General features: G+C 37.4%; 1 protein-coding gene across 9 annotated transcripts; it reads left to right on the top strand.

Annotated features, from left to right (window-relative positions):
* Nucleotides 1–556: 556 nt before the first annotated feature.
* Nucleotides 557–28283, top strand: PABIR2 (PABIR family member 2). 9 transcript variants are annotated; one of them, XM_054577039.1, is made up of 11 exons: nucleotides 557–684; nucleotides 1560–1666; nucleotides 4007–4097; nucleotides 8969–9025; nucleotides 9768–9811; nucleotides 9896–9950; nucleotides 10219–10320; nucleotides 10631–10716; nucleotides 11282–11346; nucleotides 18340–18436; nucleotides 25558–25711. In XM_054577039.1, exons 2-11 carry the CDS (start codon nucleotides 1569–1571, stop codon nucleotides 25709–25711), a joined length of 849 nt encoding a protein of 282 aa, XP_054433014.1. In that variant the 5' UTR covers nucleotides 557–684; nucleotides 1560–1568. The 9 variants fall into 9 exon arrangements, with proteins under 9 accessions (XP_054433014.1, XP_054433021.1, XP_054433020.1 ...); XM_054577046.1 differs by lacking the exons at nucleotides 557–684; nucleotides 25558–25711 and adding an exon at nucleotides 26502–28283 and having other exon boundaries at nucleotides 1445–1666; nucleotides 4007–4085; nucleotides 11285–11346; XM_054577045.1 differs by lacking the exons at nucleotides 557–684; nucleotides 25558–25711 and adding an exon at nucleotides 26502–28283 and having other exon boundaries at nucleotides 1445–1666; nucleotides 4007–4085.
* The last annotated feature ends 32957 nt before the right edge of the window (nucleotides 28284–61240 follow it).

Genomic DNA, 61240 nt, shown 5'->3' with positions numbered 1-61240 from the left:
TTTGTTAAGTAAAATAAATAATTCCAGGTCGCACATGTGCGGAATCATGATTGTTAGGATTTCCATGAATCCTAGTAAGAAAAACACTTCTGCTACTTGCTCTTCACGACTTTTCCTAAAGTCTGTGAAGCTAACGGTACTTATAAAATGGGAATGAGTGCTCCTCATAATGAACGCTCATTCGATTCTTTGTTTTTACACCATTGCCTTTGTTTTTTCACTTCCCTTTAGTATATCCAAATAGATCATCTGAAAAAGATATCAGCCCCTCCTGACCAGGACCAACAAAACTGAAGGGTTTAAAAAATAAGCGAGGATCATAGAAGTCATGTCATTCCCAATTTATGACATGGAAGTGGCATGTTTATGTTTCCCTTGAATATTGGCTCAATCTCCTCTTGAAAGATGATGCTCTAGTGTCTCTAAGCTATTTATTGCATTCAAAATCGGGCGCCAGTGTCCCCGGACGAATGCTATCAGGGAAAGCATCAGGGCGCCCAGGAAATGCTCCTCCTCTTTGGAGGAAGTTTGCGGGGCAGGGCTCCCACGCATGCTCTGTGTTGGCGGGACCATTGACACAGTCGCCTGGCGCGTGCGCAGGACCTGTTGGGTGCCCCAAACACGGAAGACCGGGCCCCGCAGAGGTTCCTGGTTCTGAAGCATGGGAAGAATAAGAAACAGCAGGTTGTAGATTTTGGTCTTGGCCCCAAGGGGTTCCCCTGGGCCATTAGAAACCAAGAGAGAAGCTGTAGGCACTGCAGCGGCTGCGGCAGAGAGGGCCTGAATCCCCCCTCACTTGTCCTCCAGGCGAGAGGGGGGCGGGGAGGGGAGAAGCATCCATCACAGGGCTGAGGAGCCTCTGGGACCGTATTCCGGAGCATGGGGGACTGCATCCGGTCCCTAAGCATGGGGAGCTGGAGCCGGAGCCGCAGAGGCCGCCCGGTAGGGCCCTGCCCGACTGTCAACTCCTCAGTGGTATCACTTCCCGGGCAGCTGCGGTGTTTGTAGCCCAGTTCCCCTTGAGGTCGTTGGCCAGAAGATTAGCATGAGTTCTGCCTCTGCCTAGTTTCCTCCCCTTTCTTTTCTCCCCTTTTCCTCTCCCCCATATATCATCCTTCTTTTCCTCCCCCCTGCTTCTCTTTACCCTCCCTACCCTGCCCTCCTTTCCCCCTATCTTTCGAGTCCCTATTTTGTCTTCTGCCTTTTACACTGTTTTTCATCTATCCTTCCCCCTCCCTCCTATTTTTTCTGTCCTTTTATCCCTCTTTTCCACCCTCTTCCTTTATTCTGTCACCCTCCATTACAACCTCTCCATTCTCCTCCTGTTCCTCACTATTATCCCTCCTCATCCTCATCCTTTTTCCCTCTTGCTCCTCTCCTGCTTATTTCTCTGCCCCCGCCCCTTAGCCCCCCGCCTCCGCCCCTTAGCCCCCCGCCTCCGCCCCTTAGCCCCCGCCCCGAGCTGCTAGTCCCCAGCCGCTCAGTCCTGCGGTGAGAATGTTGGAAGTCCATAGCTAAGCATCAGGAGCTAAGCACTGACTGCTGTGCCTGCCTACAAGTATCCAGACATGGCTCAGGAGAAAATGGAGCTGGACTTTGAGCCTGACATATCTGATGTGGGCGGCCTGAGGAGATCCAGCAGCGCTCCCTTGATCCATGGGCTTAGGTGAGCAGTGTTGGGGCGGATGGACTACAGGGTTCAGGGACTCTCTGAGCCCCTGCAAGCACTCTTACTTCCATAAAGTAAGAGTTGGAGCTCCTTTGAGCTCTCCAAACTTAGGGGGTGATGACTTGTTTGCTTGATAGTGACTGGGGTTCCATAGTGGAGTGAAAGTTTGACCTCAAACTCTGGGCAGTGTGGGGACAATGGGACCATCTCTACCTGACACTCTGTTACCTCATTCTAAAACGAACTACAAGAAGTGTCTGTGTAATACATGGTATTTGTTATATACCATGTAATACATGGTGTGTGTATAGATATAGATAAATCAGTATCTATGCAAATTAATTTAATAAAAAGTTGTGAACCAAGATGTAGTAATAAGGAAAAACAGTAGTTCAAAGAGTAATTAATCAGAGTAATTATGTAAAGTGGGATAAAATAATTAATAAACAGAAAATTCTTTTTTCAACAAGCATCAAAAAAAAAAATGAAGAAGTGTGTAGCACTTCTAACAGGTTGCCTGCCTTGCCTAATTTACACCACTGAATGTCAGACTGAAGCCCCTGGAACTAGACTTGCAATTTGACACCTGTCTCTAAGAGCTGGTATTTCTAAGCCTAGTTTAGGAATCCTGGTATAAACAGTGGTTTACTTTTATAAGTCACAGTTTATCTAATAACTTGTAATTAAATGCCATGTTCATGTCATATTAAGTGATTTGGGTTTGTTATAATGATTTCAGATCCTAAAACTGCCTGAAATGCATTCCAGTGAATAAAAAATAAGTGTAGCATGTCGCTTATATTAATGAAAACACAGGTTTTAGAAAAACAGTGGAAAGAATCCACCCTTGAATTTCAGTGGTAGAGTCTGGTGTTCATGTGAAAAAATCATCAGAAGACCTATTTTAAGGTAGAATCTTGTGATAGTGAAGGTTAGGCTGGCAGACCTCCTGAACGTATTACATTTCACTTTTATAAGTAGACAATTCATCTTAGGTAGAGACCCAATTTGCAAGGCCTCATAGAAATGGAATTAGTCCAAAAAAGGGATTGGAGTAGTTAGCCAAAAACATTAATCAAGCACAGGGAAGGAAAACATTAATGTTTATCAAACTGATTATAATATCCTCATTTTGGGTAAAAATGGGCTTCTTATTTTATTAAATTTTTGAAACTGCAAATTATGGATTTACTCCGCCCAAAATCTTTCCTCAGTTCTACACTTATTTTTAATACTAAAGGAATAAACTAGACGTTTTTATTATCTTTTAAAAACTGGTAGGCAAGCAATTGCTAGGGACTAGGGTAATCCTGTTGACCTGAATTTAATCTACTGTAGAAATAACTTACTGTTTTTTGAATCATGATTTGAGTAATTACTTGAAAGGTAGAATGATGACAGAAGAAGGGTGAGGAGACCAGGCCTAGTTCCAATTTTCTCCCTGAATGGCTATGACTATTAATGAGTCACTTAACCTTTCTGAGTCTCTGTTCTCTCACTTAAAATGTAGGAGAGCTGGATTAAGTGATATTCATATCCCCAATCCTGAAAATCCTTCTTGACCTCCTAACATGTGCATGGCACTCTACTGGGCACTGCAAGATATTGTAAAAAGATAAACAAAACACCTCCATCAAGGGGTTTAAGACACATGCAGAGTTTTCATTCATAAAAAAAAGTTTGTGTCTCAGGAGACATCTAATTCCCCATTGTGCTCTTTGGGGAAGAGGGAAAGATTTCATTATGTTTGTGGAATGAAGAGTCTTCATGTAGGACATGGTGTTTGAGATGGATGTTGAAGGAAAGGAAGGATTTTGACAGATGGTGGTGGGAGGGAGGGCATTTGAGTCAGAAGGGGCAACATGAGCAAAACTCCAGGTTTATTTAAGTTGTACAGTGGGGTTGAAAGGTAAAACATGTGTTTGGGCAACTGCAGAACAGGGCTCCCCAGTCTTTGTCACATCATGGCACACACAGAAAGCAGTTACTGATTGTAGGTCCTCTGGATAAGCAGATGAGGCTGCTGGTTTGAATCTGGTGGTAACTGGTTTGGGGGGACGGTGAGTTCTGAGCAGAAGAAGCTGGAAGCAACCAGTCTGGAGCTCCACCCCATATCTCTCCTAGCTGCCTCCCAATCACTGAGGAGATCAGTATCTCCACCAACCTGTAATCCACAGCACACCACTCAGAAAGCTCTGAAGAGGACGGTGAGGAGTTTATTCATTATACCAAATGGGAAGCCATCGAAAATTTCATTGTTAACTAGAGAATTGGCATTAATGCAATGGAAAGATATCTTAAATGAGAGTCCATTAATAAGTTTATTTTTATTTTTAGTGACTTTTCACAGGTTTTTCAGCCTTACACATTTAGAGCTCGGAGGAATAGTACGACAATTATGAGCCGTCACAGTCTGGTGAGTATAGAAGTAAGTATTCTCAGTGTTTTTGATTGGAGGAAACACTTTCAAATGTAGTTCCTTCTTAAAATTATGTGCTATGCACAATTTTTTAAAAAAAAGCAAACATTATTTTACCTATCTTGTTTGCTGCTTAATGCTTTGGCCAATTTCAGCTTTTGGTGCAAACTAGGAGACCTGATTAAAAATATTTCTTGGCTGTGGGACTTTGTATTTTTAAAAATTGTTCTTTTGTGTGTGTGTTACTACTTGCATCATGGTTGTGAGGTAAGTCAGGATTTACTTCTAGTTATAGCTGAGATCAGTGGTCTTTATTTGTCCTAGGATGCAAAAATCACCGAAATAGTTGCAGAGTATTTATTTCTGTTGGTCAATGCTGTTTAGCCAAAGAAAACCCCCTTTAAAATGCTCATATTTGTATTCTTAGTAGAGTTGCTAATTGTGACTGTTCTATATAACCAGAACTGTCAGGGATCACCTTATTAGTTTGTTGTGTTGGGAGAAATTATGATGAAGTTTTTATATAGCAGCAAGTCACGTGTGGAGCCCACTTATGCTGTAGCTTCAGTGCTCCAGAAGACATCTGAGATGTAAGCAAGCAGAGCTCTAAATGACTGAACTAGATTTCCATAGTCTGTGCACAAAGGTTCATCAGTCTATTTATAGGAGAGCCTCTCTGACCTCTGAATCAGCTAAAATTTATGCACAATTATAGTAAGTTTCCTACCCAATAGTGTGTGAGAAGCAGCAAATGAGAAGAGGTACATTTGGGTTAAAGGAATACTGATAGCTGCTAGCAAAGGAAGAGAGTGGAAAACTAAAAAGCAGACAGAGGTTTTCTTAAAAAAAATCTGTTGCTGAGTGTAAGGGCTAAGAACCTATTAATGGACAGTGAGATGTCAATAGCATAGAACCTTAAAATAATTGATATTCTTAAGGATACCTTGGTCTTCCACCTTTTCTTAAATTTTGGTAGTACCTACCCTTTCATGGCATTTTAAATTTTACAAAGTGCTTTCACACATTTAATTTCATAGTAACCCCAATGAAATAGGCAGGGCAGAAGATGTTTTTCCCAATTAAAAGAGGCAGCAGCTAAGACCCAGCCGATATCCATGACTTTCTCAGAATCAAACAATTAGTAAGTGGCTGAGCTGGGATTAGAATAGAGATCTTCCAGTGCCATTCCATTTGGTATAATCTGTTTAACAAGGGAGAAAACATCACACGTTTAAGAAAGATTTTCAGCAGAAGGGGAAAATGTTGACTATCTGGAGATTTGATTTACTTTACTTCCTTCCCTGAGTCAGAGTTTTTTTGTTTAGAAAAATTATGAAAAATTTAGAAAAATATGAGTTCTTATTTTTGCTGTATATATGAAAAATGTTTCTGCATCAATAGCATAGGAAAGAAGGGAAAATGAATTTGCCTCTTTACACTTCACTTTCCTCTTTCCTAAGATGTGAAGATTCTTATTGACTCTGTCCAGGCTTAGTACTCCCTGCTCCCTGACAAATAAATACCCACCCTAGGCCCTGGCAGCACTAAAATACCTAGTTTGCTAAATGAGTTATGTTGATTCACTGCTTTTTGTTGATCCTTATGCTACCCTTCACCCCATCCCCTTCTCCTTTCTAGCTATCCAATGTGGGAAGCATTCCACATCACCCTCTGGGTATTTCTATCATAATATTAGTTGCATCATATATAGTATATCACAGTGTACTCCATAAATCTTTTTTAAAAGATTTTATTTATTATTTTTAGAGAGAGGGGAAGAGAGGGAGAAAGAGGGAGAGAAGTATCAGTGCATGGGTTCCTCTCATATATCCCCTACTGGGGACTTGGCCCGCAGCCCAGGCATGTGCCCTGACTGGGAATCGAACTGGTGACCCTTTTGTTCACAGGCTGGTGCTCAATCCACTGAGCCACACCAGCCAGGGCTATAAATCTTAATACACTTAGCTATGTGCCATATTAACCTGCAAAAAATAAGGTGTTGGTGAATGAATTGAAAAGAAGGGAACTGATGAAGGAAACATGAAAAAGTAGGATCTTCATGATTTGACAACTGGTTATATATAAAGGCAGGGAGAAGGGGGACTCAAAGTGACTACAATTTTATTTCTTGGTGATCAAGGGAAAGGTGTTGCCTTTATTGTGGGTAGGGAAAAATGAGAGGAATTGGTTGTTTGAAGGGACAAATGAAGATAAAATCTTTCTGAACATGTTGGGTTCAAGGTTCCACTGGCCCCATGCTCTTTTCCAAAGAAATATTCTAAATCTAAAAAAACAAAAAAACTCTGCAAGCCTCACCACCATTCACTTTCAGCAGACAACCCTTCTTACTTCACTGAGAAGGAAGACACCTATCTTGTACATGTGTCAGCTTTCTTCTTAAAATGTCTTTACCTTCAACCTTTACATGGGGTGTTTACCCCAAATGGTTTATATATTTTATGAATCTTCTATCACTTTGCTTGGTCTGTCATCTTCTCTCTATCTTATGTCTTCAGTCTCTTCCTCACTGCCTCTTTTCTTCCACTTTCTTCTGACTCACACCTCTAATATCTGGAAAACAAACGTTTTCTTTTTTCTTGAATCTCTCCTTCCCTTTTTTCCTTCACCACTGGAATCTTTTTCAAAGTTTAATCTACACTCCACTGTCTCCTAATTTCTTGTTAACTATTCAGCCAGTTTGTAATCTCATCATTCTTACCACAACTCTGTTAAAAACCTGTTCTTGCAAAAGTCATCAACACCCACTTGATTGCCAAAGCCAGGGGCCTCTTTTCTTATCCAACTTGAGCCCTTTGCTTGACTTAACACCATTAACTAGCACCTCATTGAAGTTCATGGCCTTTTCTAAGTCTGTACCTTACTCTGTTTCTGGTACTAGACATGGCTTTGCTTCTCTGTTCCTCTTTCAGGTCTACTTTCCAGTTCTGTCTAAAATCGACAAGTTGTATGCCATGTAGATACAGCATCTAAATTTCTGACTTTTTCCACAGTCAGGTGTGGCAGTCCTCACTTTGGCTTTCCTGATTATTTCACTGCCTTTGGGGTTTCTTTTGTTCTCTGATGGAGAGACACATCAATACTCTTCATATTGTCCTGTTAGAGCCTTTCTTGCCTTATTTACTTGCCTAGTAGCTTACTGGTTTTCAAATGACCTTATTAAGAGTTCATCAATAAATATGCATTGCTTTCATAATGGAAAAAGTGCTTTTTAAAGTGATTTTACTGGTAAAGTTTTTTTCTTTTCAAAGCCTAGGAGAGGAAAAAGTGAAAGAAAGGAGGGGGTAATGAAGAGATATCTTTTGAGGTAAAATCATATTTCAGTGGATAACTTAAAAATTTTACCTGAATTAGCTTTTGCCTAAACAACTTAGAGCAGTTTATCACCATTGTATACTACTCACTACATTAATATTCAAAAAAGTTTTAATAGGATAAGGCCTCTTGTAACAGGATAATTGTCTTATTTGGTTTTATAGTATTACAATTTCATTTACAGTTCATTAGGGGATACATAGTAGTTGTTTATATTATAGGTATTAGGACCCTATAAAATCTGTTGATATAAATTGTATCTTACATTTTGTAATCAGATTGTGATTATTTTGATGGAACACAATTTGGCCCCCAAATCAATTCAGCTTTGTGTTATTAAAAAATGGCGATCTAGGGGAAGACAAGTTATTTTATTTATACACCTTGCCTTCCACATTGATTTTTCTTAGCTAGTAAGGTTTGTAGTGATAGCATTAGTGATCAAATTTTAGAATTGATTTAGATCATGCAAACAAAATCTTATTGCAGTTTTAAAGTGCTTTTGATAAACATTAATCATAGACACAATGTTATACTAGGCTTTTTGGCCTGTCTTTTTCCATTGGTGAATTGGTAATAACAGTGAATAAAATCAGTTTTTTTTCCTGTTCCTTCTCATATAGTTCTTTATTTTAAATTAGTGGGGTGATAGATATTTCCAAGGCTTGGAGTCTTTTTATTTCACATAAATGTATACAGCTCTGCATTCACCTGGAAAAAGTGTTAAATTCAGTGTCTGACTAATGACAGATGGTGCCTTGAGGTTGGACACCTGGTGTACTTTCTAAAGACTGAATGTGCTGCCTCTAGTGCATTATTGTTCAGTAATTTAAAGAACTAGTTTTCTAAAGAATATGAAAAACTATTTGAAATAAAACAAATATAGAGCCCTATTTCACACATTATACAAAAAATATTCAGGTGAATTAAAAATTAGTATGTAAAATCTAAAGAGTTTTAGGAGAAAATTCAAAATAGAATTTTTAAATATTTTATAATGGACCTTGACATTTAAAGAAAATAAATAAAATCAATCTGCATTTAAAAAAAGGAAGAGGGAACTCCTACCTTTTACAACAACATGGATGGAACTGGAGAATATTATGCTAAGTGATATAAACCAGTTGGTGAAAGACAAATACCATATGATCTCACCTGTAAGTAGAATGTATTCAACAAGATAAACTAATGAGCAAAATAAACTGTAGGCAAGGAAACATGGAGCAGACTGAAAGTGACCAGAGGGGATGGGGAAAGAGGACAATGGTGGAATGAAGGAGAAGGGACTAGACAAAGAACATGTATGAATGACCCATGGACATGGACAACAGAGTGGGCATTGACTGTGGGAGCGGGGGTGGGGGGTGGCGTGGGTGGAGGGGGGCAAAGGGGGAAAAATTGAGACAACTCTAATAGAATAAACATGATTTAAAAATAAAATTAAAAAATATATGAAAAATTATCCAGGAAGAGGTTGTACACTGGTAAAACAGCAGATTGCTGCTTTGAGATTCAGAAATTAGTAAATGTTTACTTTTTCTTTCCAGTTGCTGTCATCTTCACCTAATCAGATATCTAGTAGCAGACTACATCAAATCAAAAGGGTAAATTTTACTTTCTAGCACAGATCTACAATTTTCTGAATTTTGCATTAAAAATATTTATAAGAGGGAAGGAGGGAGGGGGGTGGGGGAAAAGGCAGGGAAGGGGAAAGTCAAGGAACATATAGCAAGGACTCATGGACAAAACCAAAGGGGAAGAGTTGAGGGAGGAAGGGAGGGAGGGGGCAAGGGAAAGTGGTGGGGGGTAAGCAGAGACAAGTGTATTTGAAAAAATAATTTAAAAAAGGGAATATTTATTTAGTTATTCATTTATTTATTTATTTTTAGAGAGAGGAGAAAGGAGGGAGAAAGAGAGGGAGAGAAACATTGATGTGTGAGAGAAACATCTATCAGTTGCCTCTAGCATGTGCCCCAACCAGAGACCTGGCCCACAACCTAGGCATGTGCCCTGACAGGAATCGAACCAGTGACCTTTTGCTTTGCGGGAGAACACTTAGCCAACTGAGCCACACTAGTCATGGTTGAACTTTACATTTTGATTTTATTTTCATTTTGAATGTTTAGATATCAAAAATGCTGCAGGCTGCAACTGTTTAGTTGTAGACAGATTAAAATTCTACGTGTTCAGATAAAATACAGATGTGGCATGGGTGACAATTTTAGAATGTTATTTCTGCTGTACTGTAATTATGTCAGATAAGGTAGAAAAGTCTTTTTTCTTTTCTTCGAAATAAAGAATTATGTGGATAAATACTATGTTTTCAGTGCATGTTTATCTTTGCAGGAAGAAGGCATGGATATAATGAACAGAGAAACTGCCCATGAAAGGTTAGTACTTCACAGGAATAGGGCACAGCCTAGTGTATGTCTTATTTCTGAGCACTGATGGCCTTTCATTTTTGTTTGTTTTAGGGAAGTGCAAACAGCAATGCAGATAAGTCAATCATGGGACGAGAGCTTGAGCCTGGTAAAATTTTTATGTTTACTTGTTTTGTTTTTTATTTTATAGAATCCTTTGTATTGTTCATTGGCTTTATTAATTTTTCCATACATTTCTGTCTCTTCTATTTCCAAATTTATATTCATTTTTATCTCTGCTTTTCCATTGAAATATTATATTGCAACTTTTTACAATACATTTCTACCCTAAAAAATATAGGCATGTGTATGTAGTAAAGAAGAGCTGTGATGTACTGAATTGTGAATTATGAGGAAATAACGCATTATCTTTACAGAGTGATAATGATTTTGACAAGGCAGAAAAATTATATTCTCCTAAAAGAATTGACTTCACTCCAGTTTCTCCAGCACCATCACCCACCAGGGGATTTGGAAAGGTATACTCATTGACAATATATTAATTCTCTTTCACACATTGAGTTGTTTACTACCTGTAACAGTCACACAAATTGCCTCAATTTTAAAGAATCCAAAGACTGGAAGAAAAATCAAGAAAGTCTATGATAGTAATTTGAAATATAAATATATATATATGGATCTCTCTGTATATAAACAAGACCATATATAGAAAGGGATAAATATATAACTAAACAATTCTAAGGATATTGTTTCTGTCATTTTGAGAAGAATCTGTTAAAAACTGGAGCATTACAACTAACTATTTTCATATTAAAAATGTCTTTCTAGCAATGTTTTTCACCATCCTTACAAATGTTTTTGAGCAGCAGTGGGCTACCACCAAGTCCCATTCCTAGTCCAAGACACTTTTCCAGGTAGGTGAACCTGCTTTTTAAATGTAGGTGAAATGCTGTTTTTTAAAATTGTCTCTCTGATAAAATTTCCCCCTGACATTTTATTATGGAAAATTTAAAAGAGAAAGCAAAATTGAAATAATTGCAAAGTGAACATCCATATACCTATTACCTATATTCTACCATTAACATTTTACCAGATTCATTTTTTTGAGACTTAGTACCAGTTTATATTCAGTGGACACGCATACGTGCACATGATAATATGCCTTTTACAGGGAAAAATTTTGTTTAAGATTGTAGACCAGTCAAATTCAAATAACTTTTAAATAAGTTTATGTTTTTAAAAGTAACTCTTGTAGATATTTTGTGTTGCAGAACGATTTTAAAAGATAGCTTAAAGCAACAGATTGCCATATGCCAGGTTAGATCTGGTATTGACATTTCAGTTACTCAGCCTACAACACAGGCATTTTCTATTTCTCCCTATATGAATGTCAATTTTATTGACTTAGTTGCTGGTCTGTAATGTTTATCTTACATCTTAGAAGTCCTTCACTTCATCCAGTTTATTTACTCTTTGAAGCAGGAGGAGTCAGAGTCCAGTCAAGTGTATTAGGCCCAGTGCTCTTGGTCCTCTTAAAAGAAAAGGTAAGGGTCACATTTCTGATATGAAACCTAGTCAAACTTGCATTACATATTAGAATTTCGGTCTGAAATTAGTTTCAAGGCAGGACTCCTTTTTTCTAAAGAAATACTCAGTACTCTTCCCCATGTATGCTTTATTAATTCTAACTTTTGTAAATTAGTTATTTGATACTGTCTATATTTTTATATTTCATAACTGAATCTTATTCATATATTCATATTATCAAAATTTTTGCTCCTCAGTGACCTGGATATAAAAGATAAAATTTATATTTTGCAGAAACATATGCTTATGTCACAGCAAATAGGTCTATAAACAAGCTATATTCTCAAATATAGTCCAGCACCACATTATATCTTGGCAATGGCAAAGAGAGAATTATTGCCTCATATTCAAGTCTTTAGGTTTTTTGCTGTAATTGGGGTGCTCTCTTAATTACCTTATTTTGAACCAGAGAGCACTAAACTAAAATGATCTCACTCAATGTTAGTTTTAGATGCTTATGGGCCCCTGAGTCTATTTTTAAAAAGGCAAATTTAATACAGTTTTAGTCATTATTCCTGGGGATATGACCACATGATTACAACTGTTGGATGTCATCTTAAACAAGAGTTTTAACAGTAATTTTAAAATACAGTTCAGTAAGTGGTTTCTTTGTGCAGATCACCTTCGGGGCCAATAAACTAGTCAGTTATCCTTGTGGTAGGTAAATGATACTTAACCAGCTTTGATGAAAATTTTCCAGTTATAGCATCACACACAGATTCAAAAAGTGCTATATTTCAGACAACTTAAAATTAAAGAGTGTGTTCTGGAAAATAGATCCTGATACAGTGACAATATTTGTATTAGTGAATAAATTTTATTTTATAAACGAATAGTCTATTTTCTTAATTCTTTAAGGAATTATTTATAATCCTAAGAATCTTCTCAGGAGGTATTTTGTGAAAGTAACATGTAGAAATTAAAGCTATTATTGTTGTTGTTATTAATTTTAAATTTGCTGCAGGAAATTGAAGGAGTTAGTATGGTTGTTTAGTTTCAAAGCTATTCCAAAATATACCAGCAGATGGAGGAATTCTTTGCTAAAAAGGGCTCAAGTGTTTTTGCTAAAGAGGTGTTGAAAGCCAGGCGGCAGCTTTTAAAAACTGCATATTAAAGTGTGGGGAAAGCACCCGGCCTGGTAACTCAGTTGGTTAGTGCATCTTCCCCTTCGCCAAGTTCCCTGGTCAGGGCACCAATGGATGCATAAATAAGTGGAACGACAAACTGATGTTTCTCTCTCTCTCTCTCTCTCTCTCTCTCTCTCTTTCTTTCTCTCTTTCTCCTTCTCTTTCTCTAAAACCAATAAATAAATATAAAGAAAGTATGGAAAAAGCAAATAAAAATACAACCTTTTTTCAATTTTAGTAATATTCAGAATAGCTCCTTGGGAAGGATAATATGATTTAATTGATAAATATAAAAAATTTAATATTGTATTTGTTTTTGCTTGCTCTTTTTCTTTTTTATTTATTTAAATATATTTTATTGATTATGTTATTACAGTTGTCCCAATTTTTCCCCCTTTGCCCCCTCTGACTGGTCCTCCCCTTCCTTCCAGCAACCTTCCCCGCTTAGTTCATGTCCATGGGTCATACGTATAAGTTCTTTGGCTTCTCCATTTCCTAAAGTACTCTTAACCTCCCCCTGTCTATTTTGTACCTATCATTTATGCTTCTTATTCCCAGTACCTTTCCCTCTATTTGCCCCCCTTCCCCCTTCTTCTGATCTTCATTTCTGCGAGTCTCTTCCTGTTCTTGTTTGCTTAGTTTTTTTTGTTTCTTTTTGGTTCCTGTTCTTGTTTGCTTAGTGCTTTTTTTTTGTTTGTTTGTTTCTTTTTGGTTTCAGTTGTTGATAGTTGTGCCTTTGTTGTCATTTTACTGTTCATAGTTTTGATCTTCTTCTTTTTCTTAGATAAGCCCCTTTAACATTTCTTATAATAAGGGCTTGGTGATGATGAACTCCTTGAACTTGACCTTATCTGGGAAGCACTTTATCTGCCCTTCCATTCTAAATGATAGCTTTGCTGGATAGAGTAATCTTGGCTATAGGTCCTTGTCTTTCATGACTTTGAATACCTTGTTCCAGTCCCTTCTCGCCTGAAAGGTTTCCTTTGAGAAATCAGCTCGTAGTATTATGGGAGTTTCTTTATAGATAACTGTATCCTTTTCTCTTGCTGCTTTTAAGATTCTCCCCTCATCTTTAATCTTGGGTAATGTAATTATGATGTGCTTCGGTGTGTGCTTCCTTGGGTCCAACTTCTCTGGGACTCTGAGCTTCCTGGACTTCCTGAAAGTCTATTTCCTTGGCCAGATTGGGGAAGTTCTTCTTCATTATTCTTTCAAATAAGTTTTCAATTTCTTGCTCTTCCTCTTCTCCTTCTGGCACCCCTGTGATTTGGATGTTAGAACATGTAAAGTTGTCCCAGAGGTTCCTAAGCCTCTTCTCATTTTTTTTGAATTCTTGTTTCTTCATTCTGTTCTGGTTGAATGTTTATCTCTTCCTTCTGCTCCAGATCATTGATTTGAGCCCCAGTTTCCTTCCCTTCACTGTTGGTTCCCTGTATATTTTTTTTATTTCACGTTGCATAGCCTTCACTTTTTCCTCCATTTTGTGACCATACTCAACCAATTCAGTGAGCATCCAATTACCAGTGTTTTGAACTGCATCTGATAGGGTGGCTATCTCTTCATCGCTTAGTTCTATTTTGGGGGCTTTGATCTGTTCTTTCATTTGGGCCATATTTCTTTGTCTCAGCATGCCTGTTACGTTGGAAGTGGTGGCACCTTAGGTATTCGCCAGGGCTGGGCAACCCAGGTCACTGTATTGTGATGCTGTATGTGGTGTAGGGATCTGAGAGAAAACCATGCCACTTGCTCGTCTCTCTGCCAGCTTTTAGTCACTTTCTCCACTACCCACAATCAAATTTGGCCCTTCTGGTGCTGATTCTTAGGTGGGTAGGTTTGTGTATGTTCTAGGACCCCATGGGGCTCTCCAATGGACTCTCCTGTAGGTCTGGGAGTTTCTCCTGCTGCCGCAACCCCCACAAGGTTTTACAGTCAGAGATTTTAAGGCTTTCTTTTCCCACTCTGGAACCCTGAGTTGCATGGTCTGTCTCTCTCCCCAGCTGTCCCTCCCAGTTTATCTGCATGCAAATGTGGGACTGCCTGGTCCGCTGGCCACTGCCTTGCTGTATGTCCTCTCTGCCTGGCCGCTTGTCTCTGCCCCTCCTACTGGTCTGGATGAATTATTCTTCTTTAACTCCTTGGTTGTCAGACTTCCATACAGTTCTGTTTTCTGGCAGTTCTGGTTATTTTTTGTTTTTAAATTTGTTGTTTCCCTTATTTTTGTTCTACAAGGAGGCAAAGTATGTCTATCTATGCCTGCATCTTGGCTGGGAGTCCTGCTTGCCCTTTTTCCATTATAAGAACCTTGCACAGGTTTAAGTTTATAGTTACTAATTTCCTACTGGAATATAGATAAGCCCATAACTTAAATTTTTCTTACTCTTTCATTTTAAAGCTAAGATAAAAAGTTTCAAAACCAAGTTTATTTGTATGCTTTAAATCATAGCTTATTTGGAAAGGAGCTTTTTCTGTGTAACTTAGGGTTATTAGTGTTTGCACCCCTAGTAGCAAAATGTTAAGCACTATTCCTTTGATGCAAAGTTTTTCTGTTACCAGTTCTGAGTAAATCTATAGGATTGAGGTAGCCAGTACAATACCAGTTTTGTGAATTAATAATTGCTTTCAGATATAAGTGTGCTTTCAAACTTATACAGTCATGCATCCCTAAACAATGGAGGTATGTTCTGAGAAATGCGTAATCAGGCAATTTCATCAGTATGAACATCTTAGAGTGCACTTACACAAACTTATGTGGTATAGCCCATTATACACCTAAGCCATATGGTATAGCCTATTGCTCCGAGTGTACAATCCTGTACTACATGTTACTCTAAAAAACAGCATGAGATCAAATCAAGCAAAAGGGAAAATGATGCAATCAAAACACATGGTAAACATGAGATGTATAAGACTGCTACTGGTGTAACACAACATACTGTTTTATGGCAAACATTTTTTGTAAGTACAAAGAAGACAGTCTAAAATAATCATATGATAAAAATTATCATATACAAAATACATAAAACAGTAACATAATAATTATCATTTTCAAGTTTTATATACTGTGCATAATTATGTGTGCAATACTTTTATACAACTGGCAGTATGGTAGGTTTGTTTACATCCTCATCACCACAAACATGTGAAGATTGTGTTGCTCTATGGCCTTACGATGGTTATGACTTCACAAGGTAACAGAAAGTTTTCAGCTCTGTTATAATCTTATGGGACCACCATGTTATATGTGGTCCATCATTGACCAAAATGTCATTATGTGGCCCATGACTGTATTTTTGACTTTCATGTTCACTAAGTAGCCTAAAGCAGCATTTGATTTATATGCTCTTTATCAGACTGAGTAATTTTTAACCCATTTGACTTCAACTCAGGAAATGTTCTGATATTAAAATATATAAAATCAAGTCTTTACTAATAACCTAGCATAATGAAGTTTCAGCTATTTGGAGATGCGTTTTTCCACTGTGGTTAGCCTTGATTCATTTTGATCGATGCAATCAGTGTTCTACTGTTCTATTAAAGAACATGACTAGAACTTGCTGCCAAGGTCAAGGTGAAGGTAATCATGGCTTGCTTCGTTGTACAAACAATGCAAAAATTATAACTAAACTACAAAACAACTGCCACCCAGAATCATCAGAAAATCAAGCTGTAGGTAAGTCTGACAACCAAGGAATTAAAGAAGGCACATTCATCCAGACAGGTATGAGTGGTGGAAACATGGAGACCTGGGATATGCGGTCCCACATCCAAGTGTGGTGGATAAAAGTTAGAAGGAATGTCTCAGGAGTGAGGGATCCCAGCCCCACATTAGACTACCCAGCCCATGATTCCAGTGCCGGGGAGACAAGTCCCCATAACTTCTGACTGTAAAAACCAGTGGGGGTTGGGGTAGCAGAAGAAACTGCGGAATTCTCAGGCTGCTCCTAAAGATCCTGCAATGGACTTAGGACTTATGCAGACTTACTCCCTCTGAGCTCCAGAACTGGGGCAGAGGCTGGAAGGGCACCAGTGGTATATGGGAAGAAACTGAAGTGTCTGGCATCAGGGTGAGTGCTGGGGGACAGCTTTTTCCTGAACAAAACCAGAGGCCAGGCAACAGCCATTGTCCCTTTTATGAGCCCTTTACACACAGAGCCACATAGGAGCAACACCGTATTTGAGACTCCATCAACCTAGTTGACATGGGTTGCCAAGCCCTAGTGATTACCTAAGGCTTCACTACATCCAAGTTACGGGTACACTTTTCTATAGTAGGCATGGTACTAAGACAGGGATTCAAAGCATCTCTACCTAATACGTAGAAACAAACACAGGGAGGATGCCAAAATGAGGAGAGAGAAATAGGGCCCAAATGAAAAAACAGGTCAAAATTCCAGAAAAAGAAATAAACAAAATGGAGACAACCAACCTATCACATGCAGAGTTCAAAACACTGGTTGTTAGGATGCTCAGGGAACTCATTGGGTACTTCAGTGGTGTAAAAAAGACCCAGGCAAAAATGAAGGTTACACTAATGGAATAAAATTTATAGGGAATCAACAGTGAAGTGGATGAAGCCAGAAAACAAATCACTGATTTGGAACATAAGGAAGAAAAAAAATATTCAGTCAGAACAGCAAGAAGAAAAAGAATAAAAACACAAAAAACAAAAACCCAACAAGGATAGGGTAAGGAGCCTCTGGGACATCTTCAAAAGTACCAACATTCTCATCATAGGGGTGCCAGAAGAAGAGAAAGAACAAGAAATTGAAAACTTAAGTGTAAAAATAATGTAAGAAAACTTCCTTAGTTTGGTGAAGGAAATAGACATACAAGTTCAGGAAGCACAGTGTCAAACAAGATGCACACAAAGAGTCCCACACCAGGACACATCATAATTAAAATGTCAAAGGTTAAAGATAAGGAGAGTCTTAAAAGCAGCAAGAGAAAAGCAGATTTTTACCTGTAAAGGAGTTCCCATAAGACTGTCATTTGATTTCTCAAAAGAAACTTTGCAGGCAAGAAGGGACTGGCAAGAAGTATTCAAAGTGATGAAAAGTAAGGACCTACAACTTGGATTACTCTATCCAGCAAAACCATCATTTAAAGTCAAAGGGCAAATAAAGTACTCCCCAGGCAAGAAAAAACTAAAGGAGTTCATCATCACCAACCCATTATTATATGAAATGTTAAAGGGACCTATTTAAGAAAAAGAAGATCCAAATGATGAACGTTAAAATGGCAATAAATTCACAACTACCAACAATTGAATCTAAAAAACAAACTAAACAAACAAGCAGAACAGAAACAGAATCATATATATGGAGGTCATATTGGGAGGGGAAGAGGGTGAAAGGGGGAAAAGGTACAGGGATTAGGAAGTACAACTTGTTAGGTACAGAATAGACAGGGGGTGTTAAGAACAGTATAGGAAATGGAGAAGCCAGAGTACCCATGGACATGAACTAAGCAAGGGATTGCTGGAAGGAAAGGGGGCACTGAGTGGAGGGGGGCAAAGGGGGAAAATTGGGATAACTCTAATAGCATAATCAATATAGTGTATTTTATAAAAGATAAAAGAATATGACTATATCTGTAGTGTGATACATTTAATAAATTAGAAGTTTTTTTGTTTTTTTGTTTTAGGGCTTCTGATTTTTTGGTTAAGGTTATGTGGAAGTATATTCTATGTGAAACACATGGAAAAATATCTTTTAAGTAACAGCTTCAAGAAGTATGCTGAGCTTTGGTTAAACAATGATCACCCTATTTTAACACTAAACCTGTAAAATTGTTTTACAGTAGCACTATTTCTTTCTGTTTTAGGTGAAATGGAGACTGAAAGCCAGCCCAAGAGGCTCTTCCAAGGCACTACCAATATGCTGTCTCCGGAGACTGCACAATTGTCTGACCTTAGTTCATGGTAAAAAATGAAATAAAATCAAAAGGATATTAAGATATAATCTATTTAAAAAGAGCCACATCAAAAGTATATTGGGGTCATTTAAAATATATTCAGCTTTTTAGCAATGCTCCTGAGAGGGGAAATCTAGAGGTGTAGATAATGTGTAATGTGAAAAAGCATTTAGAAGTCATGAGTATTTCTTTCGAAGTGTGTATCTTTTTGACACCTTCATTCCTAGCTCCTGTTGTTAGGTCATCCTCTTTCAGTAAGTGATAATGGTGTGGTAAAGTGTCAGCACCTGGATGGTATGAGGGTTTCTGGGTTTCTCTGGGTAATCGTCCACTGATTGTAGCTGTTCTGCTGGCATTTTGTATTATATCCTTTTGACTTAGCAGAGAATACCAGTATTCTCTTTAGAGTGGCATTTTCTAAATAGCATCATCTGTTGTTATAAAATATTTTTAAGTGTTTGGGGTATTTCATCCCAATGCTAACTTAAGTTTTCATTTTTATAGTAACACTTCCTGATTCTTACGGTCCACTCACATTTTCTTTTTAGTCTAACTCATTTTAGTTTAGATGTCCAACTTAAGGCCCTTTAATGTTTTTGTGCTAAAGTTAACTTACTTTCCTGTACCTGAAGTTGAGCATTTGGATACTGAAAGATGTGTTGGAAGAAAGGGGAAGGAATAATAGCAGTTGCCAGATAATAATTTGAAATTTTTAAGTACATTTTAATCAACTCACAGTACACAATCATGTTCAAGATATGGCTGTGAATTGCCTTTCAGAGCTTTCTGTTCCCCAGGTTTTATGGCTAAAGGTCTTTTATAAAGAGCCCACAAGGGAATTCAATTTAAAAGGATGGTGTTCTTTAAATGAAAGATTTGTGTAAGCCACATATAAGGTATAAGGATCAATAATTCCTTTTTTCAAAAACACTTACACCATGTTTTGTATAAGTGATACAAAACATATACAATAACCTATACTTTTCATTGACCAAGAAGTCAGATTATTCTAGTTTATTAGACTCATTGATTAGTACTGTTCTAACCTTGGAACAGATACCTTTTAGATTGTTCTAGCTATTTTCAACCCCACAATTTTTCTTCTCTCTCATCTCTGTCTGCCCTTGGTAGCTCAGTGTGCTAATTTGGTACAGAGTGCCTTTCCAGGTATGTAGATGATTGCAAAGAGAAAACGTCTAAAGCTTGTCAAGATGACTAGCAGATGAAACTCTATACTTAGTGGAAACTACATATCACTTTTATGGTAAAGTGTGTTTTATTATAAGCACATGGCATTATAAATAGATTTGCTTACCCAGTTACTAACCAAGTAACCAGATTAGGTAAAAGGTATGAAAGCTTTTTGCCAAGCTAAAAACATTAGATAGGGTGAGGGGATTTATAAAAAAAAATCTATATCTATATCTATCTATCTATCTATCTATCTATATATATATATATATATATATTTTCATAGGCTTACTGCGCAGGATGCCATAAAACAGGTTCATGCAAATAAGAAAGGAAAGAGAAGATGTGGTATCCCCTTATCCAGCCATTTAGTCCTCTGAGCAGCATAATGTAAGCTGTAGACGATGGTGACTGTTACGAGGTTTCTATTTCTGTTGCCACTACTCCCATTCTCCAAAGACTTGTAACTGGCTATGAGAGGCCTGGAAACATGAACATTGGTGATGAAGGGCACTTTTTATTCATAAACACAAAAAGTGTTCCCTCACACTGGAGAGATTTACTTAATTCACGGCCCCTCATAGAGCGCTAAGAAGCTCAAGTAATATGTTAAAAATAAATGTATTACTCAAAATTCACAAAACTAAGTGGAATACTTAAAACTAAGTCAAAAATATTTAAGTAGTTAACATTTTAAGTGACATTTTAGTGAGTTTGTAGCACCTGGATTTCCAAGAATATTAAAACTTAAGTTTGCACTAAGATTTTTGAGGCACCTTGTATACTAATAATGTAAACATTGATGTCTACAACTAAGAGATTTTAAAAAGAGTTACTCCCTACATGTAAAAATTGGATCCTTACAAAAACTTTTTTCTTTCTCTTTAATGCATTTTGATTGATCAAACATCCATATTCTTAGAAATGGGGACAAAAACAGGAAGTAGCTGTGTTTAGTTTTTTATTGCCAAAGATAGCAATCTACTTGATAACAAAACTATGGAAACAAGCTGACTTTTAGAAAGTAGAAAAAGTATCAGATCATTAGTAAATGATCATTTAAATTGTTTTTTTAAAGATTTATTTATTTTTAGACAGAGAAGAAGGAGAGGAGAAAGAGAGGGAGAGAAACATCAATGTGTGGTTGCCTATTCTATGCCCCCTACTGGGGACCTGGCCCACAACCCAGGCATGTGCCCTGACTGGAAATCGAACCTGTGACCCTTTGGTTTGCAGGCTGGTGCTCAATCCACTGAGCCATACCAACCAGGGCTCACTTAAATTGTTATAGTTCATTTCCTGCCCTACTCTGCAAAGAACAGATGGGTTTTAACGCTTTAAAGTTTATATACTAGACAATAACCTTTAAAATCTGACATCTTTGAATTATAAATTAAATGTGAAGTTTGAGTACAAACCCATTTGGAATCTGTCCAGTGTGCCAACTGCTGCCCAAAGAAATAGTAAGCCTGTTCTTAATATTATATTTTTTTACTAACTGAAAATTCTGAGACCTCTGCCAATCAAATGTGGGGAACATTGTCACACAAGGCAAGAATTATGTCATTTTGCATTTAGTCTTCATGAACATCAAGAGTTTGATCACATACACCTTTGCATGGTGCTTTGATTCTTTTGCATGGGCAATTCATGTTATGCTCCTCATTCTTTTGGGAATAAGATGATCTGTGACACAAAAATAAAGGAATTTTCAGGGCTTCATGTAGTTAAGGTTAGGTGATAGTCTGTTTCACCTACAGAAAAGGAAAAAGTCTTCCATGAATTTTCTTGCCTATTGCATCAGTGTTAACGTGACTGCTAATTTAACTTTTATGGTTTTATGGTAACATTTTTATTAGATTAATCTTAGTGATTTTAACATTATTTTTAATATATGTGTCATGGCAAAAAATTTCATAGTGAATATGTGACATACAAATAATAAGATTTAATCATGATTTATTTAATAATACAAATGTATACATACACTTTGAAGATATTTATGTGAGCAGTTTATACATTTCTGCAGATACTTTTAAACTCTTGTCTCCAAGGTGACTATGGAAATGATCATATTTAAATGTGTGATCTTAAAAGTTATATGGGAAGATAATGTTGGGCTTAAGGTAAACTAGTTGAGACCAGAGAACATGCCCTATGGACCAGTTTAACCCACATCAAGGGGTGAGGGATGCCCTGTAGTCTTACCTTATACCAAGATCTGCTGGCTTGATAGGGCTGTGGCTAGCTTTCAGTACATTACCTGTCAGCCATTAATCTGATAGAAACCAGTTTATTGACTGGACAAGACAGAGTGGCTCAACTGGATGGGGTGAGGGTATGAATCATACCAGACATCCTAGTTTTACTGTTTGAATGTTTTAATGATTCTCTTAAAATTTCACCCTTAGTTTTGTTTGTTTGTTTTTAGACAGAGTGCACTATTTTAATAATCATAAGTATTTTTGGTTGTGTGCCTCAACATGTATATTCAGTGACTGGAAGGAAATAGTTCACTTTTTTCCTTTTTTTTCAGTTTTTTAAACTTCATTGTTTATGCTATTACAGTTGTCCACACTTTTTCTCCTGTTGCCCACCTCCAACCAGCCCCACTCTATTCTCTCCCTCAGTCAATCCCATATTGTTGTCCATGTCCATGGGTCATGCATTAATATTCTCCTATGTTCAGTGTAAATTGTGTAGGCCCTTTGCTTTATTGCCATTGTTTGGCTTTTGGTCATTAGTCTAAGGCTCATTAACACCTCCATCAGAGCTTAAGCTGGGAAAGGAAGAGAGAAACTCAAATTGGACCATATATTGTGGCTTTTAGAAACCCTGGTAGAATGTTTAATAGTGGACACTGTGAAAATCACTTTTGTTTAGTGATCCATGGATTAAAGTATATAAGCGTTGCTTTTTGGAGATCTATTAATAGTGGGTAATTTGTGACTTGTAGTCTGTGCTTCCAGACCACGGGTAGTAGTGCCAGATTACTTATAAGAGAAAGTACATTTTAGTTTAGTGAAAATACTTGGTTAAAGGTTTACTAAGTTCTGAATATGAATTGCACTGAGGACCAAATATGAGTATGCTGTTTTTCTGTTAATGAACAAAATTTTATATATGTTTATATTTAATAATAGAAAAAGAATTCTTGAAAAGATATGAAATGAAATGTTCAGGTTTTTTTCTTGGTAACTTCCCCATTAGTTTATTTCTCTTAAAGTAATAACAGTGTTGAATGATAGATTTCTCTGCATGAGTTATGTTCTATGTTTTTTAAAGTTAAATTTATTGGGGTGACATTGGTTAATAAAATTATATAGGTTTCAAGTGTACAATTCTATAATACATCATCTGTATGTTGCATTGTGTGTTCACCACTCTCATGTTCTGTGTTTTTTAATGAATACAAGGGTCACCTAAGCAAGCAGGTCTTGTTACAAATAGAATCTTTTAACCCAGGGCGCACCATAAGTCTGGTGGTTAGAATAATAAAGTCTTTATTTCTATTCAGATTATCTGCTTAGTGGCCAAATTTTAATCCAAACCTGTTTCTTCCTGCCAAGTAGCACCTTCGGCTGCCCTGCCAATGTGTGCTTTAGGAAAGTAAATTCATTTTAATATTAGTCTAGGCCAAATACTTCAGGAGGAAAAAAAATCACATATGTTTTGATTTTCCAGTGTCTCAGATTATCTGTGCAACTTTCTTTCAAATTTTCATATTTTAGACCCGTTTTGCCTTTTGGTTTAGAAAATACCTGAGCCAGCTAAATTATCCAAACTTCCTTCTTAAAAATGGTATTATTAATGATGCACTTGAAAGCAGTGAGCACAGAGTAGGAGTACTGTGGAATATACTGTTTCCATTTTTATTTTTACTTTTCCACAGTCTCTTTGTATTCTGTCTCCACCTAAAAACAATCCAGTGAGAATAGAAAGAAATGACATTTTGAAGAAAAATAGAAGAGTAGAGGAAGCGGGTGCACGGGGAGTTGTATTTCATTGAGGGTGGTATAGGGCCCAGAAGCTTCCAAATGTACCACAGGTTGCTTAACATTTGGAACATGTTAATTTAGAAATTCATAAAAATGATAATATTAGCCCTGGCTGGTATGGCTCAGTGGATTGAGTGCTGGCCTGCGAAGCAAAGGGTCAATGGTTCAATTCCCGGTGTAGGGTTTTGGGCCAGGTCCCCAGCAGGGGGCATGTGAGAGGCAACCACACATTGATGTTTCTCTCCCTCTCTTTCTCCCTCCCTTCGCCTCTCTAAAAAATAAATAAAAATAAAATTTAAAAATCTTAAAAAATGATAATATTAAATACTTATAATACTTAGCCTTAGAGCATATTAGATTAGGATGGGCATTTGCAAAGGAGCTAGTGACCAGTCTTAAGCTAGAACCCATATTTCCTGATTCATAATCACTTCTCCAATTTTATGTTTTGTTTCTTTTTCAAAAATAAAAGATATGTCTGAGTAAATTCTAAAACTGCCTTACTACTTCCCCAACTTTGTTGCTTGTCATGTTCTTATTGTCTGTACTACAGCCACACTAGCTTGTTTTTGGCTTCTAGAACTACCCTTGCTTCTTCCAAAACCTTATTTAGTTCATGCCTACTCATCTTTCAGATGACAGCTCAAATACCACTTTTAGGGAGCCTTGTTCCTCCCTGTTCCTCCAAATTATATCAGGTTACCCATGTTATATACTTTCAGAGCCCATTGTATCTTTCCTTTATTGCTTTGATCACAGATTATAATTACATGTTTATCAGCATAATTATTTAAATGTCTGTGTTCTGCACTCCTGTAAATTAGATGAGGGCAGGGACCATGTCTGTCTTATACACCATTTTCTAATATCTAACATACTCCCTGCACTTGGTAGGAACTCAGTAGTATTAGAATAAACAAAGGAGTGAATTTGGGCCAAATAAAGAGCATATATCTTATATGTGGGATTGATGGTAATCAAAGTCAGAAAGGCAGCCTGATGCCAAATTGTGAAGGTTGTTGGTTGTGAATGCTGAAGTATAAAGGCAGATTAATGAGGCAAGCCAGATTGATTGTTGGGAGCCATGAGGGCTTGGGCTGAATGGATAAGGTATCCCTGTGCTGGGCTATAGAAGCTCTTGATGCCCAGGCCAGGAGCTTTAGTGGAAAGGTAGGAGCAGAAGCCCATCGTCAGGATTATAGAGTTGAGTGGACTGTGAGCGTATTGGGTCTGTAGATACAGAGCATTCCTTTTAGAAGCTTAACTGGATAGTAATGGAAGGAATCAAAGAAAGGAGTCTTTTAGAGACGTTAGGGAGACCTTTGGGTTTTGAAAGCAAGAGGAAAGGAAGTGGTGTAAGAAATTCATAAAATGAGAAGAATATAAGAGGCAAATAATGGAGGAAATTAGAAAAAATATTAGAATCGAAAGCCTCTTGGGAGTGGGCAAGTGGTAAAATCTAGGGCAATTGAAAGACTTGGTTCTGGAATAGAAGGACCATGAAACAATGTACTTGATAGACTGCTTCACACAGTTCAGGGTAGCTACCTAAGTGAGTAATCATTCCTTTTACTATAAGGCTGATGGGTAGGTAAGAAGATAAATATAAGGATAGAAATCTCTTGAGCTGAAGGTAACCTCACGAAAACCATGACATGTCAAGAGAAATGTTTATTATATGTTGGACATTCTGGTGCCTCCAGGAGAGCACTAAAATGGTACAGAACCCTGAGTGTCTTAGTTTCAATTTCTGTGACTTTGTGCTTTCGCAGGTATCTAAATCTAGAACATGATGTAGTTCATTGCTATTGCTTTTATACTTTCTATTATTTACAAATGCTCTACTGATTTGTGAGTTCTTGAAACTGTTGCTGCATGTTATGTTTACATTTACCCTAATAGGTGCATCTGCTTATAATTCTTTTTGCTTTGTCCTCAGTTCAGATATTTTGGATGGCAGTAGTAGCGGCAGTAGCAACAGTGGCTTATCCTCAGACTTGCTGGCTAAAGGCAGCACAACTGCAGAGTCTCCAGTAGCATGCTCCAATTCATGCCCTCCAAACATCTTGATGGATGATCTCTCACCCAAGTGATTTACCTATTTCTGATTCAGTGTTTTAACTGCTCTTTTCTACATAAAGCATTCAGTGAGGAATGCAGAGAACTTTGATCCGTAATGAGGATTAAAGTAACACCATTCTCTTTTTTTTGGCATCTCTCTTCTCTAAAGTTCAATTTTACAAAGACAGTGACCTTACTTGTGTCTCTTTTTGCTGATCACATTTTGGATCTAGTGACAAAACCTCAAATACTCATTTTTAATTGCTTTGAGTATGTATTTATAAATACTAATATGTACATATTTCTCTGTGCCTCAAAGAGCCCCCTTTTTAGAGTCTATACATTTAAGGAAAGCCCTGATATATATTCTTGATAATGGTTCCTTTTCCCAGCAGTAATATGGCAGCTAGAGTTGATCAGAAATTCTCTTGCTTGCTTGAGAGATTTATTTTGTCCTCTGTTGACAACATAGTTTCAAATCTCTTTATTTCACAATAGATGAATTGGTTTTGATTATGTTATTTTATTTTTCTGCATCACCTTAAACTACATTATTTTGTTTCTCTTTCCTGTTTGATCTGCTTACTTGCCATTTCTCACAGAGCAGAAAAAGCACGTAGTTGCTTTCATTACTACCCACATTGCTTCTTTGCTTTTGGAGTTTATGACGTGAGGATTGATTTTAGTGTGGAGAACTTAAATGTACTTACCGGATGCCTGGAGTAGTCATCACAAGTTCTTATGACTTAGCTACCATAGTTGCTATTTCCTCCCCAAATCTGTTACCCTAAGGAATATATAAAATATTGTTAATGTTTCTAGGTGGTGTTATCAAGGAGAAGAAATTCCTGCTTTGACCAGATGTGTGGAGCATCTACAAATGAATGAATAATGTTATTTACACACAAACCGCTGTCTAGAAAAGCATATGTGAAGCTTAACAGCTTGTTTTGCATGATATTATGAGGCCTGAGGTGCCTTGAGGTACAGTGCTATGCTATAAACCATGTATATCATAAGGTAGGGTAGGAAAGGGGTCTTTATGTGACTGATTGCCACATACTGTCTCAATTGCTGATTTTTTTTCTGATTACTTTTTTGTCATTGGATTTGTTTGTTTTGTCATGTGGTGAGTGGTGCTGCTGACTGTGTTTTGGTCATTGTGTTGCCACCAAAATTAGAGTTCAGTTCTTGTTCAGGCTGTCTTATAGCAAGGGCAGTTTAATATCTATGAGGAAGCTTTCAAGGAGCCAGGGAAGAAAAAAATGTTATTGTGAGTTCAGCTTTTAAGAAACTATTTGAGCTGTGAATGTTGTACATGGTAATAAGTCTGAGGTACCAGAAGTTAATTTTTAATAGGAAAATCCTGAACGAAGCTATTTAAAAAACCTGACTGTAGTATTTTGTTGTGTTATTTATTATTTAAAGCTGTGTAAAAATGTCTGTCATAATAGATTTCATTTAATGTTCAGATATTGTGGGTGGATTGTTTGTATTTAATATGCAAATTTGCCTGCTAGGATCATATTATTCCATTTTTTTAATGTATGTAAGAAACCAAGACTACTGCACTTGTGTCTTTTGAAGACAATGATCCTTGAATCTTAAAGGAAGATGTTGCACTTTGTAGGTACTCACAGACTAGTAATACTGTATGGCTTGAAGGGAAACCTATTCTCTTTGAATTGTAAGAGAGCATCATCACTTAGCTAGCAGTAAGTAGTTCTGTAACAACATCAGGTGTATTGTTTATTTTATATTGTAATGACCACTATAATGTAATTCCCATTAATGTCTTAATTTTTTATATTGCTTTCACCTGCACAAAGGGCACAACCCCTTCAAACCTAACATAAATGGGTATATTATGAAGATTGTTCCCTAGTATGCCCATTTACTATACTTGATCTTAGCTAAAAGGCCAAGAAGTGAACCTAATATGCCATTTTAAAGAAACATCACTTCGATGGTATTCAGTGTATTTATTCTGTTTGTGAAAGAACCATGTTAAGATGTTTCTGCCTATATCATATTGAGAGAATTATATCTTACAGGATACTTACCCACCTTCATTCTACTGTCTTTTTGCCTTAAAGGGACACTTTTGGCCATTTTTTTGGATGCAATTTAGAACTCTTAAGAAATGATCTTTGGAATGTGATATTTATTTTTGAAATTCAGTGGTGGGGTAGAATTAGGGCAGGAAAATGAAATTGTTCCAGTGATATGAGAACTAGAAAGCAAGATGGCTCACTTTACTCTTTAAACCAAGGTTTGTTTTTATTGTTTAAATGGACTAGGAAGTTAAGTTTGTGCAGGGATTGTTTTGAGGTAAATGAAAGATATGCTAATCTTCAGATGAGCTTGGTTGACAGTACCCCTTTATTTTTATATAAAGTTTAATATTTAAAAGTGATCATTGTTATAAATTAAAATTCTCTTTCTATTCTCTATTATATCATATTTCAGACTTATATTTGAAAATAAGTATGAGATGATATGATGAGAAAATCCTATAGATGCTTTTTGCTTGACTGATTTATATAATCACTATTTCATGATAACTGCTTTTGGAATAATAGGAAATTTTGTGAAATGCTGACTTTGTGTATATCTTACAATGCAAATTTAATAAAGTGTGTACACATGCATAAAATTCTGTAAAATTTTTAAAGTGTATTTCTTTCATTCTTATTAACAATGATTTTCTGCCTCTGTTGCCCAGTATTACATTCTCTGTGTCTAACTGCAGTCACGTTTTAAATAAAAAGGTATCAGGGACACAAAGGAACTAATAGCTTTATTGAAGTTTGGGCTCTTTCCCAAAACAAAGACAAATCTCTTCCCATAATCTGTCAAATTTTCAAGAGTATTTTGTAGAATTTAACAATTTAGAAGATTCTTGCCAAGATAACATGTATTTCTTACTTGTTTTCAATTTATTTTATCTTGTTTTTTATATATTCATATAAATTATTTTTAGAACTAGATGGAGGGGTAGATAAGCAAAAAATAAAAGCCTTTTATGTATGACTCAGGCTACAAAAACTCAATTTTCTTTTCAGGAGGGTATAGGGGGATAAATGGTGATGAAAGGAGAGTTGACATGTTGTAGAATTGTGCACTTGAAACCTGTATAATTGTGTTTACCTGTGTTACCCCAATAAATTCAATAAAAAGGAAATGAACATAATATATATATGAACTATTTTATTTACACTTACAGAAAAATTGTTTAAATAGCCAAAGAATTCCCATATATCCTTCACCCAGGTTTCCCAGTTGTTGACATTTAACCACATTTGCTTTATCATTCTCTCTCATATGTATGTGTGTATTTTTGTATATGTATATATGCACATTTTTCTGAACCATCTAAGTTGCAAACATGAATACCCCATTTATACTTAAATGTGTCAGTGAAAATTTTCTCAAGACTTGGGCAGTCTACATAACCACATTACAACTATCAAAATTAGGAAATTAACTTTGATACCATTTAATCTATAGACCCCATTAAAATTTCGCCTATGGTACCAATAATGCTCTTTTAGTAACAGGAAAAATATATTTTATCTGGTCCAGGATTCAAGCCAGTATTGTGTGTTACACTTAATTGTTATATGTCTGTGGTTTGTGGTTTTCCGCAATCTGGAAGTCCCCTAGTCTTTTCCTGTCTTTTGTGACCTTCATATTTCTGAAAAGTGCTGGCCAGTTAATTTGAAAAATGTCCTTTAATTTAGGTTTGACTGTGTTTCCTAGTTATTAAATTCAGGTTTCCATTTTGGGCAGAAATACTACATAAGTGATGCTATGGTCTCAATGTATCATTGCAGGAGGCACATGGTATCACTAGATCCTTTGGTTAAGTTGGTATGTACCAGTTTTTTCCACTGAAGAGTGTTTTCCATTTGAAATTAATAAAATATTTCACATGGAGATACTTTGAAAGTATATAAATATTCTGTTTCCTCATCAAATTTTCACTCAGTATTACTAGTATCCACTGATCTTTCTTCCCTGATGGTATTATGATGGCTACCTAATGGTGATTCTAATTCTATCATTTCTATTACATTTAATAATTGACATTCTACTATAAAGAAAAAAATTCCTTTCTCTACAATTAACATCAGTGTGGACTCATGGACTCCTTCCTATTTTAGTGAATGGGTTTTAATCTATTACAATGATTATTTTGAAATTCACCTCTCTCAGATTTGAGTGGTGAGAACCCCTCCAAACAGTCTCCCGTGTTCTGTTGATAAATCCCTAGAATTTTCTGAGCAGAGTTTTATTCTACCATAAGATGTCTCATATTCATACATTCCTTTTCCTGGCCCTAGGATCAGCCTTTTCTCTAAGGAGCCCTGATTCCTTTTAATGAAGCATGGTATTTCAACATCAAGGTATAGGCTAGGCACTCGGTATAATCATTGCCACTGGGCATCAAGGTTTAAAGACCTCAGCACAGTTGTATAGACCCACAAATATATCTGTTCATCTACTTATCAATCATGAGATCAAACTTGTACCTACTATTCCAGTTCAACAGCACAAGGTTCATTCCAGCATCTACCCTATCCATATTTATAATTCCATGCTTAGATAATGGCAAACCTAGTTTCCTTTATCCTCCAAATAATTGCTCATTTCCCCTGTATGTAACTAATTTCCAGCTCTACCACCCTGGCTGCCATGTCAGCCCACCCATCTTTCTGACTTTGACCCTCATGCCCCTCCAGCCCCACCAGCCCTGGGCTGCCTCTACAAATGGGAAAAGAAGAGGATCTAAATACTCAAGTTTTATATATCGTTGGCTTATACCACCCCTGAGCTCCTCTTCCTTTGTGTTCAACTGTTCACAGCTCAGGGATTTCTTTTCCTTTTTTTTTTTGGATGATTTTTTACATTCAATATTATTTTGCATTAGTTTCAGGTGTACAGCACTGTGGTCAGACAGTCATATACTTCACAAAATGCCCTCCCAATATTTCCAGTACCCAGCTGGTGCCATACATAGTCATTACAATATTATTAACCACATTACCTATGCTGTACTTTACAAGGAATTTCTTATATTTATCAATTTAACAAATATTTATTGAGCCCTGTGCTGGTAACTGAGTGCAGGTTAAGTTCATGCCTTCAAGAAAACCAGCCTAGTGGAATAAACAAAAGTAATGCCGACCATTAGAGGCACTGATTTGAGTCTGCTGGGTGAAGCACAAAGGGAGAACACCCAACATAGACTGCTGTGCTTCTGGAATGCTCCCCAGAAGAGGTAGTACAAGCTGAATATTGAAGAATAAATGGGGTGGAGATGGGAGTTAGGTAGAGGGAAAGAGGAAACAGGCAAGAACAGACCAAGGTGCTAACACAGAAATACAGTAATTTGACAATTACAAGAAATGAGGCTGTATTAACCAATGTTACCTCAAGTTAAAACAAAAATGAGGCTAGAGAAACAAGCCACATTTAGTGTTTTAGGATTTGAGAGTTTTAACTTAAGTAGGTGGAAGTCTTTATGCCTGTCTGTATAGGCATGAGTAGGGAAATTGTATAGAGAAATGGGTTAAGGACAAAATCCTGACAAGCATCAACATTTAAAAGAAGGTGAAAGGGAAGATGGGGAGGCCAGAAAGGTGAAAAACAGAAAGCAGCTATCTGTATCAATGAAGCTAAGGAGGGAGTTGATGATGTCTCCAGGGTCAGAAGATGAGGACTAAAAACTTCCTATTGGATCCAATAATTAGGAGGTCCCCTAGAGACTTTCATATGTATACTTCTGGTGAAGTGTAAGGAGTAAGATTCAGGTTGCAGAGGTTTAAGCAAATGAGGGGTTACTATCTCTTTTGACTAAAGCAGGGGTAGAGCTCCAAAGGTATGGTCAGAATGTAATCCTCAGAGAAAAGCGTCTAGTTTGGGTCACTGACACTGGCCTACTTTGGACAAAAGGTATCTTTACCCAAAATTTTTAACTTCCTCCTTTTCTTTCCCAACCCTTGTTCATCACATACAAAATTGTTCCCATTTTCTCATCTGTATCCTTAGCCGCTAGCACTGTATCTGAAACATAATAATTGCTCAATAAAGTTTTGCTGAATAACCTAACTCTCTTAACCAACAGAGGGAGCTGAAGTAATACCAGAAAGGAGTGTTAACCTATAGATTCTAGAAGGAACTGGAAGAAAGCCACATGCATTCTGCCTCCTAAGAGGAACATCAAGCTTCTTGTCTTCCACACATTCCTGAGGAAAACTTGCATTAGGAATCTTTCTACCTCTAGGTAATATTTTTAATATATACCTAATATGTACCTTCTGTTTGTGACATGTGATACCAATTTTCCATTTATGAGAATGATGTGAAATTTTCTGTTAAAACAAATTTAGGAAATAACATTTTAAAATACATATATTAAAAAATAAGCATAACAAAGAAAACATGAGTTCATTTAAGGAAACATCTTAAGTAAACAATAGTATGAGTGACAGATATCTAGATATGGCCAAAATCTTCAAAGTAAAATATAAATCACAGCTCAGATCAAGAAAAGTATTGGATCACAGTGGTGTGAGGAACTGTCTGTTGAATCTTTTGAATGCTCTTTTGGGGTACCTCTTTGTATTCTGTCTTTTTTCTTCTGTGAAATATAGTAAGTCTGGTAACTCCACTTTAGCTTCTGAGAAGACACACCCCCACCTTGAAGGTCAAGAGGAGAACCTGTCAGAGGCTCAGTGGAAAAGGGTCCGAAAGATCACTGGAGCCCTCATTTGTGAGGTCCTGGTTTGTTTGGAACTGATGGTTTTCCTGGGGACTTTTAGTGCTAAAACAAGGAAAGTCCCAGACAAACTGGGACCAATTTGTCACCCTTAAAGTTTTCTTGCCTCCTTAGGTGTGGTTTCTTTTCAGTTTGTTTTTATTACCTATCTTTTTTATCTAAAGAAGTGGTTAGAGCTCCAAAACTAAGGTCAGAATGTAGCCTCAGAGAAAGAAGCTACTGAGGCCTGCCTACTTTGGACAAAAAGAGTTTTTAGTCTAAGCTATCTGGTGACTACACTGAAGGCTGAGGTGAAAGACTGAGGTGGAAGCCCAAGCTAGTAAAGTAGTTGTCTGAATCTATTCTCCAAGCATTTATCTCCCTCCAGGACCTATTGGGTGGGAGTGGGAGGAGAAGAACTGTGGCTGTTGTATGTGGTAGTTCAAGAAATCTAGGATTAGTAATCCTGACAGTGTATATTTCCTCCTATAAGACAAAACTAATATCTAATAGCAGTGTTTAAAATTACTTTCTCTTTTGTTTTTCGTTTTGTTTCTGAAGCATTTTATTTTTTAAATCATATTTATTCTATTACAGTTGTCTCAATTTTTCCCCCTTTGCGCTCCTCCACCCATCCTACTCCCCTGCTCCCACAGTCAATTCTCACTCTGTTGTCCATGTCTGTGGGTCATTCATACATGTCCTTTGTCTAGTCCCTTCCCCTTCTTTCCACCATTGTCCTCCTTCCCCATCCCCTCTGGTCACTTTCAGTCTGCTCCATGTTTCCTTGCCTGTGATTTATTTTGTTTGTTCGTTTATTTTGTTGAATAGATTCCACTTATAGGCGAGATCATATGGTATTTGTCTTTCACTGACTAGCTTATTTCACGTAGCATAATAGTCTCCAGTTCCATCCATGTTGTCACAAAACATAGGAGTTCCTTCCTTCCTTCCTTCCTTCCTTCCTTCCTTCCTTCCTTCCTTCCTTCCTTCCTTCCTTCCTTCCCTCCTTTTCTTTCTCTCTCTCTTTCTTTCTTTCTCTCTCTTTCTTTCTTTCTTTCTTTCTTTCTTTCTTTCTTTCTTTCTTTCTTTCTTTCTTTCTTTCTTTCTTTCTTTCTTTCTTTTTCTTTCTTTCTTCTTCTTTCTTTCTCCTTCCTTCCTTCCTCTGTCTTTCTTTCCTTCTCTCTCTCTTTCTTTCTTTTCTATATATATTTAAGTTTTAAAATATTTTTATTGAAGTAATACAGACCTAAATAAAAGTGCACACATCCTAAGGTATAATTCAATGAACACAACCATGTACCTACCACTGAGATTAGGAAAGAGAATATTAAGAGTCACTCTAAATATTCCGAAAGTAAGTTTCTCCAGGCCTGCTAAGCATCCTCCCAACCACAACACCCTGCTCCTCAAAGGTAATCATTACCTTGACTACAACATTTGTGTTTGAATTTTATATAAATGGAATCATACACTATCATTCTTATGTCATTGGCTTCTTTTTCTCAATATTATATATGTGAAATTTAGCAATGACTTTATGTGTAATTGTAGTTTAATCATTTTGTATTCTGTAGTATCCCATTATATAACTATAACAAAACTCTGTTCTTCATTCTCTTATTCATGAATAGTTGAGTTGTTTCCAGTTGTTGGCTACCATGAATAACTCCATCTGCCCCTGTACATATCTTTAGAGCACAAGTACATGAATTTTTTTAAGTATAATTTAGGTGACATTACTGGTCATAGTGTATTTGCATGTGGTACTTATTGTGTTCTAATTTCCATTTGATTTATTACTAATAAAGTGAGCATTTTTCAAATACTTACTGGCTATTGGGTTATTTTCTTTTTTAAATGTTCTGCTCACATCTCTGGCCACTTTTCCATTAGATTGTCACTTATGTATTGATTTGGAGGAAATCTTTATATATTCTGGATATTTGCCCATTGTCCATTCAATGTGTTGTAAAAATCTCCCACTTTTTGGCTTGCTTTTTGATTCTTTTTTTTCTTTTTTACTGTTCAAATATGTTTATCTCCACCTTCCCACCACCACTTTCCCCTGCCCCACTCCCCTACCTCCTCCCTCAATCTTTTTCCACTTTGGCTTTGTCCATGGGCCCTTTATAGATGTTCCTTGACTTTACCTTTCCATTCCCTTTCCCTGCTACCCCGCTCTCCTTCCTTCTTGATTCTGTTGGTTTCTTTTTTCCTTCAATGTTGCTGGTCATATTTTCCTTGCTTGTTTGATTTGTTGGTTAGATTCACTTATAGGTGAGATGATATGGTATTTGTCTTTTTCATCCTGGCTTATTTCGCTTAGCATAATGCTAATCCAGTTTCTTCCATGCCATCACGAAGGGTAGTAGCTCTTTCTGCTGTGTAGTATTCCGTTGTGTAAATGTACCATAGTTTTTTGATCCACTAATTTACTGATGGACACTTAGGTTGCTTCCAGCACATGGATATTGTAAATTGTGCTCCTATGAACATTGGGGTGCATAGGTTCCTTTGAATTGGTGTTTTGGGATTCTTAGGCTATAATCCCAGCAGTGGAATTGCTGGGTCAAAAGGCAGTTCCACTTTTAGCTTTCTGAGGAAATTCTACAGTTTTCCACAGTGGCTGCACCAGTCTCCATTCCCACCAACAGTGGACTAGGGTTCCCTTTTCTCCACAGCCTCACCAGCACCTGTTGTTTGTTGATCTGCTTATGATGGCCATTCTGACCTGTGTGAAGTGTTATCTCATTGTGGTTTTAATTTGCATTTCTCTGATGGCTACTGATGCTGAGCATCCTTTCATATGTCTCTGGGCCATGTGTATCTCCTCCTTGGAGAAGTGTCTGTTCAGGTCCTTTGCCCATTTTTTAATTGGACTGTTTCTCTTCTTGGAGTGGATTCAGGTGAGTTCTTTATATATTTTGGAGATCGAACCCCTATCTGATGTATCATTGGCAAATATATTTTCCCATACAGTTGGTTCACCTTTCATTTTGCTAATGTTTTATTTAGCCGTGCAAAAGTTTCTTATGTTGATGAGTGCCACTTGTTTATTCTTTCCTTTATGCCCCTTGCTATAGGGGACATATTGTTGAAAATATTACTGCTTTTGATATGAGAGTTTCCAGCTTATGTCCTCCTGTAGGATGTTTATGGTGTCATGACTTATATTTAAGTTTTTAATCATCTTGAGTTTATTTTTGTGTATGGTGTAAGTTGGAGGTCGAATTTCAATTTTTTGCATGTACTGTCCAGCTCTCCCAATACCATTTGTTGAAGAGGCTATTGTTATTACAATTTATGCTTTTGCCCCCTTTGTCAAATATTAATTGACCATACAGAAATGCGTTTATTTCTGGGCTTTCTATTCTGTTCCATTGATATATGTGCCTGTTCTTGTGCAATTACCAGACTGTTTTGATTACAGTGGTCTTGTAATATAGTTTTATGACCCATATTGTGATGCCTCCTGCTTTGTTTTTCTTTCTCAATATTGCTTCAGCTGTTTGGGGTCATTTATGGTTCCATATAAATTTGTGAAATGTCTGTTCGATGTCTGTGAAATATGTCATTGGTATCTTAGTAGGGATCGCGGTATGTATAAATTGCTTTGGGTAGTATGGACATTTTGATGATGTTAATTCTTGCAATCCATGAACATGGTATATGCCTCAATTTATTTGTGTCTTCCTTGATTTATTTCTTCAGTGTTGTATAGTTTTCTGCGTACTTGTCTTTTACCTCCTTGGTTAAGTTCAATGCTAAGTACTTTATTTTTTTGATTGCTATAGCAAATGGGATTTTTTTTGCTGATTTCTGCTTTTGCTATTTGATTTTCGGTGTACAAAAATGCCTTTGATTTCTGAATATTGACTTTGTGTCCTGCTGTTTTGCCAAATTCACTTATTAGGTCAAGTAGTTTTTTGGTGGAGTCTCTATGGTTTTCTGTGCACACTATCAGGTCATCAGGAAACTGATGGTTTTACTTCCTCCTTTCCAATTTAGATGCCTTTTCTTTCTTTTTCTTGTCAGACCGCTGTGGCTAGGGCTTCCGATACGATGTTGAACAGAACTGGTGAAAGTGGACATCCTTGTCTTGTTCCCAATCTTAGTGGGAATGCTTTTAGTTTTTGCCCATTGAGTATGATGTTAGCTCTAGGTTTTTCATATATGGCCTTTATTATGTTGACATATGCCCCCTTTATTCCCACTTTGCTGAGTGTTTTTTATCATAAATGGGTGTTGTACCTTATTAAATGCTTTTGTCTGCATCTATTGATATGATCATGTGTTTTTTGTCTTTTCTTTTGTTTATGTGATGTATAATGTTTATTGATTAGCAAATTTTGAACCATCCTTGCATCCCTGGCATGAAGCTTACTTGATCATGGTGGATGATCCTTTTAATGTATTGCTGGATGTGGTTTGCCAATATTTTGTTGAGGATTTTAGTGTCTATGTTCATCAGTGATATTGGCCTGTAGTTTTCTTTTCTGGTTGTGTCTTTATCTGGTTTTGGAATTAGGATGATGCTGGCCTCATAAAAAGAGTTTGGAAGTTTTTCTTTTTCTTGGATTGTTTGGAATAGTCTGAGAAGGACAGGTGTTAGCTCTTCCTTAAATGTTTTCTAAAATTCTACTCTGAAGCCATCCAGTCCAGGGATTTTTTCTCCTGGGAGTTTTTTTATTACTGCTTCAATTTAACCATCTGTTATCAGTCTGTTCAGGTTTCTGCTGCTTCTTCATTCAGTGTTGGAAAGTTATACTTTTCTAGAAATTTGTCCATTTCATTGAGGTTTTCAAATTTCTTGGTATATAATTGTTCATACTAACTTCTGATAATCCTTTGTGTTTCTGTGGTATCATCTGTTATTTCTCCTCTTTCATTTCTGACATTATTTAATTGGGCCCTCTCCCTTTTTTTCTTGATGAGTCTGCATAAAGGCTTGTTGATTTTGTTTATCTTTCAACAGAACCTGCCCCTGGATTTTTTGATCATTTGAATTGTTCTTTTAGTCTCTATGTCATTCAGTTCTGCTCTGATCTTGATTATTTCCTTCCTTCTAGTGGCTCTGGGATTTATTTGTTGTTGTTTCTCCACTTCTTGAAGTTGTAGGGTTAGGTCATGTATTTGAAATGTTTCTATCGTTTTTAGGTAGACCTTTATTGCTATGAACTTCCCTCTCCGGACTGCCTTTGCTGTGTCCCATAGGTTTTGGACTGCTGTGTGTTCATTTTAATTTGTTTCCAGAAACTTTGTGATTTCTTCTCTTATCTCATTATTGACCCATTCATTGTTTAATAGTGTGCTATTCAACCTCCATGAGGTTGAATGTTTTTGAGGTTTTTCCTTGAGGTTGGTTTCCAGTTTCAAGCCCTTGTGGTCTGAGAAAATGCTTGTTATGATTTCAATTTTCCTGAATTTATTGAGGCTTGTTTTGTGTCCTCTCATTTGGTCTATCTGAAAATGTTCCATGTGCATTTGAAAACAATGTGTATTTTGCTTCTTTGGGATAAAGGTTCTATATATGTCAGTGAAGTACATTTGATGTAGTGCATCATTCAGTTCCACAATATCCTTTTTGATGTTTTGTTTGGAAGATCTATCCATTTTTGACAGTGGGGTGTTAAAATCCTCTACTATTAGTGTGTTGCTGTCTATATCTTTCTTGAAGTTCTCCAACATTTTCCTTCTATACTTGGGTGCTTCTATATTGGGTGCATACATGTTCACAATTTGTGCCTTCTTGATGGATTCTTCATTTGAGTATTATTAAGTGTCCTTCTGAGTCTCTTTTTATGGCCTTTGTTTTGAAACCTATTATATGTGATATAAGTATTGCTACCCCTGCTTTATTTTCCTGTCCATTTACTTGGAATATTTTTTTTCCATTTCTTTACTTTCAGTCTGTGTAGGTCCTTTGTTCTGAGGTGGGTCTCTTGTAGGCTGCATATTTGTGGGTCATGTTTTCTTATCCATTCACCTATCCTGTAACTTTTTAATGGTGCATTTAATTCATTTACATTTAAGTTATTATTGATAGGTACTTATTCATTTTTCCCTTTGTACCTGTGTTCTTCTCTTTCTCACTCTTTTTCTTCATCTTCTTATAGCAGTCCCTTTAGCATATCTGGTAGTGCTGGTTTGTTGGAGATGTATTCTTTTAGCCTTCTTTTGTCTGGGAGACTCCTTATTTGACCTTCCCTTTTAATTGAGAGCCTTGCTGGGTAGAGCAGTCTTGGTTGCAGGCCTTTGCTTTTCATGATTTGGAATATTTCTTGCCATTCCCTTCTGGCTTGTAGTATTTCTGTTGAGACGTCAGCTGCTAGCCATATCAGGGCTCCCTTATATGTTACTACCTCTTTCTCCCTTTCTGCCTTTAGGATTATGTTTGTCTTTGATATTTTCCATTTTAATGATGATGTGTCTTGGAGTGGGCCTCATTGGGTTCCTCTTGAATGGAGCCCTCTGTGCTTCTTGGTCTTGTGTGACTTTTTCTCTCCTTAAATGAGGGAACTTTTCCATCATTACTTTTTCAAACAGGTTCTCTATCCCTTCCTCCTCTTCTTCTCCTTCTGGTATCCCTATTATGTGGATATTATTATGTTACAGGTTGTCCTGCATTTCCCTCAATGCCTCTTCATTTTTTTTGAGTCTTTTTTTTCATTTTCTTGCTCTTTCTGGGAGCTTTTTTCTACCTTATCCTTCAGCTTGTTGATTTGTTCCTCTGCGTCATCTAGCCTGCTTTTGATTCCTTCTATTGTGTTCTTCAATTCAGAAATTGTATTCTTCATTTCTTCTTGTCTCTTGATGATAGTTTCTATGTCCTTTTTTATGCTGATATAGTTTGCAGTAAGTTTCTCATAGTTTCCCTGTAGTTTTTGGTATTTCTCCCTGAGCTCACTGAGCTCATTGAGCTTCTTTAGAACCATTGTTTTGAGCTCAATATCTGATAGTTTACTTGCTTCTATTTCATTTATTTCTCCTTTTGGAGATTCCCCCTTTCCCTTCGACTGGGGGGTGTTTCTTTTTCTTCCCATTTTTTGTGAGACTCTTTTGCTTTTCCTTCTTAAATTGATCTGTGTTGACTTCCCGACTTTGTGGTATGAACTTCTATGGTACAAGACCACTTTTTTTCCTTCCTTTCTGGATCTGCATTTGATGATGTCAGATGTTGACCCTGTCTGACCATTGGCAGTCTGTTCTAGAGTTCTAAGTATCTTCTCTCTGTGGCTGTGTCCTTCAGCTGTTAATCTATTCACTCTGCACTCAGCAGGCTGGCTTAAACAGCACAGAGCAGGGCGGCATCCCTCTTGGGTGCAATGCTATTGGGTCCTATCATGCTGTTGCTGCTTAGAGGAATGGTCTGCCTGAGCAAGATGGCTGCTTCTATATGGGGATTGAGTCAGCACCGGGATCCCACTTGGTACTCCCTCAATTCTCTCCCAAAGCCTCCTTCCCCAGTCTCTCCTCAGGCATCTCTAGCCCACTCTGCCCCCACATTTGCTGGATACCAGGGTAAGTGGCTGCAAATAAAAATTTTTGCACTGCCCTTTTAAACGTGCCTTTGCTTCCCCAGCCACCTGTCTCTGGCAGAGAGCAACCCTGCTGCTTTTTGCAGATGGCTGTTGTCTGTGTACTTTTTGGGCTCTGGTGCTAATCAGTGGAGATCAGTGCTTATGATTTAGACCGCGCTCTTCCCAGGGTGATCCAACTGGCTGTTTCTACATCCTTCTGGTGCTGCCACCTATGGGCACCCTGCCTGCCTTCTGGAAATTCTACCGCCCTCCTGACCAGTTAGGTTGTGCTAAAATGATTCTTCTGTATGTCTGAGGTTATAAGGCTCCTGTCTCACTATTGTTCAGTTGTTTGTTCCATGTGGTTTCTCCATAATTTAGTTGTAATTCCAGATGGATACTGAAAGGCGGTCAGTGTGACTTCCATTCACTCCGCCTTCTTGATTCCCACCTACTTTCTCTTTTATTAAGTGTTTTTCTTCATTATTTTTATTCATTTTATAATTATCAATTATGAAGGAAAAATTATTAAAGATAAAATCTTATAGAAGTATGCAAAATAAATAAACTCCATGTACAGCCTTCATGTTCATAATAGGCACATATGTATAGTTTAAAACTTTTTATTGAATTGTAACATACCTACAAAAAAGTGTACAGTTTACTGAATTATCACAAACTGGAAGCCACTGGAATATTCTGGAATGTTGTATGTGACCTGGGTGATGGTTACATGGGTTTATTACATTTATGATCATTTAGAGTAGGTAAATGGCTGGAAGTGCGCACTAAGGAGTGCTTCAGGAATTCGAGAATTTTCTATGTCTATCTGAGTAATACTTTGGGGGTTTATTTTTAGCAACTGTATACTATTCCCTTGTAATAACTTATTTAACTAATCCTTAAATTTATTTTTTTAATTAATTTATTTATTTTTTCAAATACATTTGTCTCTACCTACCCCCACCACTTTCCCTTGCCCCCTCCCTCCTTCCCTCCCTTAGCTCTTCCCCTTTAGTTTTGTCCTTGAGTCTTTGCTATATGTTCCTTCACTTTGCCACTCCCTTCCTTTTCCCCGCCCACTCCTTCCCTCTTGTCTCTCTTGATTTCTTTTCCTTTCAGTGTTGCTGGCCTTATTTTCCTTGCATCTTTGTATTGTTGGTCAGGTTCCACTAATAGGTGAGATCATATGGTATTTGTCTTTCGCCCCCTGGCTGATTTCGCTTAGCATAATGCTCTCCAGTTCCATCCATGCTGTCGCGAAGTTCAGTAGTTCTTTTTTTCTTTCTGCTGCGTAGTATTCCATTGTGTATATGTATCGTAATTTTTTGATCCAATCATCTACTGATGGGCATTTCGGTTGCTTCCAACACTTAGCTATTGTAAATTGTGCTGCTATGAACACTGGGGTGCATAGGTTCTTTTGAATTGGCGTTTTGGGATTCTTAGGGTATAGTCCCAGCAGGGGAATCACTGGATCAAAAGGCCGTTCCATTTTCAGCTTTTTGAGGAAATTCCACACTGCTTTCCATAGTGGCTACACCAGTCTGCATTCCCACCAACAGTGAACTAGGGTTCCCTTTTCTCCACAGCCTCGCCAGCACCTGGTCTTTGTTGATCTGCTTATGATGGCCGTTCTGACCGGTGTGAGGTGGTACCTCATGGTGGTTTTGATCCGCATTTCTCTGATGGCGAGTGATGCTGAGCATCCTTTCAAATGTCTCTGAGCCCTCTGCATCTCCTCCTTGGAAAAGCATCTGCCCAGGTCCTTTGCCCATTTTTTTATTGGATCGTTTGTCTTCTTGGAGTGCAGTCAAGTGAGTTCTTTATAAATCTTGGAGATCAAACCCCTATCTGATGTATCATTAGTGAATATATTTTCCCATAGAGTTGGCTCCCTTTTCATTTTGCTGATGTTTTCTTTAGCCGTGCAGAAACTTCTTCTTTTGATGAGGTCCCACTTGTTTATTCTTTCCTTTACGTCCCTTGCTTTAGGACACATATCAGTGAAAAAATTGCTGCGTGGGATATCTGAGAGCTTCCTGCCAATGTTCTCTTCTAGGACTTTGATGGTGTTGCGACTTATATTTAAGTCTTTTATCCCTCTTGAGTTTATTTTTGTGTATGGTGTCAGCTGACGATCCAATTTCAATTTTTCGCATGTAGCCATCCAGCTCGCCCAACACCATTTGTTGAAGAGGCTATTATTGCTCCATTTTATGCTTCTGCCCCCTTTGTCAAATATTAGATGCCCATAGAGACCCTGGCTTATTTCTGGGCTTTCTATTCTGTTCCACTGGTCTATGGGTCTGTTCTTGTGCCAGTACCATATTGTTTTGAGTATAGTGGCTTTGTAGTACAGTTTGATGTCCGGTATTGCGATCCCTCCTACTTTGTTTTTCTTTCTCAAAATTGCTGTGGCTTTTTGGGGTCGTTTATGGTTCCATATAAATTTTTGAAATGTCTGTTCTATTTCTGTGAAATAGGTCATTGGTATCTTAATGGGGATTGCATTGAATCTATAAATTGCTTTGGGTAGTATGGACATTTTGAGGATATTAATTCTTCCGATCCATGAGCACAGTATATGCTTCCATTTATTTGTGTCTTCCTCAATTTCTTTCTTCAATGTTGTATAGTTTTCTGCGTACAGGTCTTTTTCCTCTTTGGTTAAATTTATTCCTAGGTACTTTGTTTTTCTTCTTGCTATATCGAATGGTATTTTTTTTTCTAATTTCTTCTTCTTCTATTTCATTGCTGGTGTACAAAAATGCCTTTGATTTCTGAATGTTGACTTTGTATCCTGCTGTTTTGCCAAATTCACTTTTTAGGTTGAGGAGTTTTTAGTAGAGTCTACAGGGTTTTCTATGTACACTATCATGTCGTCTGCAAATAATGATAGCTTTACTTCCTCCTTTCCTATTTGGATGCCTTTTATTTCTTTTTCTTGTCTGACCGCTGTGGCTAGGACTTCCAATACGATGTTGAAAAGAAGCGGTGAAAGCGGACATCCTTGTCGTGTTCCCGATCTTAGTCGGAAAGCTTTCAGTTTTTGCCCGTTGAGTATGATGTTGGCTGTAGGTTTTTCATATATGGCCTTTATTACATGGAGGAGTGCCCCATTGATTCCCATTTTGCTGAGTGTTTTGATCATAAATGGGTGCTGTACCTTATCGAATGCTTTTTCTGCGTCTATCGAGATGATCATGTGGTTTTTGTCTTTTCTTTTACTTATGTGATGTATCACGTTTATTGACTTGCGTATATTGAACCATCCCTGCATCCCTGGGATGAATCCCACTTGATCATGGTGGATAATCTTTTTAATGTGTTGTTGGATGCGGTTTGCCAATATTTTGTTGAGGATTTTAGCATCTATGTTCATCAGCGAAATTGGCCTGTAGTTTTCTTTCTCTGTGGGGTCTTTATCAGGTTTTGGGATTAGGGTGATGCTGGCCTCATAGAAATTGTCTGGGAGTCTTCCCTCCTCTTGGATTTTTTGGAATAGTCTGAGAAGGACAGGGGTTAGCTCTTCCTTAAATGTTTTGTAAAATTCTCCCGTGAAACCGTCCGGCCCTGGGCTTTTGTGTGCCGGGAGTTTCTTGATGACTGCTTCAATTTCCCCAGCTGTTATCAGTCTGTTCAAGATTTCTGTTTCTTCCTCCCTCAGTGTTGGAAGATTATACTTTTCTAAAAATTTGTCCATTTCATCAAGATTTTCAAATTTCTTGGCATATAATTGTTCATAGTAGTTTCTGACGATCCTTTGAATTTCTGTTGTATCAGTTGTTATTTCTCCTCTTTCATTTCTGATATTATTAATTTGGGTTCTCTCCCTTTTTTTCTTGACGAGCCTGCTTAAAGGCTTGTCAATTTTATTTGTCTTTTCAAAGAACCGGCTTCTGGATTGGTTGATCCCTCGAATTGTTCTTTTCGTCTCTATGTCATTCAGGTCTGCTCTAATCTTGATTATTTCCTTCCTTCGACTTGCTCTGGGATTTATTTGTTGTTGTTTCTCCAGTTCTTGAAGTTGTAGGGCTAGGTCTTTTATTTGAAACGTTTCTATCCTTTTTAGGTAAGCGTGCATTGTTATGAACTTCCCTCTCAGGACTGCCTTTGCTGTGTCCCATAGGTTTTGGACAGTTGTCTGTTCATTTTCATTTGTTTCCAGAAACTTTTTGATTTCTTCTCTTATCTCATTATTAACCCATTCATTGTTTAATAGGCTACTCTTCAGTCTCCATGAGTTTGCAAGTTTTTGAAGTTTCTCTTTGAGGTTGATTTCCAGTTTCAAGCCCTTGTGGTCCGAGAAAAAGTTTGGTATTATTTCAATTTTCCTGAATTTCCTGAGGTTTGCTTTGTGTCCTATCATGTGGTCTATCTTTGAAAAACTGCCATGAGCATTTGAAAAGAATGTGTATTTTTCTTCTTTGGGACGTAAGGTTCTGTATGTCAGTTAAGCCTCTTTGATTCAGTGTGTCATTCAGCTGCACAATATCTTTATTAATGTTTTGTTTGGAAGATTTGTCCATGTTTGACAGTGGGGTGTTGAAATCCCCTACTATCAGTGTGATGCTGTCTATATCTTTTTTGAAGTCATCCAACATTTTCCTTATATACTTGGGGGCTCCTATATTGGGAGCATAAAAGTTTACAATGCTTATGTCTTCTTGATAGATTCTTCCTTTAAGTATTATAAAGTGCCCCTCTGGGTCTCTTTTTATGGCCTTTGTTTTGAAATCTACTTTGTCTGATACAAGTATGGCAACCCCAGCCTTTTTCTCTTGCCCATTTTCTTGGAATATTTTTTTCCATCCCTTTACTTTCAATCTGTGTGGGTCTTTTGCTCTGAGATGGGTCTCTAATAGGCAGCATACGTGTGGGTCATGTTTTCTTATCCATTCAGCTACCCTGTGTCTCTTGATTGGGAAATTTAGTCCATTTACATTGAGAGTTATTACTAATAGAAACTTACTCATTTTTTCTCTTTGTACCTGTGTTTTTCTCTTTCTCACTCTTTTCCTTCATCTTCTTAAACCAGTCCCTTTAGCATATCTTGGAGTGCTGGTTTGGTAGAGATGTATTCTTTTAGCCTTCTTTTGTCTGCGAAATTCTTTATTTCCCCTTCTATTTTAATGGAGAGCCTTGCTGGGTAGAGCAGCCTTGGTTTTAAGCCCTTGCTTTTCATTACTTAGAATATTTGTTGCCATTCCCTTCTGGCTTGTAGTGTTTCTGTTGAGAAGTCAGCTCCTAGGCATATCGGGGCCCCCTTGTATGTTACTTTCTCCTTCTCCCTTCCTGCCTTGGGGATTCTCTCTTTGTCTTTGATAGTTGCCATTTTAATGATGATGGGTCTTGGAGTGGACCTCCTTGAGTCCCTCTTGAGTGGGGTCCTCTGTGCCTCCTGGATCCCTGAGATCCTTTCTCTTCTCAAATTAGGGAAATGACATCCCTCACATGCCTCTGCCAGTCAGGGATAGAATGAGCAACCTAAGTATGTGCCCTGACCGGGAGTCAAACCCACAACCTTTCAGTTTACGGTACAACACTCCAATCAAGCCACGTCAGCCAGGGTGTAAACCTACAGTATTTCAGCTTTACTTTTGTGAATTAACTTGGGATCCTGACTACCATAACCTTGTTTCTTTAAGAAAATACATTTCCTGGGCATCAAAAAAGTAAATATATCAATAAATGTTTGAAATGTAACACACTTGTAAGTTGGGTTACTGCATGTTTATCAGCACCTATTGATTGCTTCTTAATGAGCCCTTAAGCAGTTGTACTTTTTTTGTTCTGCCACTGGAAATCCTTAATGTATTTTTTTACTGCACTCAATTTTCAACATGTAGAATAAGGGTTTCTTCAAACACTGATTTTTTTTTTTTTTACCACAGAACTTGAATGAGTCACTTAATTTTGCAAGCCTAGAAAAATAGGCTTTCCCCCAGAGAGTCATTATAAAAGAAACCTCTTGGTAGTAGTTCCTATTTTCTCTAATACTCTAATTATAGATTGATCCAATAAATGTTACTTTGAAATTTCTCTCAACTGAAAGACACTATAGAAAAATCACATGTCATAGACTAAAGCAGCTTGAGTCCACTACAAATCTGTTTTATCCTTATTTTTGTGTGTATTTAGAAATTTTGATAGTCTATGTAAATAAACATGCTGCTTAGTGGTTTACTACAGTAAAACATTTTTGCAGGATGTTTTTAAAAGGTTTTAATGAATGTGAATACAAATTGAATTTCGACAACTAAAGGTTTGGGGTTAAAATTTAGGTAGCAAACTTTAAATTACTTATTATAAATGTAGTATATGGCCTTTGGAGAATATGTGAAAAATAATGGAAAGTGGAAAAAAAAAGTTTAAAGTGAAAATGAAAACACCATAATTACACCAGGCAGAAATAATTATATGTTTGTGTGGTTTTTCCTACATAATTGAGCTCATATTCTATATGCAATATTTTAATCTATGGAAGCACTTAAACCTTGATAGTATTTTTAAAAGAAATTAATCATCATTCAAGATATTTAAGTGTTATGTGTTTGCATACTACTGTGATGACTGGTTTGAGAATCCCACAACTAGAAATCAATTCAAAGAAGTCCTGTTTCAATTACCTGCAGATGTCAGTGTGGATCTGAGTGTGGTTCAAAAATTTGTTCCGAGATGAGGTGGAGCAATAGAAGTCCAGTTGTGAACCAGTGCTTATTAAACATCAGTTTAGTTTGGATGAGAAATATGAGCTACAAGGGCCTTAAGTTGCTGAAATTTCTTTCTACAAAATTTTAATAAGCATGGATATATTCTCTAGTTACAGAGGTTCTCAGAAGATTATACCCTTTTGTTCCCAGCCTTTCTTAAATTTTATCATGCTGAAGAGGTGGAGTTGATATAGCTGGGCTTATTAAATCTGACTTCAACCCAGATGGCAAGTCTGAGGGATATATTATTAGCTGTGTTGGTTTACTTTCTGCTGTTATTGCATATTTATAAACAAAGTTTAAAACAAATAATTCCAACTATCTCAAAGGTCATTATTTTTGTCATTCCTTTCAACTCTTCCTTTCTTTTCTACATGATTCCATTCTCATCCAACTTCACAACATAAAAAGTCAGAGTGTTTATTAGGCTAGGAAATTGTCAGAGAGACTTGCAGTGGCTCATCGTGGAAAAACCCTGTTTTTCTTGGGCCACAACATAAATCTACCATCTGTTTCACAAACTAGCAAGCTTCCTCTCAGCTATAATTTGCTGTGTATATTGGTACATAAATTGTTGGTAGCTTATGTTTACCTAGCAACAGAAGCTGTTTGGCAGAAGGCTGTGGGAAAGGAGGCTTTCTTTTTCTTTTTCTTTCTTTCTTTCTTTCTTTCTTTCTTTCTTTCTTTCTTTCTTTCTTTCTTTCTTTCTTTCTTTCTTTCTTTCTTTGGGAAAGGAGGCTTTCTTTCTTCCTTCCTTCCTTCCTTCCTTTCTTTCTTTCTTTCTTTCTTTCTTTCTTTCTTTCTTTCTGTCTTTCTGTCTTTCTTTCCTTTCTTTCTTCTCTCTCTCTCTCTCTCTCTCCCTTTCCTTTCCTTTCTTTCTGGCAGTTTCTTCATCTACAAATTTTCTTCAAATGCAAGAAAGACAGATGTGCTGGCTGAAACAATCAGTTTTTTATATTATTTTAACTCAAACTGCCTAGTAAATGCCCACTTCGGAGATTATTTTTGCTACTTTGATTACCTTGTATATAACTGAATGCCCTTTGTTAAGTTTGTTTTTCTTTTATAAACAAAATTCTTACAGATCATTGTGAAAAACTGTCCTGACCTTGTAACTCTCAAAGATCACTGAATTTTGGGACTGCCCACATCTGCCCAGTGTAAGTTTCTCCTGCTTTCCCCAATGTTTTTAGTGTCACTTGTGGGTTTTGGGTGTTGAATTTACATTTCAAGAACATTGGTCAGGAAAGAGAAAGACAAATACTGTATTGTATCATTTATATGTCGAATCTAAAAAAAAAAAGTCAGGTTCATCGAAACAGAGTAAATGCTGATGGCCAGGGGATGGGAGGTAGAGGAAATGGGGAGATATTTGTCAAAGGGTTCAAACTTACAGTTAGAAGATGGATAATTTCTGAGGATCTAATATACAGCACAGTGACTATATTTAATAATAGTGTTGTATAAAAAAAAAGTAACTTTATGAGGTCATGGATGTGTTCATTAACTTGATTGTAGTAATCATTTCCCTATGTATATGTAATCAAATCATGTTATACACTTTAAATATATTACAATTTTGTTTGTCTACTGTATCTCAATAGAGCTAGGGATGGGGAACACTGGTCAGGACCCAGTAGTTTTTAAATTTAACTGTAATAGAATCAAGCATCATGCACTGTGTTGTCTGCATTACTTTAATTTTCCTTCAGCTTAATGAGTTGTATATTTCTAGGTACTCACTTTTTTTAGCTTTCTAATCAGCAGAGCAATATTTATGCTGAAAGGAAAAAAAAACAAAGGGAGAAAAAAAGTTCTGACTTTCCTTCGTGTTGGTTATAGACCTCATATGCTATTTAAGGATAGAGTGGACTTTATATCTTCATTTTGAAAAGGGAAGGAGGTGTTGTCCTGTCAACTTCCTTCACACAACACCAGGGTGTAATTTTCTGTGGGTTTATTGCATTGCTATTGCCTTTGTGCAAGTGGCTGGTTTTCCGTTTTGATCTACAAATGTTGTGTAGTTTGCTGTGAAGAGGAAATATGGATGGTACTAACCCATTCCTCCCTCCAAAAATAAAAAAGAAAGAAAAAATGAATAGGAAAAAGAACTTCTATCCTGCAACTTTGAAACTAGTCATAAGAAAAACTATAGCAGAAGTATTATATAGACAGTTCCCTTGACCAGAGCCTTCCCATATCTCTCATTTTGCTATCTTTGTTTCTGTCCTCTTTAATTCTTGACTGTCCACAGGCACACGGTATTGCAAGGGACAGGGAATTAACTGGGATGGGGAGATAGATTTCTCTTCATTCATTAATACCTGGGGGCATTGATTCATAACGCAAACACTTTTTCCTAGTAATTCCAGGCATGTAAGTGAGCAGTTAGCATCTTTTAAAAATGTTTACTTTTTATTTTTTAAATTTTAATTAGTTTCCATTCAATATTATTTTATATTAGTTTCAAGTGTGCAGCATAGTGGTTAGACAATCATATACTTTGCAGAGTGTTCTCCCTGATACTTCCAGTACACTCCTGACACCATACATAGTTATTGCAATATTATCGAGTATATTTCCTATGTTGTACTTTACATCCCCATATCTATTTTGTAACTACCAATCTGTACTTCTCAATTCCTTCACCTTTTCACCCAGTCCCCAACTACTCTCCCTTCTGGCAACTATCAGTCTGTTCTCTGTATCTATGAATCTGTTTCTGAGAAATTAGCATCTCAAGCCATAAGATCAAGACCCATTTTCATAGAACAGATTGTTAAAGGTGAAGGAGGGAAGATGAGTTCATCAGAGAAGGGCTGGCAAAAGAAGAGCAGAGGACTGGGTGTTTGGGACAGGAAGGAGATATAAGAAGTGTCCTGGAGGACTAAGTGATCAAGGACTTCAGTGAACCAACACTTCTTCAGTAATGATTATGTGCATGGACAGGAGGTGGGAGAAAACAGGTTAGAGAGGAGAAATTTTAGGAGGATGAAAACTGGGAAAGAATCAGGGAGAATGCCCCAAAAGTCTTTGGTGGCTTCATTTCTGTAAAGAAGATACAGAAGTCAGATTTCAGAAGACTAAGGAAGGAATGTAAGTGTGAAAGCAAATTCTCATTCTAACAACTTGGCAGTATTTAGAGACTCATAGCCAGCTACAAGGGTAGAAGTGTCACTTGTAGGGTAGTTGTTACTATTCTTGATGATGATGAGACTGAAGAGCCCATGGGCTAGGTAAGAAATCAGAGGACATTATTGAAAATTGCCATCCAGTAGAACTTTCAGTGACAATGGAAATTTTCTACATCTGCACTGTCCCATAGTGTAGCCACTAGTCACATGTGGCTGTTGAGTACTTGAAATGTGGCTAGTGCAATGGTAGAATTGAATTTTTATTTTATTTTATTTTAATTCATTTACATTTGTGCAGTCCAGAGGGAAAGGATAAACATGGGAGTAGAAAAGTAAGAAGGGATAAATTCTAGAGCAGAGAGGGAGGAAATAACTTAAAGAGTATTCAGGAAAAAACCCTTCATCTGATATGAGAGATTTTTTAACATCTCCAATAGCTAAGGGAGTTTAAACCCATAACTTCAATTTTTCAGCAGCATCTATAAGAGATTTGTAAACGAGCTCATCTACTAAGAATGGGGTTTTAGGAGGGAGAGGACTTGGGAGACTGGGAGAAATACTGGAATATTCACAGTATAAGGTGTATAAGGAAGAATTGGGCAGTGGTGGGAGCCAAGTTGGACTTGACAGCCTGAATTTGTGGTGGGCCAAGTCTAAGGGGCTTGATATGAGCCAAAGTTGCACTGGGCCAAATGTGTGCAATTCCATATAAGGTTCTTTTTGGAATAAAAAAAAATGAACTAAAAGGATCTGGAAAAGATTATTATGCAGTTTAAGATTAGAAAGTTATGTTTAAGTGTATCTCAGCAGCTATATTACTCTACCTTAAACATTTCCTGGTACATTTCATTGTCTTTTTTTCCTGGTGAATTTAAGCCTTGATAGTATAAAATGTATTTGAAAGAATCTTGCCAGACAAGTTGGGCCCTTCTGCCTGGGTGCTGTTTGATTAGGATGATCTGCTGGATTTCATTGCTTGTTCTCATGAAAGATTTTTGGGGTAGCTCACCCATCTCTGGTGCAGAAGTGGCAGTGGCAGGTGGCTTCCCTATAGCTATACAAATTATAGCACTGTACAAACCCTAACACCCTTTCCAGATGTCGTTGGAGGGCAGGAGCAGGAGATGCTTTTTTCAATATGGATCCTATTTGTGGGAATGGAGAAAAATTAAGGGAATGAGCAGACAGGAATGGAAACTGATGAGCTAGGATTTTTCTATATGTCAAAAACACAGAAGAATTATGAACAGGAGAGTTTTTTAAAAGTCCAGGTACAGATAGCATTTAAAATCTTGATTTTTTAAAAATAGAACTATCTCACCAAGTACAAAATTTTAGGTTCAGAAATTTCTAAGTGTGCACTTTGGTTAACCAGTGAACCCTGTGGATATTTCTGTGTTAAGTCTTTGATTCTTGTTTTCATTGCAGCCTAATACTCTTGGAAGAAGCTGATTTATGTCAAGAGACCATGACAAATAACTCTGATTAGAACTCTTCCTCTAACAGTAAGATATAAAGTGAGAACAATATATCTCATTTAATATGTCCCAATGGCCAGAAAGGGGCAACATGACTTTTCCATTCTAGAGTTCCAGCCAGGGCTTTACAGAGAAATAAAATACATGTTGAATTCTCAATTTGCCGATATCAAACCTAGGTAATAGCTTTTCCAGTTGTCTTATTGATAAAGAAAGGTGATCTGCTATATGATATCAAGACATTTCCCCCATTTAAGCCCTGATATCAAAATATTTCAACCTAGTAGCTACAACCAAATGAATTTTTTTCAAAGTTGAGTATAAAATTGTAAAAAATAGAGCCTGGAATGTCTCTAAAGTTTAAGGAGTAACTCAGAAATTTTAGAATTTCAATTTGCTCATAAAAACATTTGTTAAATATCTTCCAAGAACCCCTAACATTGATGGTGAGCTATGGAGAGGGCGGAGATTCAAAGGCAATATATACTATGAGATATGAATCTGGCCCTCAAAGATCTTGTACTCTAGTTGGGATAATAGATCTGAAATGTCTAAAGCACTTAAAGAATAATTAGGTGCTAAATTACATAGTAAGGACCACAAGGGTGACTAGAACCTATCTTCTTAAAGAAAAAAGAGACATGCAGTAGCAGGTAAAAAATCTAGTACTAACGTTTAGGCACGCCAGTTTTTATCACATATTAACTGCAACATCTTAGCCTGAAACTCTCTGTCTTTAGCTGTTTTTTCTCTAAGATGAAGGAGGTGTGACTTGCTAAGCTGGCTTCCACGGAGAACTTCTTTGAAAACTAAATGTGAGGGATACTGTAGGGGAGTCTTGCCTGGAGTGAGTAGCCATACTGAATAATTCCTAAAGTTATTTTCCACTCAAGCTTCTATGATTTTGTGGTAGTAAATGTGAAAATGCTTTGAAATATTTGTGTCATTATCATCATTATAAATGCCCCTTGTGGATTCCCAGTGGCTGATATTCTCCTTGTATCTGCTAATGAGCCCACCGACAGCACATTTCTTGACTTCCAGGACAAGGTTCTCTTCCCGACCCCGGAATGTCTCTTAAAAATGAATAAACTCAGTGACCAGCAGAGGATTTCCCAAGGAGGTTCCTGCTATTTCCCCACTCCCCCAGACACTTAATTTCTCTTTCCTGGCAGAGTGCAAAGTTCACTTACTACAGGCCACTGAACAAAATGATGTCTTTCAAAATCATTAAGCTGAGTGATCAGGCAACCTGCAATACGGCAGAGTGTTTTTCAGGGAAGCCCTTCCACATGTATTTTTCCTTCAGTATCAGAATGCAAGCTGCCATATGGACCACTGGGCAGACACTCTTGCCTTCCTGGATAGGCCAACTTTAGCCACAGGAAGCAAGCAAGTGAAAAGGGTGCTCTTGCTGCAGGTTGGCAATGGATTAATTAGAGGTTTCATTTAACTCTAAATAGTGTTTCACTCCACCTCTCCCGGAGTATATCATTGTTGTGAATGAAAGGCCCAAGGGCAATGCTTAGAAATGAGTTTAAGCTGTTATACAACTACAGATAAAGTCCTCTGTGCTTCTGTTGCACTTATTGCCTGCTCTATACCATTCATTTTGACTTAGCATATACTACCTTGGATTGTTTGTAATTTTTCCAAAGCATATGGCATATATTCCTTACTAAAACCCTTGTAGTCTCTTGAACTTTGAACACAATGTTCTGTACACAATATTCACTTGATTTGAAAAACAAATTTCAAGTAATGTAGAAAATACGATCCTTCAAAGTTATCTACAGTCCAAAAGAAATTATACTGATACTACTCCAAGAAACTTGGAAGTCTGTTTGCTTCCACCCTTTCACTTCAAATAATGCAGATTGGTTTAACAGCCCACTGCGTCTTACTAATGTTAATGTATAGTTACCTCTGGCAGTTGGTGCTAGGATCAAGGAGTGGAGTTTGGGCATTAGTTAGCTTTGCCAATGACTGTGATATATCATCTATAATATATGATACATGATATAGCCAGCAGAGCCAAACAAGTCACTTTAAGAGTGAGTTATTGGCTTTCTGAACAGAAAAGACATTGGGTCAAGTCCAAAAACAGCACTGAATTTTCCTACTCTGTGAGCAGCAAGAAAAATGAGGGCCAAGGTGACCACAATCCTATCTAGCTTCTACATCTACATTTACCAAGATGTTTTCAAAGTCATTGATGTTAACTCCAGAGAGGCAGTAAAAATGGACTGAAACTGAAGAGATGTAATGGGTGCCTTCCTGTCTCTTGGGACAATTAAGCACAGCCAGCCTCACCAGCTGAGGGAGAACAAGGCAACCTGGCCAGGGAGACCGTGCAGAAGTTAGGCAAGGAGCCAAAAACCCCTGCAAGAGGGGTGAGAGTTCTGAAAAATTAAAAGCAGGTCAAGGAGCAAGCCAATGGTAGGAACTGAACCCTGAGGCACAGGCCTCTGGTTGTATACCTTCTAGGGCAGGGTGTCACACTAAGCTGTGCAGGTAGTCCAGTTTCACCTCTGTCAGTCCTCAACTTTGGCTAGGATGAATATTCATTTCTCAGGCTGATTCATTTTATATTCAACACAACACAGTAGGGGGATGAGGAGAGGAATGACTTTTAAGACCCCCTTACTTTCCTCTGAAACTGCAGCTAGCGTTTTTTAAACCAGCACTTTTTAACAAAGGGAGAGCCATGTTAGCTTCCTTCTGGGAAAGGAAGGAACCAAGCTCACTGTGGTTTGGGTCATGCTTGCTACTGAGGCATTAATCAAGATCCTGAAATAGCTGGAAAGGGCCAGTTTCCTCTTCATGTATAGAATCATAAAGGGGGCACAACATTCAAACAAAAGGCCAAGGAAACCTCTCCCTAAGATCCTATCAACTGGTAGTTATGGACCAAGGAGTCTGGCCAGAAGGGAAAGCCCATTTTAGAAAAGGACCCTGTTTTTCCAGGCAGTGACATTCCTGTTACTCCGGATATGACTATAATTCCAAAGAGGTCACTGAGGTACACCTTAACTTCAACTTGCTTTCAGTGAGTGGCCAATTATTTGTGGTAAGGTTATGTTGCATGATCTCCAGCATTAAGGGGGATGGATATCCTATGCTTAGAGTGGTGACCATTGTGAACTGATGATATTCTACCTTCTATTCTACCTCTCTCACATTGTTTAGCATGAGTGTAGTTTTGGGCATTGCTTCTAGCTTCAGTGCAGGGAGGCTAATTAGTTTAACCTAGTCTTGGTAATTCCATGCTCTTGGATATTTCAGATATATCTGGCTGTAAGGATTAGTTTGGGAGTAGGCATGTGACCCAGTACATATTAATGAGAGATGAAGGAAAGTTTGCTGTGGGCTCCTGAGAATGTCATTTCATTGTTAAGAAAGTGGTCTCTCTCCCTCTAGTATGTTGTCATATATGTATATGAGCTATAAAACTGCTGTAGACATCTCAGTCAAGCTTGAGGATAAAGTCAACTCATGGAGGAGATCGGGACAAAAAGAACAGGGAAAAGAAGCTGGGTCTACCATGCTATGTCAGCCCTGAAGTCACCTGCTTCTGGTCTTACAGTTTCTTGAGCCAAAATGTTCTTATTTTGTGAAGTAGATGGTAATAAGAGAGGCTGGTTGGTCACTGAAACAGGAACTCCCTTCATCCTACAAGGACCCTGGGGAACTGATAGATACTAACTAAACTCAGAGGATACTTCAGAAAAACCAGCTTATTCATTGACAATGAAAGGTATGCATTTCCAGTTCCTGGAATACTTGTGTCCTCTAATGTTCTTTCCCACTATCAAGGTATCTGGGAAACCAAGTTGGCAGTAATAATAGGTATGACAGCAAATAAGAATAATAATAATAACAAACAGCCTAATTTGCCCAAAATTGCATAGGTAGTAAATAGCAGAGCACAGGATTTAGACTCCAATATACCCGAGTCCAAAGCCCAGACTCTTAACTACCAGTTTATCTAGCCTTCCGTGGCAATCAGGAGGTTACCATGATGAGCAAAAACAAAGCAAGCTTTTACTGAGCTCTTGAAATACTATAGGCTCTGTGCTAAGTACTCCACATGTATTATCTAATTGAATCCTCATCATATCCAGTGGGGGTAAGTGGTATTATTATTATTATTATTATTCCATTTAAGGAAACCCAGGCTGGGGGAAAGTGAAGTCAGTCCCAAAGGCTACATAAGTAATAAGTGATGGGGTAACCTGGTACGACTCTAAAGGAGCTACTATTTTTTAAAACTTAGAACCAAGGGAGGGGCAAAAGGGTAGCACCTAAGTTGTCTCCTGTATTCTGATCCAAACTATACCTTTCTGATGGCCCAGAAAACTTAGGTCCACTTCCATAAGCAGTGGTGCACACTTATCATCAACTTGTTATAATCCAGGTCTCCTTATTCAGTATTCACGCTCAGTAACCAAAAATCTTTTGTCACAACCACATCAAGATAACTGATTTGTATCAGTTAGCCTTTTAAATTTATTTTATTTATTTATTGAGATGTTATTTTACTTTTATTTTTTAAAATGTTTATTTTTAAAATATATTTTAATTATAGTTGACATAGAATATTATAGTAATTTCAGGTATACAGCATAGTGATTTAACATTTATATATTTTACCATGTGATTGTCACAATATGGTTGAGATTTTAGAAGCCATTCTCAGCCTCCTTTTGATTTTGAGACAGTACCCTAGACTTAATAGAACAAACAGCGTTTTCCTTGTTACATCAATTCCAGAGTGTGACATGGGCTGGTCTTATTCATACAACCCATGAGTCTACCTTATTGGCATTCTGTAGGCCTCTCCTTACTATCTTCAGCATTTTTGTGGTGTTGAATTGTTCATTTTTGCCTGAACCATACATCTTTGCACTAATGTATGTTTCTTTTGACTCTTTACTGTGCCTTTATTTTCTCATTTAATTGTTTGTTTGCTAGTCTTCTCTCTCCCAATAAAATGGCAAACTTCTTGCAGTCATTGACTATGTTTTCTGCTTCCTGCACATTCCCCACAACACCAAACAATGTTGAGCACATAGTAAGCATTTAGTGAATGCTGATGGAATTGAATTATGAACTATTGTCTCATGTTCAGTCTTTCCTCAAGGGCTTTCAGTTAGAACATTTGGCTGGAATGCCATACAGAAAAAAACTGAATTAGGAAAAAAAATGCAATATATGTTACAGTCAAGGCTCAGAATTTCACATTACCTAATGTTTTGACTTATTTCCAAATAAGTTAGTTATTATCTAGTCTCACAAACATTGTTTTACTTTTCATATTTCCTAGGTGGGAATTTTCTTCTCTTTGCCCCCATTTCAAATTTTTCTATCTTAAATAAATGCTTGAGTGAAGTTCTTTATTTGTGCTGAAGAAGTCATTGTTTTGGCCATCCCATAGTGGCCTAATTTGGAACATGTGCCATTTCATTTCTGTCTTCACTTTTCTTTTTTCTTTTTTACATTAACAGCTGCATGTAGATGACAACAGCTCAAAGGTGACAACAGAAACGGAGGGCCCAGGCCTTGCTGTCCTTGTAGCTTACACTCTAAAAGGGGAAAGACACAGCATCCACACAGAACAGAGCATGCACGTTTGAAGATTCCAATGCAAGAGGAAACTAGAGGAGTCATCAATTTTAATCTAGTTTGGCCCCTTAAGGAAGTCATCACCCAAACCATTGCCAAAACTTCGCTTATTCATACTATGGACTTCCAAATCCCACTCATAGTTAAAAGAAGACCACTGTTGTCTTCTTTACTTTGTACTCAGTGCCTTAGACAATGTGGTCACAGTCCCATGTTTTTGATGCCTAGGCAGGGTTAACGGGGGAGACTCTGCTCAATCATGGAATAAACAGTAGGCCTATAGGCCCACTTTAACTGATGAGGCCTCCTTGAACTCACAAGTTCAATAACTGGACCTAGGCAGCAGTGGCTTCCTTTAAGCAGACATGCATGTGAACTGACTTATATAAGGGTGGAAAGAGGCCCCTCCCAGGGGACCCCAACTCCTGCCCTGCGCCTCTCTGCACCTGTGACTATTTGAAATCCCAACCCAGCCAGCTTTGTTCCTTAGTAATCCCTACTCAGGGAATTTGGGCCTGCTCCCCGCAGCCACTTCCATCTGTGCTTGGCTTTCGTCTTGAGTCCACAGTTCTGGCAAATGCTGACTGCTTCAAAGCCAGGGTGAAGAGAATGCACGTTCAAAATCATCTGCCTGGGGTTGGAGGGAGTAAAAAATGGAAAACATCTTCATTTTGGAGGCATCTCATTCTTTTGGGAAAAATATCTGAAACCTTCATGAGTTTATTGTTTGCAGGCTGCCAAGTGTGTTCTTTTTTCTAAGACAGAGGAAACCATCTTTGAATTTCATTCTTACTAACACATGAACTATGTGCAGAACTTCTCCCACTCACTGTGAAATTGCCAGATAAGGTGGGGATCGAGTTGAGCTTCTTTTTTTGCTGTTGATCACAAAAGCTTGATAACTGATTTACTTTAAGCAAAAGCAAGGTGCTGCTCATTTTACTATTACCCAAAACTTCCAGACATCTCCAGGCTTGGAGATTTTTAACCCCTTAAATAATTTGCTACCTACTTCAACAAAAAGGAAAATATGAAAAATGTATATCTGCTCCTTCTGAAATTCCAAAGTTCCCCTCACCATACTACAGTACAGGGAAAGACTATAATTAAGCATTTGTTAAGGGAATTTTTCTTTGTTTTGGTGGAAGATCTTCTTTTCTGTTTTAAGCAAGCTTAAACATAAGCAATAAAAACTTATAAAGCCAGCCTGTTTACTAGAAATGCTGGGTAATTGGAAACTAGATTATAGCATCATAGATTTTTTTTTAATAAATTTTTTTCATCTTCCATTTTTATCCTTTCCCTTGTTATTCAAATACATTTGTCTCCATATTCCCACCACCCTGTTTCCCTGCCCCATCCACCCCCACCTCCCACTCTCAATCCTTCTCCACTTTGGCCTTTTCCATGGGTCCTTTATACATGATCCTTGATTTGACCCTTCCTCTACTTTTCCCCATTATCCGCCTCCTCCCCTCTTGTCATTATCTGTTTGTTTTTTCAGTCAATGTTGCTGGTTATATTTTCCTTGCTTGTTTGTTTTGTTGATTAAGTTCCACTTATAGGTGAGATCATATGGTATTTGTCTTTCGCCCCCTGGCTTATTTTGCTTAGCTTAATGCTCTTCAGTTTCATCCATGCTCCCACGAACGGACGGTAGTAGCTCTTTGTTTCTTTCTGCTGTGTAGTATTCCATTGTGTAAAAGTACCATAGTTTTTGATCCACTCATTTATTGAGGGGCACTTAAGTTGCTACCAGCACTTGGCTATTATAAATTGTGCTGCTATGAACATTGGGGTGCATAGGTTCTTTGAATTGGTGTTTTGGGATTTTTAGGGTATAATCCCAGCAGTGGAATCACTGGGTCAAAAGGCAGTTCCATTTTTAGCTTTTTGAGGAACTTCCAAACTGTTTTCCACAGTGGCTTCACCACTCTGCATTCCCACCGTAGTGTACTAGGGTTCTGTTTTCTCCACAACCTCACCAGAACTTGTTGTTTGTTGATTTGATTATGATGGCCATTCTGACTGGTGTGAAGTGGTATCTCATTGTGGTTTTAATTTGCATTTTTCTGATGGCTAGAGATGCTGAGCATTTTTTCATATGTTTCTGGTCCATGTGTATCTCCTCCTTGGAGAAGTGTCTGTTCAAGTCCTTTGCCCATTTTTTAAATTGGATTGTTTGTCTTACTGGAGTAGAGTCATGTGAGTTCTTTACATGTTTTGGAGATCAAACCCTTATACAAGGTATCATAGGGAAATATATTTTCCCATGGAGTTGGTTCCCTTTTCATTTTGCTGATGTTTTCTTTAGCCGTGTAAAAGCTTCTTATTTTGAAGAAGTCTCATTTGTTTATTCTTTCCTTTATGACCCTTGTTCTATGGGACATATCGGTGAAAATGTTCCTGTGTAAAATATCTGAGAGTTTCCTGCCTATGTTCCCTAGGACTTTTATGGTATCGTAATTTATATTTAAGTCTTTTATCCATCTAAAGTTTATTTTTTTGTATGGTGTGAGTTGGTGGTCGAATTTCAATTTTTTTGCATGTAGCTGTCCAGGTCTCCCAACACCATTTGTTGAAGAGGCTATTTTTACTCCATTTTATGCTTCTGCTCCCTTTGTTGAATATTAATTGACAATGGAGACATGGGTTTATGTCTGGGCTCGCTATTCTGTTCTATTGATCTATGTGTCTGTTCTTATGCCAGTACCAGCCTGTTTTGATTACAGTGGACTTGTAATATAGTTTGATGTCAGACATTGTGATATCTCCTACTTTGTTTTTCTTTCTAAAAATTGTTGTAGGTATTTGGGGTCATTTATGGTTCCATATAAATTTTATAAATGTTTGTTCTATGTCTGTGAAATACATCATTGGTATTTTAATAGGGATTGCATTGAATCTGTGAATTACTTTGGGTGGTATGGGCATTTTGATGATGCTAATTCTTCCAGTCCATGAACATGGCATATGCTTCCATTTATTTGTGTCTTCCTTAACTTTTTTCTTCAGTGTTGTGTAGTTTTCTGCATAAAGGTCTTTTACCTCCTTGGTTAAGTTTATTCCTAGGTACTTTATTTTTCTTGTTGCTATAACAAATGGGATTTTTTCCTGGTTTCTGGTTCTGATATTTCATTGTTGGTGTACAAAAATGCCTTTGAATTCTCAATATTAACTTTGTATCCCAGTGTTTTGTCAAATTCACTTATTAGTCGAGTAGTTTTTCAGTGGAGTCTATGGGGATTTCTATATATACTGTCATGTCATTTGCAAACAATGACAGTTTTACTTCCTCTTTTCCAATTTGGATGCCTTTTTTTCTTTTTCTTGTCTGATTGCTGTGGCTAGGACTTCCAATCTATGTTGAATAGAAATGGAGAAAGCCTCCGACCTTGTCCTGTTCCTGATCTTACTGGGAAAGCTTTTAAATTTTGCCCGATGAGTATGATGTCAGCTCTAGGTTTTTCATATATGGCCTTTATTATGTTGAAGCATGCCCCCTTTATTCCCACTTTGCTGAGTGTTTTTATCATAAATGGATGCTGTACCTTATCAAATGCTTTTTTCTGCATCTATTGATATGATCATGTGATTCTTGTCTTTCCTTTTGTTTATGTGATGTATTACTTTTATTGATTTGCAAATATTGAACCATCATTGCATCTCTGGGATGAATCCCACTTGATCATGGCAGATGATCTTTTTAATGTGTTGCTGGATGCAGTTTACCAATATTTTTTGAGGATTTTAGTTTCTATGTTCATCAGCAATATTGGCCTGTAGTTTTCTTTCTTGGTTGTGCCTTTATCTGGTTTTGGGATTTGGATGATGCTGGCCTCATAAAAAGTGTTTGGGAATCTTCCCTCTTCTTGGATTTTTTGGAATAGTTTAAGAAGGGCAGGGGTCAGCTCTTCCTTAAATGTTTCATAAAATTCTCTTGTGAAACCATCCAGTCCAGGGCTTTTGTGTGCTGGGAGTTTTTTTATTATTGCTTCAATTTCACCAGCTGTTATAGGTCTGTTTAGGCTTTCTGCTTCTTCTACATTCTGTTTTGGAAGGTAATGTTTTTCTAGAAATTTCTCCATTTCATCGAGGTTTTCAAATTTCTTGTCATAGAATTGTTCATAGTAATTTCTTACAATCCTTTGTATTTCTGTGGTATCAGCTGTTATTTCTCCCCTTTCATTTCTGACATTTCTTTGGGTCCTCTCCCTTTTTTTTCTAGATGAGTCTGCTTAAAGGCTTGTTGATTTTGTTTATCTTTTCAAAGAACCAGCTTCTGGATTTATTGATCTTTTGAATTGTTCTTTTAGTCTCTA

The sequence above is a fragment of the Pteronotus mesoamericanus genome, unplaced genomic scaffold (genome assembly GCF_021234165.1).
Source record: "Pteronotus mesoamericanus isolate MK-2021 breed Mesoamerican mustached bat unplaced genomic scaffold, CSHL_Meso_final contig_40, whole genome shotgun sequence".
Taxonomy (NCBI): domain Eukaryota; kingdom Metazoa; phylum Chordata; class Mammalia; order Chiroptera; family Mormoopidae; genus Pteronotus; species Pteronotus mesoamericanus.
Note: the sequence above shows the minus strand (reverse complement) of the source record. Positions and strands in the feature narration are given on the sequence as shown.

Coding starts and splice junctions, on each gene's coding strand:
- PABIR2 (XM_054577039.1), top strand. CDS start 1,569: ATGGCTCAGGAGAAAATGGAGCTGGACTTTGAGCCTGACATATCTGAT. Junction 9,026..9,767: donor GACTACATCAAATCAAAAGG/GTAAATTTTACT, acceptor TTATCTTTGCAG/GAAGAAGGCATGGATATAAT. Junction 18,437..25,557: donor TTGTCTGACCTTAGTTCATG/GTAAAAAATGAA, acceptor CTTTGTCCTCAG/TTCAGATATTTTGGATGGCA.